A 72,089-nucleotide genomic window follows, 5' to 3' on the forward strand; every position below is an offset into this window, starting at 1 on the left:
AATATGAACAAGTTGATTCTTGTTTTATTTACTGGCACTGCTCACGGAGACAGAGGTCACAGCGGAACAAGAGGAGCGGGGAGATGTGTGCACCTGTCATAGAGCTCACAAAAGGATCCACATGTATCTGCCATGTGTTCTTGTCTCACGCAAGTAGTTTTTTCTCTGTTGATTTTGGGATGTCCAATTATGCTGCAGCAGGCTTGTTGGGGTGCTATAGCTATAAGTCAAAGTTCGGTTCAGTAGCTGATCCTGTGCTACATACACTGCACGACCCCATGAATGATCCATTCATTGATGAACAGACATCCAGTGAAATACACATTCAGATCCGTGTCACGTATCATGATTTTTTCTTCAAATATTAACAATTATAATAACAAAAAATTCATTAATTCCTCCAAACACAGGCAGAAATTGAGTGCCTTTGAGACGTATAGTACGTATTTACAATGCTACTTATTCCAAGCTTAATGCTCTAACGTATTGAGTTTAAGTCTATCAATCGATCAAAATCAATGAGACAGTCTTCTAGCTCGAGGCACAATCTAGACACAACAAAAGGCAGAGAGATAAACCAAAGTTTCAATTTGTTTTGAAAAATTAGCTGCATAGCAGACAAATAAATTGGTTACCCTTTATCAAGATGGAAGGGTCAGCACCAGTGTGACATTTACAGCCCCAGCAGAGGGCATTAGCAAGTCAATGGAGTGAAGGCTGCGTGCAGCCGGACGCTGACGTAAACACTGGTGATGAAGGTGGACACAGATGAAGTGTGTGTGGTGTGTGCATTTGTGTTTACAATAATGCCAGCAAGTTATTACTCAGAATGTCAACATTTGAAATGGTGTTTGATTCAAACACAGCTGGTACAGCCCTTCCTGCCTGGATCGTCCTGCAATACAACAATTAAGAAGAGCGTTTTAACTCGTCAAGCACTGCACTGTTAAAAAATGCGCTATTTAGCTTCTCTCATCTTCCAACATCTTTTCTTTTTTCATTTTAACCAACAAACAGAGCAGATGGAAAACTGTTGATGAAAAATGTGATTCAAATTTGCATTATATTGTAAATCCAACCTATTTTGAATATCTATACATATTACAGTAATATGGTTGGAGTCTCTCCAGTTCAACCACAAAGCTATTTCGTGTAATTACAAAACACACATCTTCTGTGACAGTGCAATCATAACAGAGGATGCAGAGAAGAAGGCAATGATATCCTGCAGAGTTTAAATGAGTTTACAACAGAGATCCATTAGGAGGGCTGTAAACATGTCCTTCAGTTATAGATTCCGTTATATTCACATAACTCTCCTCCCAATCTTATTCCTGGCCATTAATGGACTTCTTGATGTGCGGTTTAGGCTGCTTAGCCACTCTTTAATCTCCTCGTGCCACCCCAAGTTTGTGGGGCAGGGAAAATCAAATAAACAGATGGTAATCTAACTAAATTAGAGTACAGACAACAGCTGTAAAGACTAAGTACTGTATTATCTATCAAATGTTTGACTTGTTTTTCCTCCATGGTATGCATTCGTTCATAAATTGCAAAAGACAAGCTCTTTGTGTTGCTTGGAAATGGGACATTGTTTGGTCATTTTGAATTAAATATGTGGACATTTTTCATCATAAAAAGTCCTGCTCTTGTGTATGTTTCTGTGTTTGGAATTCTAAATTGGTTTCTCGGCTAATTTATTTGTGCATGAATATGTATGACAGTGTATTCAAATGGCTTTAGGATAAGTGCAATCTATTTCCATCCGATGCATCCATGTCTTTGTGTCTACGTCCGCATGACAGTCGGAGGATGTTTGCCGTTATTTTTGTTGGCTTTCAGAGCAAATATCAGTGTGTCCCAGCTGAGGAGGTATTACAGGCTGTTGATTTGAGTAGCTCTTGGGACTCACTACCATAATCTGCGTCTGTTCTTAGGTGTGTTGTACAGGTGGCTGTTCAGGAGGGAAAGGCTGGGGAATTTGGTTAATTAAGCAGGGTAAACAGCAGATAACTGCAAGCCATCCTGGTGGGACCACAAAAGCATCATCACCCAGGCATCATCTCAATATCTCAGTAACACAAATATTGGGGTGTTTTTTTTCCTACTTATTTTTTCACAATTATTCTTATGCTGCTCTGATATTATTGGCTAAAAATGTATTTACAGATTGTTGCTATTGGGGTTAATGGTTCCTTGGAGATCCATTGTGAGCAAGCAAGCTGTCATCCGTGACCAGATTCCATTGTTGGAGTGAAGGAGGAGGCTGTTTTGTTAACGATAATGATAATGCATGCCATGCAGATGGCACAAATTATTTTGTGCAACAAGAGGGTGGTACTAATTGGGCAAAAGACTTGCATTCAAAGGGGACAACCGTGTATGCGTGTGTGAATGGATGTGTGCGAGTTTCGAAATCCCAATTATGCTTTATGAAATTAAAAATCATTTTGACATGAATCTTAAATGTATTAACAGAATTTTCTCATTATTGAATAATTGCAGGTGTAGGTGCAGGTGTGTGGGGAAACAAAGCAAACAAGCTTGTGCCGTACAAATAAAACAAAACAAAAGATCTATTTTGTTTTTATGGTGTGATTTTTAGGCTTATGTCACATCTGTACCTGAAACTGACCAAATGTAGGAGCTCGTCTGAAGGATAAATTGTTCAGAGACGTTTGCTAAAGTACCAAAGCTGGTTTGCGTTGTTCAAGGCTGTTGTACTTTGCGACTGACTGGTGTGTGACTGTTCCCCAGTGTGGGTGGCCATCTGTCATAACAATGACACAACAATTTTCTCAAATACTAAGCCAAAGAAAATATTTTGGCAGGTTCTAATCAAATAGCAGCAATGAAAGCCAATGTAGTACATTTTACCTAAAGGGCAAGCAACAGTTTGCTTCTTTAAAAAGTATTTTTTTTATCTATATCTATATATATATATATATACACAGCAGACAGGAAGGAACAATAGCAGACATTGAGTACAGTTACAAGTACCTGGGAATACCACAGGCAAATGGCAACATTGAACAGGCAACAAGGAAAGCGGCAATGGCCAAATACCTCCAGCGAGTGAGGCAAGTCCTACGAAGCCAGCTCAATGGCAAGAACAAGTCCAGGGCAATAAACAGCTACGCCCTGCCAGTGATCAGATACCCTGCGGGTATAATAAGGTGGCCAAAGGAAGCGATACAGACCACAGATGTTAAAACACGAAAGCTCCTCACCATGCATGGTGGGTTCCATCCCAAATCCAGCACCTTGAGACCATATGCTAGCCATAAGGAAGGAGGCCGAGGACTAGTGAGCGTGAGAGCCACTATCCAGGATGAAACATCCAAGCTCCTTACGTACATCAAGGACAGGGCTCCAACGGATGACATACTCAACGAAGGTCTCACACAATGGCGAGATGAGGAGGTGCTGGAAGAGGGACCATCATGGGAGGACAAGCCCCTACATGGGATGTACCACCGGAACTTAACTGAAGTGGCTGATCTCAAGAAGTCCTACCAATGGCTTGAGAGGGCTGGCCTACAGGACAGCACAGAGGCCCTCATCCTGGCTGCACAGGAGCAGGCTCTGAGCACCAGAGCGATAGAAGCCCAGATCTACCACACCAGACAAGACCCAAGGTGCAGACTGCGCAAATGGGCACCTGAGACAATCCAGCACATAACTGCAGGGTGCAAGATGCTGGCTGGGAAAGCATACATGGAACGCCATAACCTAGTGGCTGGCATGGTGTACCGAAACATCTGTGCGGAGTATGGTCTGGAAACCCCAAGGTCACAGTGGGAGACACCCCCAAAGGTGGTGGAGAATGACCGAGCGAAGATCCTGTGGGACTTCCAACCAGACATCGTGGTGGTTGATAAAGGGCAGAGGAAAGCCGTGGTGGTGGATGTAGCAATACCAAGTGATGGTAACATCAGAAAGAAGGAACATGAGAAACTTGAGAAATACCAAGGGCTCAGAGAGGAGCTGGAGAGGGCTTGGAAGGTGAAGGTGTCAGTAGTGCCCGTGGTAATCGGAGCACTCGGGGCAGTAACCCCCAAACTGGAGGAGTGGCTACAGCAGATCCCTGGAACAACCTCGGACATCTCAGTCCAGAAAAGTGCAGTACTTGGAACAGCAAAGATGCTGCGCAGGACCCTCAAGCTCCCAGGCCTCTGGTAGGGGACCCGAGCTTAGAATAGAAAAATAGGTGACCGCCCGCGGAGGGCGAGAGGGGAAATAAAAAATAAAAAAAATATACATATATATATGCATGCACACATACACATACATACATACATGCATACATACATACATACATACATACATACATACATACATACATACATACATACATACATACATACATACATACATACATACATACATACATACATACATACATACATACATACATACATACATGCATGCATGCATGCATGCATGCATGCATACATACATACATACATACATACATACATACATACATACATACATACATACATACATACATACATACATACATACATACTGCTGGGATGGAGCAAAAAAATATATGGTGTGATAAATCTCAGCTTAATAGAATAGAATAGAATAGAATTAGAAATAGAAATACTTCATTAATCCCTGAGGGAAATTGTTGCCAACTCGTCTTCCTTTGTGAGGGAGAACTTATACAAACTACTGAAAATGATCTATCACCTCACTTGGGGATGCAGAAAATGAGCAACCAATGATGAATTTCTACTAAAATGAATAAGTGGTCACATGTTTTCTGGGTGCCATTTAGTGGGCGATTGAGAGATAACCAAGATTATAAACAAAGACAATATACAATTCTGGCAGTGTGCACAACCTTGGCTTTGAATTGCAGTGAGGAGGACTTATACAATCAAAAAAAAAAAATCAACTATACAGTTGTTCAGTTTACATCTCATAAATATGTTTGATTAACATGAACATATTAAGTTTCTTGTTGTTGAATGGTTCATTCTAATAAATGTTGTGCAGATAATATGAATAAATAGGAATCTACTTATAGGTAATATGAATAGATGGAAATAACATGATTAAATTACATTAACTCAACAAATTATTTTTGAGCCTAATATATACGCCATTTAAAAGTGTTGACAAAGACGTCTTCCCTCTTGATACATTTGATCCCAAAGAGATTCACTACGTTATCCAGTGTGGGGAAGTAGCATACGAGGGCCAAGGCTGGCTCACCAAGGGCAAGTTGGTTAATCCATGTTACATACACACGTTTTCCAGAAGTTTGAAGTTGTTTTATTTTCATATTTCAAGGCATTCTTTCAGGCTGTAACCATGCATTTTTCATTTTGTATCTTGAAGTTCAAAGTCAACACATTATAGTGTGGACTGGAGAGTATGAAGGGTATGTGCTAAACCTTGATGAAATAATTTAACATTACATAATTCCATTTACCAGAATTCAGTCTTGAAAATGTCAAAACATTTTGATTCACACTCATTTCTTTAATAAACTACTCATTGATGACTTGTGAGTTTACTTTCTGTCAGTTCCTCACTTGAATGGCAAGTAATGAAAATAATTTGACAGAAAATTGAAATTCTATGACATATATCATTTATTTCCAGCTCTATTCACTCATATACAAACAAAGTTAACTATGAGAAAAATGAAATGTGTGTGTGCATTGCAGTTATTTAAATTAGATCTCAAAAGTAGCAAAAGCTTTCTATATAAACCTTGTTAGCAGCATATTGCTTTCATATCAATTAATGGCTTATTCGCCTTTGCACTAAGATCTAATCAAGTTCTGGCCATAACAATGTAGCTCCATGCTCTGTGCTACAGCATAGAGGCTCCAGTATCAGATGCATTATCTCCATCTAAAGTCGACTCAGCTCCCTTTCCCTTTGATAGCTTTATTTCTCATATCTGTATACAGCCGCTGATATAATTTAGAGAAACATTTAACAAACTGAAAGCTGGCAGAGGATACCAAGTAAAGTCCTTGGCTTGTATTAAACACCACGTTTGTAAGAGGTCTGGACAATTGTATTCATAGAAGAAATGTTTTTATATCAATACCTGCTCAAACATAGTTTATACCTGATTTTTAAGTTTACTTCTGTGAAAAACCCATATTTCTAAACAATCTCTTTAAAGCACTCACAGAGCTCTTAAACTGATAGACGCTAAATCATTTTCACCTTCACACTACAGTTTAAAGACTGCAGTTTACATTTGCCCACCATTTCCACCACTTACCCAGCCATTTGCACAATTGCCATTTATCGAGTCTCATAGTATCTCAACCACCGATAACTACCTCTGCATTCATTAACGGTCAACAATCAAAACAATGACAACTGTTGCTTTGACCGCAAGTTATTGTAGTCAACGGCCCGGACCACATGATGGCCACCATTTTATCAGGTACACAGAGTGAACCTGACCCCTCTGCTCTTTCATCCCGTGCTTATCGAGACCTCTGCAAATGTGCTCACCAGGCTGTGAAATGAAAATCATTGATGGCCGCTCTCGGCATCAAAGAACAGCCCTCCATTGCCTCCTGTGCACAATTCATAAGCATATTGGAAGCCATAAAGTATGACAATTCCGCTATATCATCCAGGTTAAACTTCCCCATAATTGCATTAAACCAATCATATTTCTTTTTTACTTGATCTGTTCTTTTTCTCCCCCGTGGTGTACATATGGACAGTGATGCATTAGCTCATATCACGGCGGTAATGAGAAGACCTTGGTCTCCTCTGAGGTGACACAGTGACCCAAATTAACACACACAGGGAGAGAGAGGGGAGAAAGAAAACAGGCTTCAAAGCTTTCTCAGGCAAGACTTTTAGTTTTTAATACAAAAGAAAGTGCGAGGTTTTGATGGGAACTTGTCATCCCTTTGCTGGTTGAACCTTCATGCCAATGTTTAGACGACGCAAAAGAAAAAAAAAAGTGATTTTGTTTTTGCACGGCTCCAGTTTTGCTTAACTTTGTTCCGGTGTTGTGTTTGTGAATATGCGTAGCGGATCTGCAGAGATCTGAGTGTAGTTTTTTTTTTTCCTGGCTGAGCAAAGAAAGTGGCAGACTTCCAATGCAATGTGGGCAGGGTTGATAACTATAACACGGCCCAGGTTACGCTCTGACCGCACGGTCAGACTGTGAGATTTGCTGGGATTACCAGGGAGGAAATGTTGCTGTGGGGACGGTGGAAGGAGAGCAGGGGTAGGCCCCGTAAAACATGCAGCAGGAGTTTTATATAGATTAGACATACATGACCACTGTCAGCAGTGCCAAAGCATTTATGGACATTTTCAAAGAGGATTAGAAAGTGAATCCCTTTGCTCAGTTTCTGGTGAAGGATTTCTCTGGGAAATTACTTTTCATTCATTTTCTGCTGCACATTACAATGTTGTTCGGGGGACATGGAACTTGTAAACAGGCTTATAAATGGCTTAGCGTGCACTAGTGTTTATTCCGTGGTGGTTAATTCTAGATATAGAGGATTTTATTGCGATGATAATATGTTATTATCTGCCTGACTTTCACTTGTGGAACAAATCATGAAAGCTAAAAACACCCAATGCCGTTTTTGCCATGAGAACTATTGATTTCCAGAGGGATGTGCCGAATGCGAGTGAACAGATTTATGTAGAAATAGTTTGTACCTTAAATGTAACAGTTATATGTTTTTTAGCAACATATAGTCACATCACCTCATCTAGACTTTGGAATGGCTCACAGTCATGCTGTTAAGCGTGTAGTTTAATCAGCACATAATGGATGTGTTCATTTTGACACATGTCTAAATTTCCCTTGATACTTCCCTGTGACTACTTACAGTTTTCCATAATTCTGTTGTTATGGCATGATGTCTTTGTTTCTCTTCAGATTGCATGGGGACACGTGGCCTGCAGTTAATCTGAAGCCACCAGACACATGCTTATAGAAAGATGAATGTTCACAACTAAGATCAAGGGATCAGGGTCGTCTCGCTGTCTCACCAGCTGGTGCAATTCAAAATGTTGTGTTTGTTTCCACCTTGAAATTAAAATGAGTTACACAACAATATTATTCAGTTATGCACAATTGAACTTTGAGAAGTACAGCTGAAGCAAGGTTCAAAGGTCTCGCATAAGTCACACGAAACACTTCTATAGTTTGTCGTCGCATTATGTAAGTCTTATTAGAACAAGACACAAGATTTCAGACTTGCTCGCGGGGCTCTTCAACATTATTATTCATCCATAATGAGGAGTGAGAAAACATCACATGCGTATGTGCTGGTGACACTGTGAACAAGCAGATGATCACAGCTCAACAAAAAGGCTGTGTTCCTTCCATTCTCTTTTCTCTTTCTCATTACCTGCACTGAGCTGATTCAGGCCATTTTGTGCGGAGAAAGTGAGTACAGATACTATTTTTAACAAACTTAAGTAGATTAAGTAGATAGATTACTATATATATATATATATATATATATATATATATATATATATATATATATATAATGTATTAGTAAACTATGATACTGACTGAATCAGTTTCTGCCAACAAACTAACAATGGGCCCTGGACTGTATTCACTTAATTTTCTATAGATAATCTTCAATAAAAGAGAGAGGATTTCTCTCTCTCTCTCTCTCTCTCTCTGTCTCTCTACTAATCAGCCAATCAACCTCATTTCATGTCCAAGATTTGGGGTGTTTTTTTGAATCATCCATTTCCAGACCTGCTTGGCATACAGTCAGTTCTGGTTTGTTCAAGCATGTTTCTACAAGATGTTGAGATGAAGACAACAAGCGGTGAGTCTCTTATTATTAACTCTGTCACATCTCTTCTAATTTACCTGTTTGAAAAGAGAAATTTGGCTTAAAGCTGCAGGTCAGGTTCAACTTTCTCCATTAAAGTTCATTTTAAATGCGCACAAACAAGCAATTGTGTCCAGGTTTGTTAATGTTTATAGATGTTTAGATATGCTCATATTTATTAATGACTGAAAATCTTAAAATGAAAATCCTGTGGACCCACCACCTACAGAGGCTGCCGTAGGGGTCGGGTGCATTGTGGATTGGGTGGCAGTCGACGGCAGGGGCCTCGACGACCCCATCCCCGGACACAGAATCTGGCTTTTGGGACATGGAATGTGACCTCGCTGGGGGGGAAGGAGCCCGAGCTTGTGAGGGAGGCTGAGAGATACCGTCTAGATATAGTCGGGCTCACCTCCACTCACAGCTTGGACTCTGGAACCCAGCTCCTCGACAGGGGCTGGATACTACACTTCTCTGGAGTTGCCCGCGGTGTAAGGCAGCGGGCTGGCGTGGGCTTGCATATCGCCCCACAGCTCAGCCGCCATGTGTTGGAGTTCACCCCGGTGCACGAGAGGGTTGCGTCCCTACGTCTTCGAGTAGGGGACAGGTCTCTGACTGTTGTCTCGGCCCATGCACCGAACAGCATCTCAGAGTACCCAACCTTCTTGGAGTCCCTGGGAGGGGTGCTAGATAGTGCTCTAACTTGGGACTCCATTGTTCTCCTGGGGGACTTCAACGCCCACGTGGGCAATGACAGCGAGACTTGGAAGGTGGTGATTGGGAGGAACGGCCTCCCCGATCTGAACCCGAGCGGTGTTCTGTTATTGGACCTCTGTGCTAGTCACAGTCTGTCCATAACAAACACCATGTTCGAGCACAGGGGTGTCCATAAGTGCACGTGGCACCAGGACACCCTAGGCCGGAGGTCAATGATAGACTTTGTGGTCGTGTCATCTGATCTCCGGCCGCGTGTCTTGGACACTCGGGTAAAGAGAGGGGCAGAGCTGTCAACTGATCACCACCTGGTGGTGAGTTGGATGCGCTGGACCGGGAGGAGGCCGGATAGACTCGGCAGGCCCAAACGTGTTATGAGGGTCTGTTGTGAACACCTGGCCGAGCCCTCCGTCCATGCAGTCTTCAACTCCCACCTCCGGGAGAGCTTCTCACAGATCCCGAGGGAGGCTGGAGACATTGAGTACGAGTGGACCATGTTCTCCACTTCCATTGTCGAAGCCGCTGCTCGGAGCTGTGGCCGCAGGGTTTCTGGCGCCTGTCGTGGCGGCAATCCCCGAACCCGGTGGTGGAAACCGGAAGTAAGGGATGCCGTCAGGCTGAAGAAGGAGTCCTATCGGGCACTGTTAGCTCATAGGACTCCTGAGGCAGTCGACAGGTACTGGAAGGCCAAGCGAGCCGCAGCCCGAGCTGTGGTGGAGGCAAAAACTCGGGTCTGGGAGGAGTTTGGAGAGGCCATGGAGGAAGACTTTCGGTCGGCCCCGAGGAAATTCTGGCAAACCGTCCGGCGCCTTAGGTGGGGGAAGCAGTTATCCACCAACACTGTTTACAGTGGACGTGGGGAGCTGTTGACCTCAACTGGGGATGTCGGCGGGCGGTGGAAGGAATACTTCGAGGACCTCCTCAATCCCACCACCACGTCTTCCATTGAGGAAGCAGAGGCTGGGTTCTCAGAGGTGGACTCGTCCATTTCCCAAGCTGAAGTCACCGAGGTTGTTGCTAAGCTCCTCGGTGGTAAGGCACCGGGAGTGGATGAGATTCGCCCAGAGTTCCTTAAGTCTCTGGATGTGCAGGGACTGTCGTGGCTGACTCGTCTCTGCAACATTGCGTGGCGGGCGGGGACCGTACCTCTGGACTGGCAGACTGGGGCAGTGGTCCACCTCACGCTGGAGGGACTATGTCTCTTGGCTGGCCTGGGAACGCCTTGGGGTGCCATCGGAAGAGCTGGAGGAAGTGTCTGCGGTGAGGAAAGTCTGGGCAACTCTGCTCAGACTGCTGCCTCCGCGACCCGGCCCCGGATAAGCGGCAGAAAATGGATGGATGGATGGATGAAAATCTTAAAAAGCTTAAAAAAAGCACAATTTATTTCGCAATTTGATTCTTCAATGTCGGCTCTTCCTATCATTGTGAAGCAGAATTCATCAAGCGTTGGATTGTTCACCCACTAATAGGGAACGTGAGCTGGGATTAGACCATCGTGAGACAGGTTAGTTTTACCATATTGTCGACGTGTTGTTGCAAACGTATTGCCGACTTCTTTCAAAGCATTCTAAAATGCTTTGAAAGAACTCTAGCTGATAAACCATTAGTTTTTCCTCAACTCAGACTGTCATTTCAAGTGAACCAGCCCTAAAACACATACATTTTCTTAAAGGGACTAATCGAGCATCTGTTTGCATTTGTTTACAAGTATTTTAATTTAAAAAAAGTATCTTAATAAGGACTCTCTATTCACTAGCTGTTTAAAAGAACCATGTTTCATCACGGAGGCGTCTCAAACTAAAAAAGACAAGATTCTTGTAACGTGTTTATAAACGCGCTCTATTTAAATGAAGTTAACATTGGCTGAAAACGAATAATAATGAAAAGCCCTACCTAATGCATTTACCACCATCTGTCACTGAAAGTCGCATTGCCTTTTTGTAGTTAAAAACTTGAAACTGACTTAAAAACTATTCTTTTGTACAACACAAATTCAAAAAGGTTGGAATGGTGAGTAAAATATAAACAACCTAAAGGCAATCATTTGCAATACACAAAGTTGTAATTCATCTATGTATATTAACATATAGAAGACTTGAAACAGGGCCATGTTTACCACTGTGTAGCTTTGCCTCTTCGACAAATAACCTGCAAGTGTCTTATAGATAGGAGACAGAGGAGAGTGTTGCTGCATTTTTGTGGGGAAATATTGTTTGAGATGCCAGGTGTTTATCAGTCCTGGGTCTGTGCCAGAGGTTTTGTGGTAGTTAGGGGTCGGGAACCAAAGCAGGCTAGTTCAGCATGTAGACCTTTCCACTGTGAAGCCATGGTGTTGTGATGAATGCAGAATCTGAGCTTGCATAGTATTTGACTTGGAGAAGGATGCAATGTTTTTTTGTTTTTTTTATGTGTATAGATTTGGCTTCTTTTTTTACATCTTTAACCAGCAATCTGTGTAAACTGTGGTCACAGACATTGACTTCTGGCAGTGTTTCTGAACCCATTCAGTAGTTTTCTGTACAGAATCATGCTTGATATCGATACAGGGCTGCCTGAGGGCCCAAAGAGTTCAGGCTTGAAAAATTAAGTCTTTTCTCAGGCCAAGATACATACACACACATATATATATATATGTATATACATACACACACACACACACACACACATATATACATACATATAAATATATATATATATACATACACACACACACACACACACACATATATACATACATATAAATATATATATATATATTTTTTTTTTTTTAATTTGTTTTTTTGCCCCACTCACCATATCATTTGATGATAATAATGGCACTGCAGATGTTGGGATATTGAATCCTTCACATTATTATCAGTATCAGTTTGTTTTACAGATTCCCGACCGTTTTTGCACATTTGCTCATATGGACTTAAATGATTTCCCAATATTGCTAACCCTACTTTTGTTTTTTAATAAAGAGTATACGTTTGGATAATATTTGCAAACCTTTTCATTCTGTTTATTCACATTATGCACATTGTGCCAACCTTTTTGAAGTGAGGTATGCCATGCGATTTGTTTTGGTTGACTAGTAGGTCATCATGCTGACAGACTGAGGCCACTCCAGAAAAGTGTAAGACACTGGTTGGAGTACTTGAGCAAGTGTTCACAATTTATTTATTTTTGCTCTTTTTTTCACGCCACTGTTTCTGGTGAAATTGGGGCAAACAATTGCAATACAGCTTCATCACAGACTGCAACATGAGATTGTGTGTTAGTTGACGAAAAAGTATAGCACAGCCAGTTACAGAGCACCAAACAAATTACCAGCCAACCAATTACCCAAGCTGTGGTTCTTTGTTCATAACTATTTGGTTGTGTGCTTGTTGTCCTGTGTTATATTCTTGTACAGCACAGTTGCACACTTTCACTTCATTACAGATTCCATAGACAAAACAGAAAACATCATTAGTGTGCATGCAAATGAGAAGACAGAAGTTTGCTGTGTTTCCACAGCCTAACCAAGATATGCCCCCTAGAAAGAATAATGCATTGTATTAAACAATTGTTACTCCTGGACAGCATGAGGTTACCTTTGAATTCAGGAGAAATATATAGACAAAAGCAATGTGCACATGGCGCACACTCCGACGGCTCCTACGGAAGAGTATTCATTACGTACCAACACACAAACAACACCAATGTTGGGTTGCAAAGGCAACATGGGCCGCGGGTCCCCACTGTAATCTCACGTAGAATGGCAGCAGTGACAGAATGAGTTTTCTCCCCATTGAATAGCACGACGCCTCTTTGTGTCTTTATGATTTTCTCTCTTTTCAGATGATGTGTGGGGAAAGAAGAATCCCCTTTGTGTCATGCCACACGACTTAAAAGCAAAGTTGGATCGGGATGCACTTGGGTGTGTGTGTGTGTGTGTGTGTGTGTGTGTGTGTGTGTGTGTGTGTGTGTGTGTGCTGAGACAGATTGAGAGTACACAATGCAAAAACTGCCTGGATCCATGTTTCTCTATGATACCCTGCACAAACAATGTTTCCGAAGAAAAATAACGCCATTGCAGCGAAGTTTGTTGACAGTTTTGAGTTTGAAAATATCGAAGAGCCAAATGACAAGATTATTTTCCTCTTACCGAGTTAGTTAGTTCTATTGTGCGGGCTTCTTTTCCAGTACATAAACTGCTTCTTTCACACGGCAGCAAAAATGAAAAATGTGTGCTTTAGCTCCATAAAATTAAGAGGAAGACCGGTAAAATCATTATACCTCAAAGGCCAAACTTTTTGCCCTCATTTATTTTCAATGTTTTAATCTCTTCAGGGACAGGAGTTAGATTAATAGACAGAGAAAGATGAAAGGATTGTGTTTCAATCCACCATTAATTTACCTAAAGGAGCATCCCACTTAACTAGAGGATGCCTCCTCCTGTTCAACACAGATTTCTTCTCATTTCACTGCTTCTTATGATGAGCAGAGAAATGACAAACCCGGCCTTGAGTTTCAGAAAAAAAATGCCATGACTGAATAAAATCTCCTAAATTATTTGACGAAACTGCGAAGGCTGTATAGATCCATCACAGTGTCACAAACACAGTTTCAGTGGATATTAATTAGTGAGCGTTCATTCAGATGTATTCAACGCTTCTGTGCAAAAAAACTAACTTGCTGACAAAAAGAACATCAGAGGAGTTGTATTCCTTTTAATTTATTGAATAAAAAGTTATTCAATTTCAATTTTCAGTCTGTGCCAACTGCAGTAAATCAAATACTAATGGCTTTCTGTAATAATCAGAATATAATGTTAACTGTGTAAAAATCACCTCACTTAAAAAAAGAAAAGTAGAATAAAAGACTACTTACAAAGACAATATTAGTGGAAAAAAATCAGATCTATTTTTCAAACAGTGGAAAGAGTCATCCTCATTCCCACTGGAAGAGCTCACCCACTCAGCTGTTGACATCATACCAATGGAACCAGGAACAATATGAATTGCATTGGCTCACGTTCATATACAAAGTCATCATCATCATGGCAGCTGATGCATGAACTATTAGCGAGTAATCTTGCATATGACAATTATGTGAGGCGTTTTTATTTTTGCTGTTATCAGTGAAACAAGAATGGCATCAGATTATTGCATGCCAACTGTAGCATCTCTTCAAGAGGGGAGTCGACTGCTAGTCTGCAATAACGAGAACAGCTTCCATGAGTTCTCAAAAACAACTGAGGATGAAGGGCTGTGGGCAATGACGAAGCAAATTATCAAAGAGTTTGCATTCAAATATATAATTGGTATTGGATTGACAACAAATTAATTACACTTGCATTGCGTTCAAGTTTCAGAGTCACAGAAACATGTCCATGCAAACATTTTCAGCGATCTGGGTTATTGTAATGGCATGTCTTAAAATGTGTTAAGACAGCCACAGCTCACCAACAAAGAGGGTGGAGCTTATTTTGACGAAGATTTTACTCTATTATGCTTCATTATGCATTTTTTACTTTGCTTGAATGTATTTATATTCTTTGCATGTCAATTACTTACCTTGTGAATCACTGAATTACTTCATGTCTAAATGGGGTTCTAAAAATGAACTTGACTTGCCAAGAATAGCCCAATAAATCAATATATTGGCATCGCGATTGTCATCTCTATTGTTCAGAAGTGTCATAAAGATGTGCTGTATTGTTATTGTTAAAAACTCCCAGCATTGTTAAAAAAAAATAAAAAATAAAAAAATCTCTCAGTTTGAGCTGAGGGAATACTAAGGGTGGAAAATACAAGGGTTAAGTTGTGTTTGGGGGAGCCAGACCACTTGACATCCAGAGATTGGCGTCCGCATCAGTGACAGCCTCCCACTCGATACTGCAGGTTTTTGATCAGAGAATTTGCTTGTGATTGTCAAGTTCTGTGTTCTGCTAGTTTGTAGCTTAGTGCATGTTGAGTGAATGTCTGCTTTCCTTCTGTTTCGGGATTACTGACTAACATGTCGATAGCCTTTGGTATAGATTGTTATAAACAGTCTTGTGAACAGTCATTTATGCGATTTGGAACAAAGCTGCTATACTTTTTTTTAAACTAGGTTTTTGGTTTTTTTCTTGACTTGTTTTATCTCTAAAGGTCTTTTTTTAATTAAAAAAACATGCTTGTTCTTTCTGAGGATTAAGTGACTTTGTTTGGGAGTTATCCTATTTTGTGCGTCTTTCAAGCCCACTGGGAAGCTTTTCAAACTTTTAATTTCACCAAGACCTGTTGTATATAACACGTAAGAAAACCTTTGTAAATATTTGATCCAATATCAAGTTCTAACTTAACTGAATAAACAAGTTGAATTATGACTGGCATTTCCTTCTCCCTTGAGCCCTTGACAAGGACACATCTCTTCCAAGATTTATTCTATCAAAAACTGTTTTCATGGCAGGGGTGGCATCCGGTTGAGTTACAATTTGAAGCATAAAAAGTAGCCCAGGGATCTGTGCCTCATCTATATATGGTAGGCTAGGATGGTTATTGGAAGAAGCTTTGATGACGAATGGCAGTTGAGTTTGTTTTATTTTACATATGTACAGTTGCCAAGAATGCATTCTGATATTACCCAGCATGTGCAGCTCTTAAAAGGTCTTTTAATATACAAAAGTGTCTGTGGCAGCACCAGCTCCATCACTAACTGCTTACATATGCTTTTTATTGAAAATATGATGTTCTAGTGATTGATTTAGTGGACCAATATAGCATTTTTGTCTTTCGGCTTTAGCCACATATGTACCTCCATTCATGCTAAAGCACTTTTACCTTTGTGAGATGTTTCAGAACTTTTACGTGCATGGGCATTTCTTAGATGTATTGCTCTATCAAAGGTCTTTACTTTGTCAGTCAAGCGAAACTCTCCACTGGACGCTACTTGAGTTTCTGTGAGAGTTTTGCCAAGGACACTTGTGCCTCAGTAAAACCAAACATCACAATAATAAATCTTGGGATTGGAGTGTGGGCAGCCTAAACACCCCCGCCACATCTCTTACCACCTTTCAATACTTGTATACAATCTCACCACCAGAGCACAAAAGTGATAAAAATGATCAGCTTTGAATATACTGGACATACATGTGTGGCTGCTCAACCATTTTTCGAATGAACCTCTGCCCTCTGTGACTCTATAATTATTTTCTGTCAAGTGTGTTATCACTTCTGTTTAGCATGAATGCAACACAATAAATACAATTATAACATGCCGAGAAACGAATGGCAGCATGTTTTATTGTTGACATTCGTAATCTCACCGTCACAACCATTTACGAGTTGTTCTGACAGTGTGCCAATTAAAGCTGCTTTAAATAGGACATCTTTCAAAGTCATGATGTGTGAATGTGCTTTGGGGAAACAGTGTCTCTTGAGGATGACTTGTTGGAATTTATTTTCCCTGATCAATGTATGATATATTTATTCCCTAACATATGGAAATATACTTTCATGCAAAAAAAAAAAAAGATTTATTTTTTATCTGTGAAGTCTGTGAATATTAAAGTTTTAGATATTTTTAATGAAATAATGATCATTAAAGACATTACTATTCCAAACCACATATGCTCAAGATGTTATAACCTCAATATCCATATAGTTTCCCTTCCTCGAAACTTTTAAATAGCAATCATTCAGGTCCAATAAAGTCCCCTGCACACTTAGTGGGCTGTATTAACCTCAAAAACACAGCAGTGAATCTGAGAAGTCGCTAAATTTGCCAGGCTTCATGTAAATGAACTCCCGAGGGATTTTCTCTTGAGTGCGCAAGCAGAACAGAGGATGATTATATTTAACAATGGAGAAAGTTCCTCTGCGTGAGCCAGTCGTCACATTTTCTGTGTGCACCCAGTGTGCTATTCTTCTCTTGCGCATTTGTTTTATACCTTATTTACTGTCATCTGCTCCATCACTGAACCGCGACTTCAGATACCTGCAAGTCACCGTTTGTTCTTTCTAAGAGGCAGAGAACTAAGAGGAAAGAGAGTTGTACGAGTGCATTGGAGGTAATTGATACCGAGCTCTGCATGCCAGTGAGTGTGACTTTCAGGACATTATGGAAATGAAAATGCGAGGTACGCACACATTAACACAAAGACAACCAAAATAGAACCACAACAGCACCACTGCTCTTAAACAAAACTTGTTTGTGACTACCAGCTTGGGATGTGATACTTTGTGATTGTTTCATTGCAAAGGACTGACTAAAGTACAAGTATTATTTTACGAGTGTCGTTTTCCATCTCACCAGGATTTAGCCTTTTTTTCATGTGTGTGCATTCACAGAACAAAGCATGACACCTTTACTCACGTCAGTCAAACTTGAGTGCCATTTTCAGTCAAACCAAAAGATTTTTGTTTTACCGAGAGACTATATATTTGGATGTACCCTAGATTTTTTGCATAGATGAACTTTAAACCTTAAGCAAGTGAGCAAATTGTCTCCAACAGAGTGAATGACAGAAAATAATATTTCGATCTTTTAGCATTTGTCGGATAAATAATTAGTTTCCGATCAGCGGTTTCGAGCAAGTATAATAATATGAATGTGTCCATTTTGTTCAATTTCTCTGCAACTAATGATAAATATCCTGTTAAGGATCTGACAATCGCATCCCATCTGACTGTAGGTAATGGTAGGTTACACCCTGAACATTTTCATTTCATCACAGAGTAAACTGACAAATAAACAATAACACGCACTCAGATTCACACCTGCAGACAATTTGGGCTCTCTGAACAGACCAGCTAACCTCACATGCACATTTTTTGTACTGTGGGGGCAAACTGGTGCAATCTGGAGAAAATCCGTGCCCACACGGGGAGAGCATGCAAACTCCACATAGAGGCCCACAGGTTCTTACTATGAGGCACCATTGTCCGGCCTCTGGTTGGATCAGCAGGGCCAAAATTACCGTTGTGCACCACAGTGTGACTTCCAACTAAATGACACAATTGCAACACAACAATGAGATATCTGAAGCAAAGAGAGAATATCAAAAAATATTTTTAAAAATAGCTTCGGTAGCAAATGTAGCATTGCATGGTATTTCAAGAGTCTTGGCTATTGGACAAAGATTCCTCTTTATTTATCGTCTAGTTCTCAATAGACGTGCATTGCGCGAATGCAAGCCTTGGGATGCACGTTTCGTGGGTAAATGTGACATTAAAACATTTTGTAAAAAATGTTAATTTTGTGTGACTGTTGACAGGGAAGTATTTCTGCAAACCACACTTTTTGAAAGCCTCTTATTGGCGAAGAACTAGTGTGGTGTTGAAAACCCAATGAGGAGGTCACAGACACTGACCATGCTGCTTCTGGATTACAGGAACAGGACTTGATGTTAAGGCATGTGATCAAATTTAGATAAACAAAAAATAAGCATTGCTCCTTTCATGATCAATTATGCATGTAAATATTTAGTTACTGAGTAATGTGTTTTGATGAATAATCAAAATCAATTATACATGTGTAGAGATGGTTTTTTGTTGTCACTTGAGAATAGAGTCTTACTGAGTCCATTAAAGCAGCTTCCTTTCTTGTGAAATCCAACCAGAGTGAATGATTGTGTAAGCCGCAAAATTGACCCATATTTAGGCAAACTAGATCATCAGGCCACGTAGTATAAGAAAGCATACAGGCAAAAGATGGTGGTCAGATGAAAATTACACAAGACAATAGTCTTGTGTTTGGAAGTTATTTACGTTGAACAAATATGATTGTAAGCTTTGTTGAGCACCATCCATGGCATAAATTGCAGATACCTTTTTTTTTACATGGATAAGAAAACATGCACAGAAACATTAATTCTCAAGGTTTTTTAAGGAAATGTATGTAGTTGTCAGATGCACTAATTGAGACAAGCCCAAACCCCATCCCCACTACTAGTATACTGATTGATGCCGATGGCATTTACACAGCCTGAAACTAAAAGCAATAAATATTGGACATTTAAAAAAAAAAAAATTATAAAGATAAAGCATGTGGGATAGCAGTTAGGTATATTCTCTCAAATCAAATGTTCTCAACAACAACACTTCAGGTTTGCCTTAATGTAAAGCATGCATCTGGGGTGATTGCAGCATACGAATCCTATAAACACATCCATTAACAAGGGTTGTAATGTTCCAAAGCCTCTCACGTTATAAGCTCAGCCCATTTCCAGCAGAGCTGTCAAACATTGTTTTCTTCTTCAAGGGCCACATGCATCCCTGTTTGAGAGTGGACTTTTACTCTGGTCTATTTTGTCCCACAGGCCAGTGGGTTGTCTTTGGCCTGCAGACTGCATTTTTAACACCCCTGATTTTAAGGTCTATTATTCATGCTGTGTTCATTCTTCAATCAAACTTGAATGGGACTGTACCGGTTTATTTGAGAGCGAACCAAAAGCTACATGTTAAGCTCCTCATCGTTTGAATGAGATTGCTGGCACTTATGCGGACTGCTCTAAAAGAGCAATTGAACCATGATTTGAATCTGAACAATGTGAACAAACTCTTTGGAGGTTAGCGTCCTTTTATGTTTATTAGTTGCTATTTTGTGCAATTTGGCTTTTATAAGCCTGGGTACGGCAGGAACGTTGACAGCACTCTACAGAATCGACAATTTATTTCAAGATACAGGAAAACTATATGTACAGTGCAATTCAAAAACGTATTTTGATGCACTGGTGCCACTTTTATGTGGCACTCTTAATTACAATTGTTTCTGCTGATTTTATATTGGCTGGTAGCAGATATAGTTGGTACCATCAGTGAGTGTGAGGTGTACTGACAATGTAGTCCTATAATCTGCCAATCATAATCTCAGACTAGTAGACACTGTCTGCGAGCTGATCGCACTGTATGACAGATTGTAAGCTTCAATCAAAGATATTGCTACGATGAACACGTTTTGTTTGGAGGAAGTGGAAATTGAGCTATTCAGTCCTTTTTCTTCATAATCTAATATGAGGGTGGGTTGCTTTAAAAACATTTAGAACCGTCAGGACATGAAAGTGACAAATTTAAATATCTTTGTACATTTACTGCTGCAACTGGTATAACAAAATTAATAAAACAGCACAACTTTATAAAGTTATCTTGCCTCTTCTTGTGGAATGACCTTTATTCACTCCCTGTGAGATGACTCAGGGCTGCTGAGGTGCTGGCATCTGGGATTTTCCTCGGGGATCCGTGAGTAACACCAAATCTCAGGAAAAGTTTAGTCATTTGCTAGTACAAGCAGCCTTGCACTCAAAATTGCAAACTTAGCCTCGCTCATTTTCTCAGATAATGTTATGTTTTGTCAACTGATATCAGCTCCATTGGAATGATAGGTGAGCCAAGAGACAGTCTGCGGGGTTAGTGTTAAGATTCTTAGTCTTTTTCTTCTCCACCCCTACCCACCTCGCTCCCGCTTGGAAGCACCAGAAGAGCAGATGGCTTGGCATCACCCTGACAGCCCAGTGTCAGCCTGTCTCTTTGGTTTGTCATCCAACCCAGGACTCGCTGTTAGCCCCGAATAAACACAGAAAGTGGCACACCAGAATTAGACATGAACAATTTGGGGGCACTAATAAATTGGGAATATGAAAACCCACAAAGATATGCCTCAATCAGGTCCGTCCCCCGTCCCCCCCCCCCGGGACACAGACCATTAAAGTGTGACAAGAAAAAAAAACAAAAACACATTTGTTTTGCACAGTTGGTGTGAAATTCTTTTATTTATTTTATATCAGCTCAAGGTGAGCTCAGGATGTGCGGCAGTTTCTCTGTGATAATTTCAATTTTCTTCATCGAGAAAGAGCTGAAAGAAAAGAAGTGGGCTGTTGATAAGAGAGCCGGCAACAACAGCAGAGGGACCACGGTCGCCGGTCTGGAGTGCCTTAATTTTTCCTCTGACTCATGGACAATAACAAAGCCTGCCAAAATTCATCAAGTTTCATGGTTAAAAAAAAAAAAAAAAAAAAAAAAAAAATTAAAAATCTCCTCACCTGCAGAAGCAATAGAAAGCCTCCCAAATGCCATCACACATCTGTTTTGCTTTTGTTTTTCCCTGAAGAGAAATCAAAATACAAATCTCTCTTGTGCATGTCTGCCCTTCAGCCCTGACAGAAACTGCATGAAATACTGACAGAGACACTTATGTTCTAGCATATGCTGTGAGCACAGACTGGAGCCATTATCTCACCCCTGTGCCTCCCAACAGGGCTGGCACATTCTGGCTTTTGTATGTCCACATGAATTGGAGCTTTTAGGCTTTTAATTTAATTCCTTTATTTGGCCATCCAGTGCTATACGAAACAAAACAAACAGATTGTTGTTTTGCTGACCAGAATTTAAAATGGAGAAACTGCTGAACTTCAAGTAGTAGTTTAAACCATACATTATTTTTATTTGATTTATTGAGGTCAAAGTGTTTTTTGAGACCTACTTCTGTCTGAGTCTATAAAAAAGCTAAATTTGAGAAGAGATGTAGTGATTATCTGTATTTAGATGTCATTTCCTCTCAGCAATTTCTTTTTATTAGTAAAGTTTGACCGAATGGAATACTAAAAGGGGCTCACCATTGAGCCTGAGGTTATTCAAAATTACTCTATAAGCATGTAAATTATGATGATTTTCAGCAAAAAGGGATTTTAATTTGAGTACAATGTTAATTTGAGAAAACAACCTTGGTAATCAGTCTATAATCCAAATAATAGTGTGGCCACCAGGAACGTGTAGTCAGGGTATGACAAAAAGCAATGACAAAAAGAAAATATAAATATTTGTATGCTGACTTGTGCTTTGCGTTCTTCATGATTAGAATCATTTGATTATTAACAAAACTTCTCAGTTTGCATAGTTGCTGTTCAAATGACTTGTGAGGCAAGCTGAGCACCACCTCAGGTTGTGCAATCCCTTCAACACTATGAGACTGGGAATTATGCACCTGTCACTAAGTCTAAAGTCTTTACTTTACAATAAAAAGGTTGTGTATTTCATTCGTATTTACCTGTATTTAATTCTACTGATCTGACATCTGACAGCCCATAATGAAAAAGCACAAAGTAATGCAGTCGGCACGTCTGTGTCACTGCTAGGTCAGTGCTGAGCACACGGCTCATTCTGCTTTTGCTTTTAAAATTAGCAATGGTTTTCTCTGATCGAATCTGTGTCCTACTTGCGTGCAGTAAATTCTGATATGAGATTTGAAACATAATTTGCCAGTTGAATGGCAAATTTAAGCTCTTCAACAGGGCTCATTGAGTTCTGAATCCGACACCTAAAGAGTCAGTGGCTTGCCTGCCATGAACCGAGCTACATGTCACTGGTCTTGTGTTGAAAATGAATTGATGGGACGTTGCCACAGAGGAACAACAAGTGTTGAGAATGGGGTATGGATGGGTGGCGTGTTGTGTGCACATCACCCAGGGGCAATGCCTGACATCTTAATGCACACAACTCTATGGGCCCATGAAGACAACAGAAAAGAGCAATAACGTTCAACACTCGATCAGTCAACCAATTGTCTCTATGTGTAAGTAAAATACATTTTTTTGATGGTAAATCAACATCTTGATATGACTCCCAATCATTTTCATGTCATTTCTAAAGGAATTGAATAACTATGACTTAATTTCATTAAGTTCATCTCTAAAATGCATATAATTAAGTTCAGAGAGATGTGGTTTGTTCATTTGACTGGAAGCTCAGACAGCCTGTGTAAATCACAAATATTTCTAATATTTTATTCGTGCCCCATATCACAAAATGACATGATTCATATAAATTAATTATTTATAGACACAAAGACACTTTGGATATATTGCAACGTTTTTTTTTGTTTTGTTTGTTTTTTTAGCCACTGCACTACAGAGGCTAGGCTGATTTAGTTTAGCTACTTTCACGTCACTGCAATTTGGTGTGATTTAATCTGATGGGGGCTCCTCCTCCCAAAAACTGGTCTACAGATACCAGAAGAGCTACGTTCCCAACACATGACACAAGAACAGAGGAAATTGTTCAATCTCCCAGGGATGAGAGAAAAGAGTAACGACATTATCTAAGTCACAGCACTAATTCAGGAACTCTCACAGCTTGAGCTCGGCACATCACTTGGGAATGACTTTTTTTTTTTTTTCTGCTTAGTATTTTGAATATGAAGCAGGCATGGTTAATGCCAGAAAGCCAACACACCTCCTATGTTCTATTTTCATATCTTTAAGAATTTTTCTTATGTTTATTAGGAAGTATGAAACATACTAAAATCACAAAGTGCATATCCACCTTTCTGATAGAACAACATCACTTCATTGAGCAACCTTTGGACCATACTGCCCCAGACATTTCGCCAACCATCATTATGCAAATGATGAAAAGACTTTGTCTCATTTACATGAGCAGATCAAACTGTAAACATTAAGATAAACAGCCTGGTGGTGAATATTTTGAAGTTGATAATGATATTGACTACATTCAATCTGAAAATCATCAACTTCACAAATGGCCTAAATTAAACACAAGCAAGGAGCGCAAATCCCGAGAACTGCATATAATTTGCATTTCTGATGAATGTTTTTCAGATGCACCTTGTGATTGCAAGTGCCCTCTGGCTGATTTGGTATATGAAAATGTCTTGGTTTTTATGATAAAATAATCGAAGAGGCAAAAAGAAAGAGCAAGTGCCTGGTTTACACAGTGTGAGAATAAAAACGTATAATAAACATCCACACGCTGCACGGTTGAGTAGCAGTAGTGAGTTCTGATTAGAGTGGACTGATTCCTGATTAATGATCGCATGGCCTCACGACTCGTGTCATGGACCTGCAGTTCTCTTGGCTCAAAAACTGAAAATAAGTGACTGTGAAGATTGCAAAAACAAAGCAGTCTTGGTGCAATATGTGTGTGTAATTAAGTGTGTGCGCGAGGCAAAGAGAAGTGTGGGAAACCGAGATTAAAGAAAGAAAGGAGACCGAGAGGGAGGAAGGGACCTACAGAACAATCATATTAGGGAATTGGGGTGTATCAGTGTTGTTATGTGAAATGAGGTGCCCCACTACAGGTTGGTTCCAGGCAGTGAATTGATAGATGAAAAGAAGAAACAACAGTAGTCAATTACAGCAGTGCATGATTAACCTAAACTAATTAAGACCTCTGGGTAATGGAAGGAGAGGAAACAGTAGCCGTCCCTTCCCTTTCTACAGTGCGAACTCCCAGTGCAGAATCCGTGCTGAGGTCTCCTTTGTTCTCAGGGTCCCAGTCCTCAAACCCAGCTGAACGGCTGCCATTTCGACTGTAACTCCCTCTCGCTGCTTTTTTCTCCACAAACCAGCGCGTTACATGCTTGTCTGCATCGCTGTGCATGCGTTTTAATTTTAATTGTGTATGTCAGAATAACTCCTGAATACTATAACTTACAATAGAAAGCAAGACTTTTTCCTGCATCCCTCTAACGCCCACTGGTGATCATGAGTGACAAGTAAACACAATAAGTATGTTTACTCAAGCACTAGTCTTTTAGGTAATCTAAATCACGGCATTTGAATGATGGCTTTATTACAATATTACTTTTCAAATGAAAAACTTGCATCCCATTGAATGAAAATAATTGTTTTCATCATGAAGCATGTGAAGGATTAAATTCAGAAACTATTCTCAAACTATCTTGAACTCCAACTAGATTATTTGAAGAACAGTTTAAAATGGGTGAAAATAAGACAGCATATTTTTTTGATGCTGCCAACATTTTAAAGCTACATACAAAGGCCCTGAAAATATGTGATTTTATTTAAATTGCATAATATTCTAAAATTGCTCCAAGAAACATGAATGTAAAATACAGAGTGAGAATTTCTCTGTTTGACGTGTGACTTTGCTTTCTATCATTTTGTTCAAGTATGTCCTTCAATGATCAACCTTTGTTGAAGGACATACACATTTGGTAATTTTAGTAGGAAGAAGAGGAACTATGCAAAAATACCAATTACTACAATGATTTATTTACAAAAAAAAAAAAAAAAAAAGAGGCTTAAAAATGACTTATTCCGGGTGCGATTGTGGTATGTCTCAGCTCGCTGCATCATTTCACATGGTTTTGGCTGGTTGCCAGGTGATCCCAGGTACTTGGTTGTCAGTGTATAATGTATAAATACGAGTGTAAGAGTAAAATCCTAAGTGGATTCTGTGAGATGTAGAGATATTTCCTTCAGCTGACAGCATTATAACTGGCAGCACAGGTGCACAGAGTAACGGCTTGTCGACAACCACTTTGTTCATCAACGTCCCTATACATCATTGTAAAAAAAAAAAATCCCCAAATCCCCGATAGATTGTAAAGATTTTTGACTAATATATTAGCAGGTATATTCATATTAACAATTCAAATGCACAATAATTATTTAGATGGTGTGTGCAATGTTATACTGACAATTATATCATTATCATTTAGAAATTAAAAAAGCGAAACTGACATTAACACATTATCGAGAAGCAGGCTTTCACAACTGCTGTTCACAATTTGTTGTCTAATGTGAGACCACAACACTCTGGGAGATTTGGTTTATTCACCATCACTTGGATTGACAGTAGAGCAGACAGATGAGGAGGAAACGGCTTTTTAAAATAACCCCCATGCTCAAGACTGCCTACTCTATAAAGCTCGGGAATGAAGCGGGCTGTCATGCTAATTGCATGGTTGCACTTTTGTGCGAGTCCACCATCATGACAACTTCTACCGCTTCATATCATTCAAAGAATGTCAGTGGTCTGAGAAACATGAGCTCGCTGGAAAGCAAGATGAGAGGAAAACTGCGTGCCTCTTGGTCCACTGCTTACTTGATGGATTATGGGACATTCAAAACCAGACAGGCATCAGAACAAATATATTTGCATCAACTATGCAAAATGAGAAACCGAGGACCGTGGGGACGTGCCTGGGTTTTACAAATTTGAAATACAAAGTGATGGCTAATTGAGGCAGATGTAGTCTGTTTGAGCTTAAAGAGTGATTGGCTGGTTTTGTCTCTTAATGATAAACTGCCTGACTGACTGAGTGAGAGTGGATCGATGCAGGTTCATTTTTCAGCCACACTTATTAAAGCGTGAAACGTGTTGTAGGTGACCTGGATCCATACAGCTTTGAAGTCATCAGTGATCTCCACCAGTCATCAATTTGCAAGAGCTCATCATTTAGAAAACTCCCCTTGCTCCATCACTTGGGATCTTGGGAATTGAGAAAAAAAAAAAAGGCTTTTTGCCTTTTTCTGCCACGGATATGCATGGTGCTGCTGAAGAGCCTGCAGGAAGCAAAATGCTGACATCAGACAAACTATTTGGAAATTTGAAACGTGTTTTCTCTGCATGTGTACTGTGTTTAAATATATACATCTTTTTTAATACTCTCAAACTCATTTTTAATTAGCTCATGCCTCCCAGTTATTATTGCTGTCTTGATCAGAGTCACAAATCAACCAAGTGAATCATCAAACATGTTATTAAAAGATAAAATTATACTTTAGCCCTTTTAAAATCCAGGCACACGTAGACCTCTGTGAAAAGTGCAGCGGATTCGTCCTTGAACACAAAGTTTGTCACACTCCAACACCCTTTATGTCATTCAGACGATGGTGGGAAGTGAAACCCAGACAGGAAACCATCACATCCACACTAATGATAGGGATTTTCTGACATTACATTATCTCAGATGATTGTAGTTTCCACACACAAAAAAAACGCGTGCGTCCCACCGAGCTGTCCTTTGACTTTCTTAATGAACTAACTTCCTATTCAGGTTGAGTCTGTCCCAAATGCCACCTTTTATACCATCTAATGTCACATTTCCATGTTCAAACGTCAATGTTTGGGATTCACTTTTTACATGGTAATAGTCTGTGAGGACTAATTAAAGAGAGGCCAGATGTCATGACGTATTGTCATGCATCAACTGTTCTAACCTTTGGTATTAGACTTACTGAGTATGCAATCAGAATATAAATGGTCGATTTGACATTAGCTGACCAGGGATGCTATTACTGAAAATTATTGGGCATAATGTGGATTTTCTTTTTCTTGTTTTTGGAGAGTGAGGGGTGCATCAGTGCTACATTGTTTGGTCGACCAACCACCTCGCTCAGGTCTCCATGATAAACTGACACCCGACAGCAGTTCCTTTGAAAGAACGCAGCATGATGCAGGCTATTTCAGTCACAGTGCGGTGTTTGCATAAACAGACCCTTAAAACTTTACATTATGAGAGCGTTGCTCTATATGCAATGATGAACAGCAGAAGCAATACCGAGGTCGGCGCAGAATCTCAAGCAGCAAGTAATAATCACCTCTGCATAATGAACCACAGCTTTCCTCAATTAAATTGCAATTCAATCCAGTAACAGCGGATTACAGGAAACACCTTTCGCTTAAGTGTCAAAGAATTTCTGAGACGGACGGAGGTCAGCACTGGGAAGAAAATATGTGCACTCAACATGTTTTGATGCATGTCGGAAATTCTGCATTTTGATAGGTTTGATAATCACTGCATTCTCATGTGAAAAATCCACACTTATGTGGTGTTATGGACATCAAATACACAGGTTTGATGGCTCAGAGGCTCGAGGAGGAATTATGTGAAGTATTATTTTTGACTTTGCACTTAGTTTAATACTTCATTACTTTGTAAATGCCTTTTTTTGTTCTGCAATGATCTGACAGCAGGAGATACTTACTCTGCAGATTATACTTTCACAGGCCAGTTACCAGAACCACAGAATGTGGAAATTTGTCCAATGCGATTCAGCAATAAGGGCAAACACAGTGAACCCACATTGAACAGAGCTGTTAAGCTCAACTCTTGAAACTACTTAGAGGTTCTTTGCAAAAGTTCAAATAGGACCCTATAGTTGGTGCATATGTGGCGCTTTAGGACGTCTGAGAGAGAGAGAGAGAGGCACAGGGACAGAACAAGAAATGACAAAACCCACTGTGGAAGTTCATATAAACCAGCAGATAGCAACTACTCTGCATGTGTATTTATTGTTTTATTTATTCATTGTTTTTTGAGTCGAGGTTGCCTCTGGCTGAGACCTCCGCTTGGTCTGAAATGATGTATTTTTTAGGGGCACAATGAAGGGTGATGTAGAACAATAAATATTCCAGAGGCTGCACAGATAAAATCAGGCAGCCAGAAGTTCCTGTCATGACCAATTAGAAATGCTCTGTGACTCAAAAACATGCTCACAGGCATAAAGCAGCTCTACCTGTGGCCATTGTCAGTCAACACACAAAACAGGCCTGTTAACCCTGTGTGGAAATGGGCGAGTCTGAGGCTTCCACGAGAACAGCAGCTCTGAAGATGAATTCAATGAATATTTTACGACGCCTTCATTATGGGTGCATGTAATTACCGCCTTTCCCATAATGCTTGACTACGCATCGACGAGTAGGAATGAAGTGGGGAGCAGGAAAGGTTTGAATTTGCTTTCCCTCCAACAAAAACAAATTACTGTAACTGTTTAAAACTCGTTTAAGTGCTTTGATCATGAGCCGATGCATGTGCTGATACTGTCTAGCTCACTTCTGACTGAACACTGCTTTATTAAGCCTCTCGACCCAGTGAAGTGGTACCACTGCTCTTACAAAGACAAGCGGAGTTTGATTTCTCCGATTCTGTTTTTCTTTCTCACTTCAATGAGCTCCTTGTTTGCCTATGGTGACACGACAAGGATGAAGACTGGGGGATTATTTTCTGCGCCTGGTTTGAACCCAGAGAATGTTTATAGACTTAAGGAAGAGATAAACAAAAATGTCTTGTGTCCACTTTTATGTCACAGCCTTCGACACTTCTCTTCCTTTCAAAGCGGCATTTCTCCTACACAAAAATACTCGGTGAAATATCATGGCCACTGAGGCAATATACAGCAGAAACTGTTTAATAATTTTTAGAAAAAAACATCATTCTCATTTGTTTTCCTAAACACACAACTTAAAGTCAACAGGTAACCTCATACACATGTTTTTGGAAACATTAGCATCCCCTCCCAAATAATCCAACATGTACAGAGTGAACCTGAAAACTCAACACATAGCTCAATACCAACCCTGGGGATAATCTTGTTATAATGCCATAGTGCTCAACACTACAACACTGTGCGGTTTGACTTCATGACCTTTTATAATAGAAAACTGTATATCAATAAACAATGTAAAATACTTGTGTACAACATTCATTGTCATAAAAAACAACAACACAGTCAATACATACCATGTTACATACCAGACAATGCTCCTCAGTTAAAAGTAGTTAAAGGTTTGAGTGATTACAGGATCAGCAGAGGGATTAATGAGAAGAGTTCTGCATTTATATTGTAGTTACACAAACATCAGTTTCAATTATTTACTTTACATTTTTTCTTTTTTTTAATATACTCATTGTTTTCTCAAAAAGTATGTATGTAAATAGTTGTGCCATTGCATTATCACTGATTGATGAAGCAGCAGTGAAACAACTGAAACAAACTACAAACATCTAGACAGCAGCAGACAGGTCCAATGAAGCCAACCTCTATTTAAGGTTGCTTATACACCACACTGCCTATACAACCTAATATTAATGTTTGCGCCATTCAGAAAGCTTTTGGATAACAGATTAGATCAGGATAAATGAGCCACTTCTTCAGTGAACAGTCGAGATTTGATTGTTGGGTTTCTCTCTGTTAAAAGCACTGAGAAATGACTGTTGTATTTGGCGCTATATAAATAAAGTTGAATTGAACTGAATTGAATTGAATTTAGTAAAATAGCAAAACAGTCAGATGAGTGAGCAATAAAGAAATACACAGCAGCTCGGCAGCAGAGCAACTGTTGCATACGAGACATGTAAATATGAACAAGCTCAAGCAAACTTCAGTTACTGAGAAAAACAATTTATGGAGCAGTACTTCCAAAAGTAATGGTGCTACATTCATTTGTGACTTTATATTGGTTTATTCCAAACACTGACAGTGAATAGAGGCGTGTTGTGTTCTTAGGTTTTAAGTATTATCCTCATGTGTCTCATCACATTTTCATTGCAAGTCAGACAGACACTGAAGTCAGGATATTATAGCCACACCACTTCCAGGTCCAGAGAGATCAAGCTTGTCACATGTCTGCCCTCGTATGCTTTATAATAAGCACGCCGGTGATGTTTTTCAAGTATAAATATTTCATTTAATGTATTCGGTTCATTTTAAAGAAGCAAAAACACATGTGATGTGTTAGAGAATTTCGAAAATCCACACACACGCGCTTGCTTTTCAGTGCACCCTTAAGGTATCTATCACGTAACTGATTCCTAGTTGCCCGTTAGGTTTACTCTTGCCAAACAAGGCTCGTGCTCGAGTCATTATCCAACTAAACTACATGCAGCATTTGCTCTCATTTGTATTCAAAGTATGTTGGTTTCCTGGATCCATTCTACGTGCTTGATCCTAACACCACTCTCTGACCTGTGCTTTTTCTAAAAAGCTCTTTAAAAGTGCCCATTAGCCAAATTTTGACAGGAGGCAGCAACATTTCTCTTTCAGCAGTATATAATAGCTGCACACACCAGATCAATTATTCAATCGGGATTTTGCTTCCAATTCGCGAGGTCCTTTCCTGCAGCAGTGAAATTAAAAAACAGAAGGCACCGGTCTCATGATACAGAGCGCTAGCCGCTGACATGCACTCACCTCACCAAATTACTTCAGCCTACATCTTGTGCTGCTGTCAGTTGCTGTGCAGCCTAATAAAGCAATTGCACCTTGAGCAAAAATCAAGAGTTGCTCTCAGTCCCACAAGGTTAAATGGATAATTTATAACAAACCTTTTGCAAAGCCACCTCCTCTACAATGTGTTGTGAGGTAGCAGTGGATGTACAGTGTGTACACACACACACGCACACACACACAAAGACACGCACGCACGCACATGCACACTTGGCATGACCCTTATCGGAACCTGGCAGTCTAATTACAGCTCAGGCAGTGGGAATCCATTGATTTGAAGATAAATTGTTAGCACACCTGTGTTCTGAATCCATTACGATCTTTATCTTAATGGCTCTGGGAAAATGCTTCATTAAGGTTCATTACAATAATGTGAGGCATTAAGCATTAATTAGTTTACCGTTGTGGATTGTCAGATTTACTTCTAGACAAAAACATAATGCTCTGTGTTTCAAGAGGGCAGGATAGAGTAAAGCCTTTGGCTACATCAAACACCTTGGTTCATGGATATTTACTTTGCCCCACTCGGAGCAGCAGATGGGTGGCACACCGGGACAAATAACACAGTGTCCAACCACAGAAAACTCAAATAAATCACGTCTAACAAGTGAAGACTCAAATATTGTGTGTTTTCCTGTAATTGTCTTAACATTTGGACAAACTTGGAGCCGAGAATATTATTTTGAAATACTGACCTAAATCTGCCATGTAATGCAAATAGTATCACTGCTGACACCATCTGGGAATGGTCCTTGGACTGTAATGAACTGTGAAATTACATTATGAATAGAGGGGCCATGGCACCAGTCTGCCCAGTTCCTCCAGTTAACTAAACGAAACTGAGCAGAAGACACAGAAGATGCAAACAACTCCTTAAATTCTGGCGACTGGGTGGAGGAATACGGTCCAGATTGGATGGTGGTTGGAGATTTGAACACAAAGAGCGACACAATCATGATGGCAGGAATGGTGAATATTATAGAGCGTGGCTATTTCAGGAGCGAGCGCGCTGGAAGAGAGGTAATGGCAAGAATGATTGACATCTCGCAGGGTATACTCAAGCTCCTTCTAGCGAGAAAAAAAAAAAAGATGGTGGATGAAAAATTGGTTTGGATTTACATCACCTTCATTATTTTACCCGGAGAGGAGAAGTTACATGAGATATAAGACGTTTGTAAATGTTGCTGTGCAACAGATTTGCAGATGACACTAACTGAACAAAAAAAGTGTAACAAAAGATGTCCAAAATTTTGAATTGTGAAGTCCATGCATACAATTGGGATACAGGATATTTTGAGAAATGTTGTATGTACTGACCTGCAAAAGACTAGTTAAGTGTTTTTAAAATGCATACCATGTAATGCATGTCCAGGTCCTCTATTTTATATACACTATAGAGAGCCTTTGATGTGTGCACTATGAGCTCTAGGGTAGTTTAAACATTGTAGTCAGAGTTAAGTGAACACACTGGACACGTTTTATATACTTAGCGAGGTTGTGCACATCACATGTAATGGAGTTTGGGGTTCAAATCCCAACAGTACATGGCAAGACCCTCAAAGTTGCACTAAAATCCACTCTGGTTTCTTGTATGTCTTTTTTTTCATATTTGCAATGTAGCATTACTACATTTTGCCCAGAAAAAAAAAAAATAATTCGTACTTACCAGTAATTAGGTGAGTGAAACATTATCTTATTTGCTGTCATTACCAGTAAAGTAGTGAAGTTAACCATGGATCCAGTCAGGAAATTCACTTCAGCTGCCACACCAATGGTACTTCGTTAAATGTTGAATTTAATGGCATAATTGTATACATTAATTAGGCATTTGAGAATTTGGATCAACTAGGATCAGCTTGAGACTCTGCTCCTATTCATATTGCTGCCAGTTTATGATTTTATTTTATTGGACGTTTTTATTGTTTCGCACATATGTTTTGAGGACTTGATGTGTATTCATGTACAGCACTTTTTTTCAGCTGTGGTTGTTTTTAAAGCGCCATATAAATATCATTGAGTTGAGAGGATGGATTGAACCTGAAGTGAATTGAAGTGATCTCTATATTCATGTGTAGTTTTGAGTTGAAGGCATCATTGATTTGCGAGTGAAAACACTGTCATTTTAAAATGAATGCTGTACTATTCATTACCTCCATTTGCAAATTTCCACAAAAACATTTCAAGAAAAAAGGGACTGAGAACCCATCTACAGTATAGTCTTCATTCTACTATCCCACTGCCTGTTACTGCCAACAGCAGGGGGCCACTAATTGACCATTTTTGTGCTTCTTGTTCTCTCGCTGTCCCATCGATCGACGTACTCCAACCAGAACGGCAGAAAACATCCATCTTTTTGTCCTTTCTGTGAGGCCTATGCTTGCTCATGTGCTGTCTTCATTTGGAAATATGATGTTTCTGGCACAATCTAAACACATTTGAATGTAACTGATCTGAATTCACTACTTTGTGTGTATATGTTATAATTTACGGTTACTCACTCAACCATTTTATTGGTAAGTGATTGTTGACATCTGAAATGCTGCTTTTGCATTTCTGAAACGTCGTATCAAACAGTACATTCATTCATGATTTCAATACCCAACTATACATAATGGTGGTTAATTATTTAAATTGTATGCAGTGTCAACTACATAATGTTTTATAATGTGGCAAACCCACAGACGTCTTACTGCTTTACACTTTAAACTAGAAAACTGTCTGCCTGCATTCCATCAATCACGAGCCTACCATCATCCACAGCAGATTTACTTCACTGTACACTTGTCAAAGCCACAGACGGTGACACTGGTGTGATCGTACCATTGCTCTGTCATTTTTTGAGCTTGTGCTGAACAAATTGAAACAAGATCTGACTGATGTGTTCAAATAAACACTCTTTTACTGAGGATTTAAACATTTTATCCACACAATAGATACGTTATTGTTGATGCATTGCATTCTGTAATGTTTCAGTCATCATATCATGTACTCTGAATCAATGTGCTCTAAGAATGACCTTCCAGCAGGGCTTTGCTCCTGTGGGAGGAGTAGTTTTGTTTTCACATTGTTCACATTATGATTGCTAACAGCTTTTGGAAAAACATTGACATCCAAACAAACACATTTTTTAGTTGGTCTTAGTGGTGTATTCATTGTAACCATTGTACTTGTGGCTTATTTTCTCATGTTGGTTCATTTTGTTTGCACTAAATGTTGACAAGATTTTACCTGTTGCAAAGCGGACTTCCGCACATTTAAGAATTCAGAATGTGTCATTTTGAAAGAATTCTGATCACTTTATGAAACACTGAAAATATAAATGTGATAAAACTAAAACAATAAACTAATACATTTGTCTAAAAAAGTACAGTGCTGCGGTATTACATAAGTTAAATGCTCCATTCATCTTGGCTGTAAAATATGCATTTAGATCTAATTCTTTAATGGTATGTATGAATGACCTCAATTACACTTTTTTTTTTTTATGTCATCCTAGAACACTAAAAAGAAACCATAAGAACAGATCTAAATTGAATATGTCTCTAAACTGTTTAGAAAAATGTTTATTCAAGTGTCCATGTCAATCATAACTTATGAAAGGTTATCACCTTTTGCTTACATAATGGTTATTGTAAGGCAGGTCAGAGTACAGTGAGAGTGGGAGGAAATTGAGATGGTTTAGTCATGTATGTAGGAGAGATGACAGCTAAGCAGGAAAAAAAGATGCAGATGATGGAGCGGCCAGGCACTGGAAGAGGAAAGCCAGAAAGCCACTTTGTAGATGCAGTGAGGGAGGACATGCAGGTGATTGGTGTGAGGATACAGGAGACAGAAGGTATTGGAAGATGATGATGTGGCAACACATAATAGGAGGAGGGAAAAGTAGAAAAGCTTAAACTGAAGAGACACCTGAAACAGAACATCTAATATGGTATAAAACCCACTACGAATCTTATTCAAACACAAAAGCTTTACAATTTCACTAAAATTGTGATGAGAAAATGTAATGACATAATCTTGATGAAAGAAGGCAAAAGATAAACATTTGAGTTACATCACTTACAAGGACTTAATATGGATTAGAGCTATTTGGCTGTTATCATGAACGTAAAGCATTTAAGTAGAGCTATGCAATGGTGAGTTCCTTGTCTCGAACAATGTATTGAAACAGAAGCCAAACACAGTGGTAAGTATACCACAACAAAGAATGTCAATGCCTCAATAACTTGTCTTGTGCCGTTGAGCATCAATTACAGCTTGACAATGATGTCTCCTGCTGTTCACATGCGGACTTTTTGTCTGCTGAGGCATAGAATCAGACTCTTCTTGTCGGGCAGCCCTCGGGTCACTGAGGTTCTGAGGCACAGAGTTGCAGAACTTTACACGGTGACAAAGATGATCCCAGAGGTTTTATAAGAGATTCAGTTTTGGAGAAAGTTTGTTTAAGGTGTCCCAGAGTCCAGCAGCCGCTCTGTAATGATGCCACCTCCAACTGGAGCATTTTATTTAAATCTTTAAATACATATATTTGATGGCTTTAGTCTAGTCTGCTGGTGAAAAAGCTTAGATAGACCACTTGCATCTGGCTGGTAACAATAAGTCAAAAGAGGGCTGGATATTCTACACAAGCCCTCATACCAAGTAAGCTTCTCCTCATATATACTGTGTTTTTGTCATAGCTGAAGTATTTTGAGCTTTCTGAGAAACCACCCATGCTCGCTTTTAAAGTATGCGGCACATTGTCCTTCACTCAACAACTTGAAGAACTGCAGTTCCCCATCTTTCTCTTTTCATTCGGGTTCCCCTTTTCTTCCTAAATGGACTGGCAACATTCCGGTGAGACAACCACAACAATATATCAAAAACACAGGGATGCCAAGGAGTAAAGACCAAAAGCTGTTTTGTTCAGGCAATGAGAGAAGGAGAAGAGATGGGAATTTATTTCACACTGTATTGATTTTCTACTAGGTTTGAGACATTGTGATGATGAAGTTCATGGAAACCCTCCATTCATTCAGCAGAGCAAATGTCTTCGCTGGTCCTCCAACGACTTTTTAAACAGGCCCCCATGTTTTCAGGCTACTGCAGCAAAAGCACTCCGATTCAGGTCACCCTCAGTTAATTCTCATACATTGATATCCAGTGTAGCACACGTTTATATATTTAATTTCCTCCCCCGATCACAGCTCTGGTACTCGGCACTCCTTTTGACAACTGTAGCATCCTCTGGCCCCTCCTCCCTCCCCCCACCTCTTCCCTTGCCTTAGGCCCGTGGGTGGTTCAGATAATTTGCTTAATTTGTTGCCATTCACTCTCAGGACATGGATCAAAGAACTGTTAAATTGCACTGACGTGGCAGCATCACAGAGTGACTGAGAGTGGAAAAGGAGAGAGGGATAGAGACAGAAAGAGAGAGAGAGAGAGGTAAGCCCTCCAGCTAAAGGAGGAGTCTTCCAACATCCTCACTGCCACCACTGTGTGTGTGTCTGTCTGTGTATGTGTGTGTGTGTGTGTGTGTGTGTGTGTGTGTGTGTGAGTGTGTGTGTGTGTGTGAGTGTGTGTGTGTGTGTTTATGTATGTGTGTGCCAGGAGAAGATCAGGATGGAGACACCTACTCTCTCCACTTGCAGGCCAAGTCCTGCTGGTGTGTGGATGTTGCTGATAATGGCTCCAGCCAAACTGAGATAACATGTCAATAGACATTAGAGCAGTACTACAGTTGGCTGTTTATTGGTCTGAGCACAGGATGAGCTGTTATTTATATGGGGAATGTTATTGGATTAAAAAAAAAGGGGGTTAGCCAAAAATGATGTAAACTTTTTGGATCTGCAGCTCATTTCCCGATCCGCTTGCGGTCCCAATACCCAGAACCAAGACAATTGCATTTTTTTTACACTGGGAACTAACCGATCAGCACTTTCTTCCCACTTTCTTCTGTCCTATTCTTACTAATTCTAATTAATAAGCTGCATGAAACGTCAACTTGCCATAGAGCACGATCATGAAAAAGACCATTAGAATGATGCAATTAGCCAGAGGACTCCGATGAGAGATACATGCAATCAAAGTGAAAAAAGAGGCAGGGAGGCGATGTAGCAGTGGGCCGGGGGAAGGGAAAAAAGCAGATGCTGCAGAAAAAAAGAGAAGGATCTTCAAAGAGAGGGATGAGGTTGAAAACCCAGGAGAGGGAGCTGTGGGAGCTCTTGTCTTCTTAGGCATAAATGTGACAGAGTTCCTTCTGGACCAGGGAAGACATTGAGAACCAATGAGCAGGAGAGCATTGTTTTTCTTTCTTCATTTATCTTTTCTTATTCAGTTAACCTCCTCGTCGCCCTTTTTTATCCTCTTAAAATGTAAAAGGGGATGGGCAATTTTGCGTACTGACTTGTGTTTGAATACAATAATGCGACTTCACCTAATTAAATTGAATTATGTATGCATTATAATTGCACATACTCCAGGACCACATACATAAGGCTAATGTGTGTTTTATAAACAGATCACATCTGCACTTTTTTAATTTACTCAGAACATGCAGTGATAAAAGTATTGGTCACAGTTATGTGTGAATTCGCCATGCAATGCAACTCTCTATATAGCATTAAATCTTTTCAGCAAAGGCTCTCCCCCTAGAGACCTTCAGCACCATGGACAGAGAAATTCGTACTCCAGCACAAAAGGCAGCCCTGTGTTTTCTACTCCACGTGTTACAGTATGTCATGCAACCACGAGATTGCACCACAATTCATGTACAGAAGAAATGAGTCAGTACATAATTAAACGGGATATTTTCAGTCAGCTGAACGAACAGTGCTTTATTCTCTCCAATTACCAAGTATAAGAAGCGTGCTATGAACCGTGGACATTGCTCATCCTATACACTCATGGTGACTCCATAAGGATCACTTGTACAGTGATCCAGTGTAACAGCTCTGTTAAAAAAAGCATTGCACATAAAATATTGTTTAGTGCAATTTAGCGTTGCTTGAAATCATGAGGATGAAATGTACTCGCCTGCTTATACTTGGTTTAAAACAGACAGACACCTTGTGACTGTTTTTAATACTTTGATGACAAGTTAGACAATCACATAAGAGTTTACAAATGTATTTAATGGGGTGTCAGGAGAGCATTTGACATTAAAATAAACGTCACAGTAATGTAGAGATGTTCCCATTGATTAATTACTCTGGTAAACTCGTCGAAAGAAAAACAAACCCTGGCATATATTGTGTGTGTTAAGATCTGTGTATTTGGATTTCTCAAGCCTCGAGTTGAAACAAATGCGACACGTCAGGTTTCTCAAGCTCCTATAATATGACTGTGGTGGTTAGCATTTTGCATTGCGGTGTTGTCAGGCTTAACGTATTAACTTGCTGAAGCTTTCACCTGAAACTAAGTTATGTGGAAGCAACACTTGCAGGGGAATTGTTTTGATAAAGAGTTATCATCTCGGCCCAGGGTGAACATGCCTAAGTTGTGCATTACTCCAGCTGAATCATACTTTTGTTTATCTGGCACAGACAACATTCAACTTTGTCTCATTGTATAGATGAACTTTCTCCCACTCTTTGTTTCCCAGAGCATTCTTTGTCAAGGTTGGCATTTTATATTTTGCATGACCAGTCAGCAGCACCTTGTATATGTATAAAACACTCACAGATTAATATTTCCGCTGTTGATGAGTGAGGGAGTAAATATTGAACCAACAATTTATACATTTAATTTGATCTGCTCTCAATCTGCTCCTTATTTAGCAAATCATTTTATGTGTATTCACATTTTCGTAAAACAATTCACCCTACTGTGTGACCAGCAGAACAACAAAACAAAAATGGAAGCAATAAATAGCTAGAATAGTTACAAAAAGTCAGCGTTTCCTCCTACAATGTCCTAAAATAAACTTAAAAAGGCAAAGCAAGCTAAATGTATTTCTAGAGCACCATTCAAATACAGGGCATTTCACACTGCTTTACAAAGAAATACAAATAATTAAAGAAATACTGAAAAGCTTTACAATGAAATAAAAATAATAAAATAAATATATTAATAACAGAAATGCATAAAAAAGGCAAATCAAATTACAGCACTGGTATTTAACAAATTCATTAGCTGTATTGGCTTAATCAAGAGTCCAAAAATGGCAGATTTAGTTCTCCATGAACAGTGTATACAGAGATAACATGAAAGAAAAAATATTGGGCTAAATAATAGACGAACACATGCAGATGATAAATATGCACCTTGTTTTCATTACTTTTATTGGTGAAGTTTCATGAAGCTATAATCAGATTTATGCTTCATGGAATGGTGAAATACAAGAGCAAGCCGAGGAAACTAATCAGTTGTCTGCATGGTGACTTCGCAGGCCAGAAAGTTGCATGTGCATGCAGAACACTGCGATAACACACCACGAACCAGCTTGTGTATTAGGTAACTGGTTTCACAGGGACAACAGAGGATGAACGCAGTGCGATGCTACATACCCGGTGACTTGTTTTACATAATGTTGAAGCCTCGTTGCAAAACAAAATCTTGTAAGGATAGTGCAAGAGCATTGGCAGCAGAAGATGCAAAAGCTTCATGTTCATGGATGATAAAAGTGGCTCTCATTGATTAATTCACTCGCCTACATACGGACCTGACAGAAACTATGTTTATACATGCTACTATTGCCTCAATATTTCAGAGAGAAGTATAATATTTATGAGCTGCAGTATGTAAATGCCACGACCCATTTACAAAAGACTCGATAACAGCTACAGCTATCCCAAAACAGAGCAGTGATTAAGGTGGCAAAATGTTACCTTCTGTGTGTGTTTTCTAGCCACATCCAGTCTGAAGATTATTTTCCACTGTGTTTAGGAGGTGGACTGAAACATCGAAAGGCGGTGTGAGTTTCACATTTATCTTTATAAGTCTAGCAGTCATCCTCTTCTGTTCCTCTTCACATAGCCACTGTCTCATGCGTCACCTTGGCAAGTTTTGTGTTTGTTGCAATGCTGTGGTGTTTTTTTTAGGAGGCTTTAAAGATGATTCATGTGTATCTGCAAAGCATGTCACAAAGCGTGCACGCAGGCCTGTCTGTGCAGGAATGGATTCAGTGAAGCTGCTATTGAAATTCACGGCGTTCATTCCTAAAGTGCCAACCACAATGGCAAAGTTTAATAAAAGGCTTTTTAAATGTAAGAAGGGATCTGATTAGAATAGAAACTGTATGTTCAAACTGATTTATTTTTCTTTTTGTTTAATCATCTGGATTTTTTTTTTCCTTTTATTGGCCAGTTTTGCTGCGCTTTCAATTCCTGTGGCTTTTATATTTTTATATTCTTAGCCATTTATTTTTAACCACCTCTCTTTTTGGTGATAGTGGAAAGAGTGGAGGTTTTTTTTTGCCACTCTTCCTTTGATTTATTGTGCATCTGCTTAAAGCATTGTTTGCTGTATCTCCCCCTCTCATGATTCCTATCATACGGAAGCAGTAATTCCTGTTTCACACTTATTGTATCCTGAAAATCCAATTGTATTATGTGGAAATATTTCGTTCTTTTTTTTTTTTTTTTCCTGAAGCAGATTAGAGAGTGTGAAGTGAAGCATTGTTGCCAAGGCTTGTAGCCAAAGCTGCTCTCTCCTTTTAATTAGCAAGGAGCTATACCACACATATTTTCTACAAGAAGCATAACATTTACCAATGTTTTGCAGATATGCGAGACAATGCTCCATTTTTTTTTTTTTACAACTTACTGTTCTGCGAAGCTCAACATTAGCTTCAAAATCAATCTTTAAATGGTGAATTCTAATGCATTTGGACGACTAAATACTACATTGTGACGTGATAAATTGTAGGACCAATTGATATTGAACAAACCAATCACCAGATAATATGTTCTGAAGAAACACACTTAATTAAAAGCACATAACTGAACCAACTGAATTTGTACTGATTTATATATATATATATATATATATATATGCATATACATTTGTATGTATATATTTATATACATACAACTATACAAAATAAAATTCAACTTCAGAAGCGACATGCAGTCCAGTTTCATCTTGAGTGGGGTAGACTGGTAAAATAATGCGATAATAAACTTTGAATTCACACTTGAAAGTGTTTATTCATTGTGGCGCACAGTGTACATGATGAATTTTGCAAGATCACACAATTAGTACTAAAAATGACAACAATCTCAACATAAAGTCAATTTTAATGAAACATTCTGCACAAAATACATTGAAATCCTATATAACCTCCTTGCTTGGTGGTCTTTGGGGTTGACTTGGAGCTTTTTGTGGCTGGTTTTGGTTACGGGCCTCATGTTTGACTGAAGCAAAACTTCAGAGCAGCTCCGTGCTGCGGAGGCTGTGTCTCATTAAGGTGCGTTAACAGTTAAAACATCTACGTGCTCGACTAGTTGTCTGCTCTTACTGGGTCCATCGTCCGAGGTTCTAATGGACACATAAGTTAGACAGCTTTTCAGCAAGGTAGGCGCTATTTTTTCGGCCATCGTTTTCAAAGATTGACCCTCCAAATGATGTCTGGAGGCTTTAAACTGTAGTGAAATGGAGCTACTGCTACTTAAACTGGCTTCAGCAGCAAAAATACTGCCTGTGTTCAGTCTGCTCCACCGAGCCTCCTCCCACCCCCCTATCAGAGGACGGGCACGCCAGTACCGGCCCCAATCGAGGACTGCTGTGAAGGTGGAGACTTGCGGTGGTGGTGGATTTTTAATCATCTAAAAAAAATTCAAGCTTTAACCCAGGTTTAAGCAAAAGTGCAAACAACAACAACGGAAACCCATAACTATTGGTAGAACAGAATGCAGAAATGCAGAAAACCTGGGGGGGGGGGGAACTTGAATTTGCTCAATGAAAATAGATTTTAGCTACAAATTTCATACATTTTTCAATCGATTTTTTTGCTCAGCCCTAATCCATCATAACCACTCTAAGCCCTTGTTTACACACTAACATCTTTGAAAACTTCCATTCCACTTTGGGTGTTTTTTAAAAACACTGACTCCATCTCCATGGAAACGGGATAAAACTGCAGCTTTTCTGAAATGCTGCTACTTAATACGCGCACCACGGCCATAGTAAATAATTCTACTGCACATGCGCGAGTAGATGGACAATATCGACAATGGCGTCCTCCAGAGTGGCATGACTCCCAATCCACATTCTCCTGAGACTTGGTAGTTTGATAGTTGAGAGGCACTCATAATAATAATCCAACCTTATTGTCTGCCCATACAAATGTCCACTCGAGCAGGACAGGAATGCAAGGGTTAATGTAACCAGTAAAACATTCACAACATGATGATTTCGCACAACAGACTCTCTCACCAAACTGCAACCATCTCTGAGTAAAGTATTTCTTTCGGTGCATTTCTTTAGTTTGATGTCATCACAATACATGGTTTCATTGCTGCCCCAAGCAGGCCACACATATATTTGCTTTAGCCGTTTTTTTTTTTTTGTACCAACACTGGGAAATCAAAAAATGCCCCAAAAGCTATTTTTCAGGTAACACAATCGTTTCATAGTATATGATGCAATCTGAACACACCAGTGAAATGGCTCTGTAGGGACCACTTGAACAGTCGGGCCTGAACCTGGAAGAGTAGACAGGTTAAACCTCTGAATAGCTATGTAGTAACTATGCCAGCCATATTTTATTCAACAGCTAAGTGAGATGGGTAATGGTTGAGTCACAGGAGAAATTAGTTTTCCAAAATCTCAACGTTACTGGAAGAAGTTATTTCACAAGTATTGTCGATAAAAATGTCTTTACATTTCATTGGCCCCATTAATTTAAGTAGCTTTATTAAACACAGCACTAGGAACTTGTGAAGTAATAATTTGGCTGTTCAATTATGTCTTCATTAAAAACGTATGTTCATCTCTCACGTCCTTAGTGTCCACAATGTCGGGTTGGTAAAAGTGCATTCATCTGTTTATTTTACCATCCATATTTGTCTATCTATTGATTGCAAATTATAAAATATTCAACACACTTGCAGTAAAGCAATTGAATATTTTGAGAACAGAAGACCAAGGGGTGTTTTTGACTGTGAGAAGGTGTTGTCTATGTATTCCCTTGATTATTCGAAATACAGACATGAACCAGCAGAGTGAATATAAAACAGTGTTTACAGACTTTCTACTGGGATCCGGCATCATTCCTGATGCCTGGACTGGTTCTCCGCTGCACGTCATCACGAAGTGTTAACCACCAACTAAGAAAAATATTGAAGACCAGGGAGTTAAACGCAAAACATTTTGAAACAAATGTGTTTCTTTGTTAACTTTTTGTGGGTATTTTGTACCCGAGTCTATAGTAAACCTTGGTTGTCTTCACAACACTTATTTGCACCTCTATTTATTTCGCTATCTTGTGAAATAGCTTTGTTTAACATTTTCACTTCTTGCTTCGCCTGCCTTCGGTATCTCTTTAAAGACTTTACTGCATGACTAAAGGCAAGTGTGCTTCAAAACTCAAACAGGCACAATGAAATGAAGAAAGAAAGAAAAAAAGTCTGTGAATGCCTATAAATCCAACCTTGTATATCTGTACAGAGAAGCATTTTTTGCATCAATCAAAGCTGCTTTGAAGTACACAGAGAAACTCATATGTGAATATTGATTTTTTTTTTCTTTTTTCTCTTCTCTCCACTTCCAATTACAGAGCACCAGATAATTGCTGCTGGGTTGAAAGGTAGAGTGAATCCATTTTAGAGATACTTAAATATTGCTTGGGGAAAAAGATGGACCTATGTATAACTCAAATTATTCAGTACCTGTTCGTCCACTGAGATCCACTTTGGGAGATATTACCGTAAAGGCGCACGAGGGCTCGGCACTGTTACCAGGAGAGCAAATAAACAAACTGGCACAGACGGAGAAAGTATGAAGCACGACTTTGATATGATAAGACGCTGGACAGTTTTTTTTTTTTGTTGTTAAGTTTTTTTCCCACGCCAACACTGTTAAAGACCTTTGCATAATGTTTACATATTCAGCAGGTAATAGAGAGGAAATAGAGGAATGCAGAGAAAACACAGGTGAGATGCAACACATTTAGATTACTCTGTTTTGGTCTGCTGCTCTCCACTACCAGTCTGAAACACTCCATATGTGGGTGCCTCTCAATCCTGAGTACACCAGACACTGTCTACACTCCAGTGACTGGGTATGCAGGAGCGGGTGGAAAAGAGATAAATAAAAAAAACACCTGCATCCCGGCAGTGCATACCTAACTTCCTCCTCAGACAATAGACAAAGTCACAGGTAAAAGCAATGCGTTACACAAAAATAATTATGCAGCGCTGTCAGAAACTATTAGGAAAGTGATGCAGGTTTGGAATCTGTTTTGAATACAGCACAAAAGGACATGAGAGGGAACAGCAAGTGTGTGTGTAAAGTGCAACTACTATTACGTGTCGTCCATGAGTTAGAGAGCCTGTGTAGTATTTCCAGGCATTTTTATTTTTTTTACAGAGTCTACGGTGAAAATATATATATATATATATTTTTTTTTTAAACCAATCCCTGAAATACAAAGACAAGATAGGAATGTGTTTTTGCTGCTTAAAGTCAGTGAAGTGACGATAAACCAACTGAACATGGGTTTAATTTGCTGAAGGAGGAACCTGTAAAAGATGCACGCAGCCGCATAGTCAAATCAGAGCACCAGAAAAGATACAGAAAGGACTACAGTGCGAGAGACGGTGTTGCATGTACCTATGGAGCTACCTTGTCTAATAGAAATTATGCTAATATTAATTTGCAGCCGCATGTTTTGAGGGAAACATGATGCAGCCCTAATTGTGTTTTTATCAGCACAGAAAAACAACATCCACTAGTAGAAACTATATTGATTAATATTTGGTATAGTTATGCCTATGCACTCAATCATACGTTCATAAATTATACATACACAGGGTGCAATTTGTACAAAATGCGAGGGGGGTTGTCTTTTCAAAGCATGTCTTGTTTTCGGTTAGTGCATAATATTATTTAAAAACACATTTTCAATACTGAAAGCAATGCATATGTAATGAAGATGAGGTATAATGATACAACAATATAAAATGAATGGCTATAGGTCTGGCATATGTGACAGCCTATATGTTAGGACCTACAAACCTGACTATCACTTAAAAGTCTTTTTTTTGTTTGTTTTGTTTTGTTTTTTGTTTTATCTTGATCAGTACATGTGGTATATGATTGTAAAGTCTTACTCTCAATTCCTGAGAGTGGACAGACACACTTTCCCTATATTTTTCCACAAATTAAATATTTGATGTATTTTTCAAATTCCCGTTATCACTATGAGATGTAAAATGGATTCAAAGTAGTATAGGGAATTGAAAAAGAAGAGAATGACTCAGTTTGGCCTCCAGAAACTTTAGTTTGGAAAAGTCACAGGAAACCAGTGAAGTGATTGCTCAAAATCACAAGTCCAAAGACTCTAAAACAAAGCTAGGTAGGCGTAGTCTCTGTAATGAAAACAAAGAACACTGTCATTTTAGATATCAGCATCACAAATAACAGAATGCAAAGAGTCAGAAATTTAAATCAAGCAGCTAAATGTTGTTCAGGTAAGTCAATTCACCCACACATGCTAAATCTGTCAATGGGGACAATATAAAAGTAAAATGCTGGACACTGCCACGAAAGACATTTACACATCACATTTTCTCATCAGGACTCACTTTACTGGACAATTACCTGACTCATCCTAACAAACGGAACTAATAAACACTGAATACTCAATTTAGTCGACACACAGTGAGCAGTATGTGTATTACAGTGGCAAATCAAATAGTAATCAAAAGGACAATATCACTTGGAGGGAAAATTGTGCCACAGAAAGTACTGAATGTACCTCTGGGAAAGGGGCAGAAGAGGCCATTTGTCACTGGAAAAATGGTCCTTTGACCAAAGTGATTTTGATTCCCCCCATATAATTACATCTCGTATACATATATACATATTTTGCTATTATGTAACTGGATGGCAAAAGTGTTTATCATTCCCCAATTGGATAGAAAAGAAAGGCATATTAAAATAGATTTGTCTTGAAGTTCTGTTTCGCTTCTGATGACTTGTTTTGGGGAGCGGAGGGCAAATTTGGATGTTGAACGCAGTCAGAAATGCCCTTAGGAAACCAGGAAATACACATTTGTTGCAATGTGTAGGAAGGAGCATGTTGTCAGAGGTGAGCGAATCCTGTGATATTTCAAAGTTGTTTTTTTCACAATACTGCAAAATGTTTGTTTAAAAGTTTGATTATATACATGTTTAGCAAGCAAACTTTTGTCTTGTTTTTTTTTACATATGAGATCCAGCAGTTGCCTAGTTACACCTCACATATCACCAGTTTGTTAAGTGGTTAAAGAAATCTGATGTACTGATATTAACTTCCAATATATTGTACATCAAGGTATTTTGTTTGTTTTGTTCCAACTCCTGTGAAACAATGAAATGACTGTATTCCTTTTATGTTGATTTCTTGCTGGTGGAACCACCGTCGTCATTCCAATATCCATTACATCTGCTTGGACGCATTAGTTCAAGTCAGATTTTATTTTGTTAGATAAAAATACCCTGCAGGAAATACAGGTTGAACTTAGATCTTATTTAAATTCTACTTTTTCTTTTTTTTTTTTTGGTCATTCCAATTTGCTTTTATAGAGAAAATAGAAAAGCCCAACATATCCACATGAGCAAGCAGGTGTGTTTGCAACTGTGGAAAGGAAAAACTCCCCCAACAGGGAGAAACCTTTGCAGAAACCAGACTCAAAGGCGGCGGCATTCTGCGGACCGGTTGGGGGTGAAAGGATGGAGAAGAGGGGAAAGACAGAGAAAGACTTGTGGGGAGATACCTTGTTAGTGCTACATACATTTTTTTCTTCTTTTTAATAATACAGTAATCACAGTGATCTAAATATTTTCCAACTGCTATATCTACTTCAACTTCATATGTTTACTTTAAAATCACACAATTTCTTATATTGTGTTTTTATGTATTCTCATGTATACATGTCTCTTTTATTGTATCATTTTGCTGTCTCTTCTGCACTGGGTTTTGCTCATCCAAAAAAGAAAATACCAGAATGAATGCTGAGAAATGGCTTTGTTTCTTGCACCTTGCTCGTCTAAATTCTTCACATCCTACCCATCTGCCCAATAACCTATGTGAACACTTATTACTTGTCTTAAAAGAGATGGATAAATGCGTTCAACAAAAAATAAATAAATAAATAAAAAAAATAAAACATCATCAAGGCTGTGAGCCAAGGTCTTCATTTCTGGGGCTGCGACTGACATTTGTCTGACCACCATCTTCTTTTACCACCAATGCTTTACAGAACCAGGTCGCTGCGTGTTGGAAGTGCCAAGGCCAAACTGCCTCCAAGTCCATTTTAAATAGCAATAACGGCTCATTGTGGCACTATTTCCTTGGTTTTGTCCAAAGTAGATAAATGGAAAGACATACTGTTATTATAAAAGAGATGTCAGCCATAATAAACTGCCAGTGACCTCATTTTCCTTTGAAGAGAATGGCATTGCAGTCATATAAAAAAGAGGTATTGTGCGTGAACATTAAATATGACCAGAACTTTTAAAGATTTTGAGTTTCCTTTGAAAAATAAAGCTTGTGTTTTGAACTTTTAAGAATAATGTCTCATAGGAAAGAATGATTACGAGTTCAGTCTATATAATCATATGATCTAAGGTGTAGTATATTTAAGAAATGGCTGCAGCCGGCGAGACAGTAAGGCAGGTGTCAAATTACAAGCACTTAATACTACATGTTGGCAGGCCGAGCATTTGTGAAAGAGGCTTCCTGGAAGTGTAGCAATAAAGAGGAGGACCTTTCGGAGAAAATGCTCCAGCAGCTCGTTTCAGAGAGGCAGTGAACTGAGGGACTTCCTACGGGGTCATTACAAGGATACCATTTAACAGAAACAGAAAAGCTTTCTTCTGGGGGAAAAAAAAGGTGCTTTCAGTTGCTTTATGCTCACTTTCGCTGATAGTTATGAAAATGGTAATTAGTACTGTAGAGTCTGATCACGAAAAACAGAGCTACCTGAAAGCAATTGTTTTGAAAAACAAGGCGTCTTTCTCAGGCATTTATGTCCGCGTTAACTCAATCTATCCAGTTTTATCATTCAAAGTCTCGAGAGAATGTGTCTTAATGAGATTACCTTCATAAAAAAGGTTAAAAGAAAAACTATACAAAAGATGGAGAACAATAAGTATACAAGTATAGGTTTTGTAACTTGCTTTATAACCTTCCTGGCCTGATAGCTATCAGTACTTTGAAATAAATGTAGTGTGGGTGTAGTGCTGAAAATGCATATTGCTTAACAGGCACCAACAGAGCAAACAACTACAAATTCAGGTAATTTCCTGAAAGTTAGGCATAATATAAAATGTATACACATCTGCAACAACCTTCAAACTTAATGTTTATTTCTTCTCATGTTGTCCTTGTTAAGGCTGCTGCTATTTAACAGCTTAAGAAAAAACATTAAACGTTATTTAGGAGCACTGCCCATGATAAATCTATGTTAAACTAATTCTATTTTGGTATTTGATAGCATAGTTACGACAACATACCAAGAACAATACACAACAATACCCTTCGTCTTAATGTAAATGAAGAGTTAACAATATAATTTAAAGGTTTGAAAATGGTGGAAAACTTTTGAGAAACATTTTTGAGAAATAACTAATATTTTTAATATGCTTCCAGTCACATGTCAAGTCTCGAGCGTCTTCGGCAAACACAATATATCTGTTATTGACACCCAGCAGGAATTATTTTCAGATTTGACTCGCACTTCTGTCTTATCCCTCATAAGCGAATCCACATCTTCATTCAGACCTGAGCCTCTTGACGACTTTCATAAAAGTGCCATTCATCAGTCCAAGCTGCAGATGACAAGGGCTGTCAAGATCTGACACTGCCATCACAGCAAGTGGGCCAAGTGGGAGCTGCTTGAGATAACATAAAGCACGGTTGTTTGACGTGAGGAGAGCGACCAGTAGTTAGACACTCAATCAGGAGGGGACAGAAGGGCTTGCCAATCTCCACGGGTCACAAAGCAGTCTCCATCTGTCACTCCGAAGCCCCCAGCTCTCCAGTACTCTTCCACATGCAGACAGAGACACACTGGAAACCACTAAAGGGAGAGGTACCGCACAGAGCCAACATAGCAGGAGGAGAGCGACTGCTAATGAGGAGAGTTGAGCTCTTTAGAGGCAAGTCACAGTCAATGATAGACCTTAAAAGGCAGTCAAGGAGCCAAAAGGGGACCTGAAAGAGCCAACATTATCATTTTGATTTCAAGCCAACAAAGAAAAAGACTTCTTTAGATGCTAAAGTACTCAGCAAAACCAGAAAAAAAAGAAGGAAAAAAAAAAACTTGAACCAACAACTTAAGATAGGCTAATAGGAATTTAACTGGTGAACAGTGAGCAATTAAAGCTCACGGACTGCATTTATATGGAGCTATTGTGCGTGAATGCTGACATAGCCTTGGATAATAAAACCTCAACGACAGTTAATTTATAGATATACAGTATGTGCTGGGGCCCATTATTTTTGTCAAGTCGGGCACTTAAAAGGAGCCTTCTCTAATGCCCAAGTCATTTCTGGGGTTTGATACATTTCGCAGCATATGGTGCACAGCCACTGCCCTCATCGGGGCACCTCGCACTCTGATATAGAGGGGGACGCCTGTCTTTCCACAAGAAAGCAATGTGTACATAATTTACTGCGCTCAACTCAGCAAACTTATGAAATAATGATGCGGCATCTGTTTACACGGAAAGTCCGTATTATTATGCTGGCACAAATAAGGAAGAAAAAAAAAGAAGCAATCAGCTCATGTAAGTGGTATATTTAAACAATTTTGTTTGGTTGTCCGCTCTCACTCTGAGGAGACTGTTCAAGATGAAGGAGCTTTCATGAAAAAAAAAAACCAGACTGCACGGTTTGCACGCCCCATAGCACATCAAACCAAGAGGTTTAGATGTTCCTTAATGTGCATATTTCAACTGTGATAAAATAGAAAACTAGTGAACTATAACAACCCGATTTGTTTTTGCTGAGTATGTATGAATGTTTGCACCCCCCTCCTCCTTTTATTTATTTATTTTTTTAATATCTGGCTTCTCAAACTTTAAATCTATTGTCACTCGCATAGCTGCATCTGTTGCCACAGGTTTAATTATGAATATCTCAATGAAGCACATCGCGGACGTGCTCGTGACAAGATGACAGCAGGCGGCACCAAGGGCCAGAGAGTGACGGGCTCTGCGGCTGGCAGTGCCGCCACAATGCCACGTGGGGTGCAATCTTCTTGTGAAAATGCTGATACGCCCTGAGACACCACATTAGGAGGCCATCCTCGCTTGTCATCATAGCTTTAATTGCCACGGCCAGGTGCAAACAGCATGTAATCTTGTTTGTCAGCCGCACAGTTTTATTTTCTAATTTCGTCCTTTTGACAAGCAATTTGGGAATAGAGAGGGATTTAAGCAAGCAGGCAGCCGTGAGCTCGCGGGGTGGAGTCGGATTTGGCGAAGCCGCGAGAGGAGGAAATAGGGACGTTGGATGTGTACGTTTGTGTGTGGCGGCGGTTGTGTGAGCGCACGCACGGAGTCCGCTCATCGCTCCTGTTCAACCTTGTAATCTATGTGTCTCCCCAGTTCCTTTGTCCTGAGGAATGCCTGGCTCAGTGAGTGCAGAAAATTACCCTCCTGCTCTGTTCCTCAGCCTCATGAATAGCATGCACACACGCACGCACGCGCACGCACGCACGCACGCACGCACGCACGCACGCACGCACGCACGCACGCGTTACCCTAAGCTCATGTCGTTAAAATTGTAAAGGATGTGAAATTGGATCATCCGTTTCTAACCACCCCCCAAACTACCATGGTCTGTTCTTTATCCCTTAAGTAAACAATAACTATACACGAGTTAAAAAAAAAAAAAAAATGCTTCAACCTGCTGTTTGTTGTTTTACCTTGGTAAAACGTGTTTCCTGGTGTCTCGTGTTGGTAGTTGACCCATTATCTACAGTGTACAAATGTGGAGCCACTGGGTTTAATAGGGAAAGTTTGCATCATCTGCTCATTTTTGTTTTATCTTTCACTGCACAGTATGTGTATATTGTACCTGTATGTGTGTGCACAAGTGAGTGTGTGTATTTACATTGTATCTGTGTTGAGGTTAAGGCAGCAGTGACTAATAAGATCGAGCACTTGTGTGTCCATGTGCGTAATCGTGCTCCAATCTATGTTTGTGTGCAAGTACAGGCTGCCCTGCCTCTGACCTCCCAATTACACTCCTGTTACAGGCAGAGGAGCTTGTTTATCCATCCTTTCAGGTACCAGTCCCTTCAGTGGCGCTTCCTTCTATTTCCTATGGGAGCTCTCTGACCCGCCAGTAATCTCTATTCATGCATTAGTCAAAATGTTTAGCATAGGCAAGAGCCCTTTTGTGCGGCTGAGGACCCCAGGATGACTTTTTCGTTATGACATAGCACGCCGAGTGAATAGTTTTTGTGCTTGGAGTACTGAGGCCATTGTGTTTCCTCCGTCTTCATATTTAAATGCAGGACACAGCTTCAGACCAAGTATGTCAGGTGGGTTGAGGTCAGGCACAATAGGCTTCTTTTAAAGACTATGCTGATGCAGTTTTCTTCCATAAAAGATGAAGATCGGGTCCATGCAAGTTTGAGTGAGGGAATGCTGATCGGGAGAGAAGAAAAGAGCACCTGCCAGCGAGGTGTTGGCTTGCGTCACGTCCTCACTGACAAGGCTCGGCAGGCTTTCTCCTGTGGATCTCTGCCTGCTACAGAGGATAACGGAAATTAATTTCTCACTTTCGGTTTAAAAAAAAAAAAAAAAAAAAGGCAAACTGAATGAGACTGAACAAAAAAAGACATGGGATTTAAATATATAATTGTGACAATGAATGCAAAAGTTCATACATACTCACTCTGGATATATAGCGGTGGCGAATTAATGCTCACTGAAGGAAAGTGTGTGTGTGTGTGTGTGTGTGTGTGTGTGTGTGTGTGTGTGTGCGTGCGTGTGTGTGTGCGTGTGTGAAAAGACAGTGAGATGAGTGAAGAATTCACCACATTCATTGCGAACAACTCTCAAATTCTGAAAGAGGAAGTATAATGAGTTTTTTTAATTAAGTCCCCCCCACTTTATCGTGTTTTACATAGCACGAAGCATCATTAATACCCGCGTAATTAATTGTTTTGGAAAGTTTTCACAGTGACTGGTGATAAAGTTTTAATCAAGTGATGTGATGCTCCTGTCAAGCCAAGTCACCCAGATATTTAATTATTTACAGTTTGGTACTAGTTAATGCATTTTGGCAGTCAAGTAGCTGTAAGAGTACAACCAACTCATGTACGTCTTGTAGCAGCCAAGACAGACATCGTGCCTCATTCCCAATGCACGGGAAGCTGCAGAATGCAGGAATGTCTCACCTCAGGGTAACATCCTACTTTCGCATGACTGGATACCTGCCCAGACCGGAAGAGCGAAAAAGAAACATCAGGCAACGCCAGATGATGAAAACAGGAGTGCTTGATGTTGTGGATAAAATATATTTTCCACGTCAGGCCAAACAAGAAAATGCATTTCTCATTCCTGACCTACCTCAGGTGCCTTTCATAGCAAAACACTAAATCCAGAATCAGTTTATATTTAAGATACGGTGAATCATTCAGACCTGTCACCCTGTTTTTTTTTTGGTTTTTTGCCCGGGGTTTGGGTTACTTCACTGTGCATTCTGAATACACACAAAAAGGTCTTGGAATATTTTATTTTGCCTGTTTTTGACAACTACATAAAGGATATGATTGAAGTGTAGAGAAATCAGACTTCGAGCAAGAGGATAGCTTCTTCCCCCAAAACTTATGTTCCTACAATTACACAGCTGGCACTCAACCACCAGTCCACCTGCAATACTGCTTTATGCCACCAACAAATTGTCATGATTATGCCACCGGCAATTTTCCCTGCTCCATTTCTGCTGATCTTCGGGCTTACTGTAGTGCTGAGGTGACAGTTGTTTCTGTTTTCTTTTGCATACCAAGGGCGGCAATTTAGGACACATCTTGTAGGTTTCTGAGAGACGATGGATGACAAATAAATAAGTGGTCACATAACAGTCAGCCTGCTCGTGAGTGCCTGTAGGATCGAGTGAGGGCTCAATGCACTTACTCTGTGTGTGTGTGCGTGTGCGTGTGTGTGCGTGCGTAATATCTAAAATATGAGCATTATACGCATGTATTGTTAAATACTATCTGGTACAAGAATGTTGTCTATGATGTTGATCAAGGTAGGCAATTCATTTATTCTGGAGGCAACAAGAAAAACTAGGACTACTGAGGAGGGCCAACTAAGCTGAACTGAATTCAGCTGAAAGTGAATTTCTTTATCAAAAGCAGTATGTCAGATGCATTTTGTACGCCCCAGTCCCCATTCTGCATCAGTCAAATGCTTGGATTTATTTCCATGTCGGAAAATGTTTATTTCAATTGTAATCCTTGAACACATCAATCTGCTCTGTACAACCCGAAGCAAATAACATTATCTTCGAATAATGTGAACACATAAACACGTGGACTCCCAAAGGAAATAAAAGGCAAAACAATTGCATTGTGTGCATCATGAACTCATGACTCATGACTCATCATTAATTGCTATTGATTGTCACGATGGCTGAGTGACGCCAATAGTCAAGGAAGTTCTTTTTAGCTAATAGTGAAGTTTTACAGGCGAGATGTATAAAACAAACTATATATGTAGATGTGCTTGTGTACAGCATCCCTTTTGAGACTTTAAGTTGTATTTCACTCAATATGATAATCATAAGGTTCCTTGATTTCTTCCATCAAAGACATCTGAACACATTGATTATTTACACCACATTTCAGGGATTTTATTTAACTTCTGTACATCTTTATCAGTGAAGGTTGTCATATAAAATGTGTGTGTGTTAATGTGATATCAGGTACATGTCCACTGATGTTAAAGTTCCAAACACAAGTACAGACAAATGCACATTTGCACACACAACTGTAAGCACCATGAGATGTTGCAAACAAACTGTGTCACACAGTATGTATTTTACAACTCGCAGGCTCCAACCAAAAGGTGAGGTTCACCAGGTTCATCAACCCACAAAGTTAAATGACAAAGGCAACATATTCTTACAGTTGCAAAGAAGAAAAGATGTCACTTTTACACCAGTACACCCACCGTTAGTTTTGGCTTTTGCCTAGAATATAATGAAATAATGTTTTTGTTCAGGGGGACAGATTTCTGCCAATATTCCACGTCACTGACCAAATGAAGCCAGACACAGTGACACCACTGCTCGTCTGTGTGGATGAACAAAGGAAAAGCACATTGATAGCAACATCGCTATCATTAAGTGATTCTTCTTGGGACCGGGTGGGGTACAAATTTCAGCTAAAAGTTTAAAAATAATGTATAACATTGATGCCTACTATCTTGTTGTAATATTCATGTATTTTTATGGATTTCTGATCACGCATTTTTGACTGACTGGTAAGATTTAAGTTATTTGTGGTGGAAGAAAAAAAATTAACATTCAGATATTTTTACACATTGATCACTGCCAATTTCAGATGGGGTACGTCTTCAAAACACTGGCAATCAAACTGTGCAACATTTATTTTTGGTAAGTGTAATGTGTGAATAACATTGGTATGGTTATGGCAACGAAAAGCTCTTGGCAAATACTAGTTTGTTACATTTTTTAAATGTTTTAACAGAACCGAAGCACAAGATAATCTGGCATGATTATGTTTTCAATATTTTACCGAAAGTACCAGCTTTCTCTTCCTGAGCCCAGATACAACCCACCTCCTCAACCAGAATCCCCCATCTCAGTAAACAAACAGTCTCTACTTTAATATTTTTGCTTTAAACAAACATTTTAGGATACAATTGAGGAAGCTGTGGCCACCATTATGAGACGTTTCATCTTGAAAGTTTGAAGATTTTCCCAGAAGAAAGGTCTTGTGGGGGCTAGTTTTGATTTCCAAGTGCCGGCATCATATGTCCTGGATACACAAATTCGAAAGGTCATCGAGCAACAGCCACACAGCTGGTGAAATCCGTAACAGCAGGTAGCAATCGCCATTACACGTGAAAGCATCAAGCACTTATTAAAGGCATCCAACACTCATTATAGCAACATGGATGGAAAAAGAACACCTGCAGCCAGGGGCACAGAGAAGGTTTGTCACAAAGTGTGCTGTCAAATGAATTTTTTTTTTTTTTTTCTGCAGGTGATGGCAAGGACAGTAGTGAAGACGATGAGACAATGAACTGAAGATGAACTAAAGCAACCACAACACGTGAGGAAGAAGTGGGAATGGTTTAAAGAAATTGATAATAAACTTGCAATTTTGGACATCTTCTGTTCTCTTTACACACTGCATTCTGCACAGAATATCAGAATCAGAATCGTCTTTATTGTCATTGTAACAGGTACAACGGAAGTGCATAGAAAGTTGGACAATCCCTCCCACCCCTCCACAAGACACTGGACAAGCTGAAGAGCAGCTTCAGCAACAGACTGATTCAACCCCGCTGCTCTCAGGAACGTTACAGGAAATCGTTCCTACCCACGGCAATAAGACTTTTTAACTCTTCTACCTCCGTCAGAGCCTCAATCGTCACCCACCTGGACTAAATTACATTGATGCTTATATTATCTTATATTATCTATTTATTTATCTTGCTTTTATCTCGTGCTTATTTCTAAGTGCCCATGTTCCGTTCTGTGCTTTACTTTATGTCGTTTACCCAGATATTTTTATATTTAAATTTTTTACTTTTATTACTATTCTATTGTATTTTATAATATCCGTATGTATCAGATTGCTGCAACAAAACAATTTCCCTTCGGTGATGAATAAAGTAATTATCTATCTATCTATCTATTTATCTATTTAGCATCAACACAGACAGGTTACAACATATTTCTCGAGACAGCACTTAGGATATGTTAATATTGGCACTAAATGTTTTATCATTTCAAATATATCAATTAAATATATTGGGTTTTCAAAATGGTTTTGTTTTAATTCAAATAATGGTTACATTCTACACAGAATTATTTTGATCAAAAATTAGAAGGAAAACCCTCTTCTACCACACACATTCATTTGAGTCGATCACAAGTTTTTGAGCAAGACTTAAGTGACCCAACAATATCGCACAAGAGTGTCAACCCTTCACGTTAATATGGTTCACAAGTTACCACTGAAACGAAATGCCGGTGAGCAGAAAAGATCTAGTAAATGGATCTGCCCTAAACCTGTGTCTCTCGTCCAGAGGTTCCCAGCGCAGCACAAATTGAGCAACAGCCAACAGGGAAATGTGGTGCTGTAGTAGGTGTTCTCTTTAAATCTAAAGAAATACTGTGTCATGTGTTGCAGTGAACAAGTCAAAACACTGTTAACCACTCAGTCTATATTGATAGCTAGCCTTGATAGATGGAGAGAGGCAGCGGTGGGTTTAGCAAGATGGACGGCAGCTGGATAAAGTCTCTCGAGATCTGAAATGGTCTTGATCAAGATTTATTACAGACACACAAACAAGACAACCTGGGGTAGTTCTAAGGTTTGATTTTACACTTATTAGAGAAATTGTAAGATAGACTTCACAATTTGAGTCATTTTTCAAGTTCCAGAAATTATTGTGATGTCTTGTCATGATATTTGTTGCCCACCACTTTGATAGTCCTCTGACAATAATTAAAACATTTTAAACATTAAATTCTTATATAAATATCTCACTGTGTGTTTGAGAGATAAAGTGGTATGCAGGTGAAAATGATCAATTAGTTAAAAAAAATGGCTCTACTTATGGAGATACTTTGACAGCTGAGCATTTACTGAAGTGGTGCACACTGTAAAACGTTTGTGAATCACTGTATACTAAACTCTATGAACTGGGCAAACTAAAAATTGGAACAAATCATTTAAGGTGGGACCATGGCAAGGCAAATTGCTTCATTACTCTATCTTAACAGCTATACCACTGGATATGTGACGGTACATATTGTAAAAAAAAAACCAAGGGTGAGATTATATTTCATTGGACATTGTCTACACAGAGTTTATGTATCTCCTCTCCGTCTGCTTGACCAAAGCTTCCATTCAGCATCTCGGCTCTGGGGTATGTTGTTTTAAAATAAATGCATTTCACTGAAGTTCACTTTCACCAGCTCAGGCCTTTCAGACCTGACATTGATCAGTGATTATTGACGTGTATTGCCACTGGCAAGACTCACGTGTTTGAAATGCAGCTTTGATTACCGTGTATCCCAAAGCTTGCTGCGATTCGATTCAAACTTGTGTTTTATAGAAGGTCAAAAAGTGATTGGAATCAAAGTCGACTTTTCTATAGCATTGGCGTCAACAGTGTAGAAGACAAACTCTCAGTTCTAATTACAAATCTCAAGCATGTTGACAGCTGGTGACCTTCAATTCGACCAACGTCTGCAGGGACAGGCAGGTGACTCAGAGTCCGATTGAAGTGGGGTACAGAGGGTTGAAGGATAGAAGCACGGATTGGAAGATGGATACAAATCTGAAAAAACACTTTCTGCATTGCGGCATGAGCTATACAATCGCATGCCACACAACTTGCATCTTTTTATATCCAAAGCAACAACATAATTACAGTTTTTTCACTTCGGTTAAAACTTTTCCTGGACTTTGCAGATTTGGCCTACGGGCGATGTGCATCCTCTTGCAACCTTTTTTTTTTCTCTCTTTTTTTTGTCAGAAAATCTTATGACTTATATGCCCAGACATACACACATGGATGGCACCACACACACACACACACACACACACACACACACACACACACACACACACACACACACACACACACACACACACACACACACACACACACACACACACACACACACACACACACACACACACACACACACACACACACACACACACACGCAGAAACCGAGGCACAAATCCCTCTGGCTTCCCAGGCTGCCTTCTTCCCCTGCTGCGCTTGATCAGGCATCCTTTCTTCATCTGCAGAATACAGAGAAATGGCTGTGGTCCCATGTAGCCTTGTTTTCATCCTGACTTTTCCCATTTTAAGCCCCAGAACACCAATGAAAAAGGCAGCTTCGTTTTGACAAACTCTTTTAAGGTGTCCATCTACGTACTTGTTAACCTCCCTGACCAGCCGCCCGCAGGTCCAGCAGCAATCCCATCTGTGCTTTCTGCCTTCACCCTGAGAAGTCTCATTGATCGAAGAACAACTGGCCCTTTGGTTTTGATTGGAGAGAGGAAAAACTGTTGGACCCGATTCTCATCAGGAGATATGGTCATAACCAAGATGCTTTGTTCTTGTAAGACTGAATAAAAGCAAGACAACTTAGCCTGTTATAGAAGGATTGATTGAGAAACAAGGTCGTGTTTCAAGCTAAATCATTACAGAATGAAGAAATTATAAAGGCTTGTAGTCGTTTCCTCTGCAGAGACAATTTAAGTAGATAGTCGTTGAATAGGACTAGACAGACACTTCAAACAGTGCGTGTGCGTGTTTACTTGACTGGTCGGGTAAAGAAAATAAAAACTGAGAACTCAACAAAAACAAACCTTAAAAATATGACGTGGTGAGGTTTGATACTTGTGCTTTGCTTTTATGTACTTTCACAAAACAAAACCGTTGAGCTCTCACTGGTAGATGGAAAGGCGTGCCCATGAGCCTGTGATGGACAGAGGCTGGTGTCTTTACTGAAGCGTAGTGCATAGGACAGCAATTCTCTGGATGTGCACTGGCTCCAATTCTGGCCTTGTTGAGCAGACAAGGTATCAGCCAAACATACTTGAACACTATTGAATTTATTTCTGACAGTGCTACAAATAACAGGCCATTTCTATTGTCAATAGAATATATTTAGTTATTTTTAAAAACCTAGCTTATTTGAGGCAGTTTACAATGTCATGCAAACTGTAAAAAACATTAGGATCTTTAATTTAAAAAAAAAACAAAAAAAAACCTGTCCATATGAGTTTCACGGGTAATTTATATAATGCTAGTTTGCCATATTCCAGCATCTAACTGAAGGCAAACTCCCTCTTACCAACATTTGAAATAAAAATATTATTTAAGCTAATTGATAGAGAATATAAGAACACAGCATTAAATACTGACTAAATACCTTTACTGTCCATCTTAAGACTTGAAGCAAGTATGAGTCTCCAAATGTTATCAAGAGATTCTTTTTCGCTCAAAGACTTAATGGCTGAACGTAAAATATCAATGATATTATGAGCTCACAGGTCTCAAAAAATCTCAAAACAAGCTTGGAAGTAATGTCTTGGGTTTGGCCACAAATGGTCCTATTAAGTCCTAATTTTGATTGTTTGTTGTTGGTGTGTTTTTGCAAATGCATTATTTGAGGCAAGTCTCTACTTAAAACCTCATAATGATTGATTTAAAGTCTTCACTTTGGTGTTGCATGCCACAGCCTGAGCAAAAAATCATGTCAGAGAGAGAAGCAAAGGGGTTTTTTAGTTAGGTCTATTATTATCTCATGTCACATGATCAGTATGATTCCACATAGACTGTGAATGCAGGAGCTATGAAAATGATGTGGGTGTTACAGCATAATATAAGGCAATGACAAGACCAACAATTATAAATACTCACCAGCTGTACTTTTAGTTACTCAGAAATTAGCTTCAGCTGGCAATGAAGCATCAGTGATGGGTCAGATTTCTGTGCACACGCTGGCCCTCAGCAAATGTCAAGCTAAACTTTCCACTCAGCCGGTTTCCCATTTTCAATGCCCTTCCCATCTGCCTGTTTTCCTACCTGAGCAGCCCACTGCACTCCCAAGGCTAAGAGATTATCGTGTTGATCTCAAAGTGTGAATCAATTAAGCTCTCACCACATTTGCAATCAATAAACAGCAAAGCCACTGACAGGCTTTTGCCTCAATCCTTCTCTCATTGTCAAAATGTCCTCCAAAGCCTATAAGTTCAAACTCCTGTAGAGACAGCTAAACAAAATGACTATTCCAGGCATGTCTATATCGATGAGCACTAAGCAAAGGGACTTGGGGTAACCACGAGCCATAATAGGAAAGGGGGTTTTCAAGAATCAGAGATGGATTTGTGTCATGATTGTCAATGATCTATTATCTTGCCCTCTCAGCCAGACAGTGAAGCCCAATTTGTATTCCTGTTTCTTTTTTGTAACTGTCAGGGAGACAGACGTGTGTCCATGTCTGCTGCTGGGGCAGTCAATGAGCCATTGATTTGGAGAACCGTGTTGATGTCTGTGGTGCCTATGTGATGGATGGGCCCTATCTTAAACAGAGGGCAAAAAAAAAAAAAAGGTTTCAAAAAAAAAAACCCTTAATATGAAAACTAGTAAAAGCATGAGATGTAGTACTTATGAACCTTTATAAATTGCACACACTATCATTTCACAGTAAGTGCAATCATACCATGTTTTTCTTTGATGACCCTTTTCATAGCTTTCTTTGTCTCATACAATTATATTAAGGTGAGGGTTTTGTTGTTTTTTTTGCAAAGGAGTAAATTGTTGATGGTTTCAAACAAATTCCACTTCAAAAGCTAGTTATTTGAGCACAAAACTGACAGGAAGTGATAAGCGGTGAAAATATGTGTCTGCTCATGTGTGTTACACAAACACTACCTAATGATGAACCGTTATGTCCTTTCATCATGGTCTGCTCGTGGAAAGCACTTCTCTATATTACTTCATGTGATTTTCCTGCTATCACGAGTGAACTAAATAAGATAATTTATTTGAGCTCTCCCATAACCCCACAGTATCATCAAAAGCACAATGTTTGTTTCTTATATACTGGATACATGTTGATTGATGTGTGCACCAGAGTGCTGCTATCCAGCGTAAACTACGCACACATGTATAAGCAGCTATGAGAGCTGGTAGAGAATTCTCTGTTTTTTGTTATGTTTTCTTTTGCTCAAGGCCATACTGCCATTGAAAAAACAAACAAAATAGATACAGTAAAATGAGAGTGGTACACAAGAAAAAAAAAGAAAAAATCCAGTCGATGAATACCCACAAAAATAAAACTAGTTAGTTCAATACAAGGGAGCGAGCAAACTCAATATTCCATTCTATGATTGTGTAGTCTGCTGGGCAAAATAGACTTAACAACGTTAGCCGGATAATAAACAAATGATCTGCTTTGAGAGAAAAGGCTAACTGAAGGAGTTGTGCTTGTATGAGGAGTCAATTTGATTGGCTCGAAGCTCCAAAACAGAGGCTGATACAGCACAAAAGCAGATGCATAAAAATAAAGAAACTCCAGTGAATAAAAAACATCAACACATTTCACCATGGCCTGAGTAGAAAACCATTATGATTACTAACTAAATGCAAACAAAAACCACCACCTTTGGTATGTATGGCTCACTGCTACTTTCTATTAATGTGACAGGTAAGCAATATTTATTGCGACTACAGATACCTTCACGGGTATCTGTTGTGCATTTTATGGCCAGTGGCAATTGGTATATATACTGTGTAAAAAATATATAAAAATCACATTTGCATTATTTCACCATGTGGAAAATTTTACATCACATATTAAAATTGTTCAAGCCCAAAGAGGCAAAGCTATTTGTCGTTTAATCGGTTCTCATTCCTTTGGGAAAGAAACAAGGCGGGCAACCTGAAGTGGACCAATGGGCTTGCCATTTGTCCGTCTGTGTTGAGAGCATTACAGTTAAATTGAAAGACTTTTCGTAGCCACGTTCCGAACAGAGGTTGAGAAGGTGAAGCTGGTTGTGAAAGCTGCCATTTGATAAAATGATCCCTGAATGTGGTGTAATGATGTAAAATGACGGGTTAACACTGCCGATCCCTCCTCATCACCTTGCCTTGCACCATCCACATTAGTCTGAGTGCCTTGATCATCCATGCGCAAACCCTCTGGGAGAATAGCCTGGGAGGTGTTGTTGGCCAGGGTGTGGTGGCACACTCCTCCTTGCATCATATGAAACCCCCATTTCATGGCTGACTAACCTGATGGAAAGTAATAGGGGGGGCAGGGAAATGAAGTAACATGGCCAATAACTTTCATTAGGTGTCTGTAACCTTGTCCCATTCGCTAATTAATTTTCCGTTGGCAAACATACACCGTTATATGTTGGGCCACAGAGAAGCATCCCAGGAAATCTCTCTCTGCTGGCTTTGGCACGATCAGTGGTATTACTGGGAAACAGCACATTGGCAATTGTTGCTGATACTCCAGCCTTAGGTGAGGTTTACTGGTGGAGCCCAATATATCTGTTTGCTTTTGCAGAGTCAGATTTGTCTATCCCTTCCTCAGCTCCTTTTTATAGATCATAGCCTTTTGCCAGATGCAATCTGTCTTTCTTTCTCTCTCCCACATAGCTGTGAGCCGAGATGTTTCTTTTTGTAAGTTCTGCATTTCTTAATTTTGCCATGCTGTGTAGGATCAGGGTATAAGATGATGGGACTGCCATCCAACTATTGATCTGAATCCATTTTTGGCAAGTGCATATAGGCCATCAATAGTATTAAGCTGTAAAATGCTTATTTAGCTTGTTCATTCACGTTCAATATGGAAACACTTTTAATGGGTTGACTAACAACTAAGGGTCAGAAGAAAGCTCAAGATCATGTTTTCTGTTCACTGAGCTCTGAGCTCAGTGAACATTGGGCATAACTAATCAATTAGCCTCTTTTATTTAATGATGCTGTGGATTTATGCAAACCAGTTGCAATGAAAATAATCAGCAAAATGAATAATAGATCACAGGACTAAGTCTGAAAATAGGCTAATAGTACAGAAAGCTCCTTATCAGTTCATATCTCTATATTACCACTGGTGCAAAACAGTGGTCTCCTAAGTGCTCTGCTGTACAGTGTTTAAGCTGGAATTTCTGGGGCCTTATAGCTTTATTGTATTTCCTATGTCATTAAACTTGTGTTATTTTTCTCATCTTCAAAACACAATTAAACTTGGGACTGTAACTGCTGACGTATTTCAACAACAACACAGTCAGCCTCATTTAAAGAAGCCCTTGAGGCTCCGCAGCACATGGAGGGCAGGAATTTAGCACCACCTAGTGGCATCATTTGGTACCAGACCTTGAGATTTAGATTAGAACTTCATCAAGGCTTTTCTTCTTACCAGTATGAAACATAGAAGCTAGTTCACTTGTAGTCATCTGATAATATGCTGAGGAAAAGAACACTGGCTTTACTGGTTAAAAAAACAACAACAACAAAAGCACCAATGAAAAATCAGAAGCAGTAAAATAAATTAAAAAAAAGAAGCATATTATTTGCCATTTGTTACTTTCAGAGAGACATTAGGGAAACAGCACTATGGCTCATAAGCCAAATGGTGTGATATGAAACTGTCATTAGAGAAATGATCGTGAGAAAAGCCAATGGGCAATGGAAATGATAAGAGGAAACAATATCTTATCCTTTTTGCTGAATGTGTGTTACATTTCCACAGGGCATATCATCAAAGCACAACTGTAACATCCTGATAATGTCTTATTGTTATTTCAATTATCTTTTATACATCCCCAATGCTGATTTTCACTTCAAACAAACAAAACTAATCCAACAGTATTACTGACGGATGGGACTTCAAAAGTAAGTTCATCCTCATCTTGTGAGCTCTTAAGTATCATTACTCAAACAGGCTGCCCTCCCCTTTTTTTGAAAATCTGTTTTTTGTTTCCTCACTCTAAACACATGCATGCAAAGACAGCAAAAACATTGCTCAAAACAGTTTTTTTATTTTTTAATGTATTCTACTTCATCTTCAAGATCAGAGATGTTTTTTTTTTTTTTTCCCCCTCTGCCGATATAAGGGCAAAAGGAAACCACATGCAAGCCCCCCACCTACCGCTGGACATTGGTTGCAAGAGTCGGTGCACACTGGCATAAAGAAAGAGACTCCTTAACTATGGAGTTTCGTGTTGGCATTAAGGCACAGCATACCGCAGAGACTGGGAAACACACTGATGAAAAAGAATGTCCTAGATTTTTAGAAGAGAAGGGGGCTGGGTAGCGGAAAAAGAGATTAAAAGATGTGTTTTGACAGTGGTATCCCCTTTCAGACAGTCAAGTCACACACCACGTTTAGGATTCACACACTTTTTCCTTTAGTCAGTACAGATTTAGCCACAATACTGGATCGCGTCCTTAAACATTACTGACGCAGAAAAACCTACACTAATGCCATCTATGATATACTAACAATACAATCCTCCCAATTCATGTTGCTTTATTTTTACCTTCCACAATATGACCTGCGATCAGTTGTGACGGAATCCAGGCATGCATGCACAAACAGAGTAAAGACGCAGATAAGTAGTCATGCACATGCATTACACCTCATGAAATGTCTACACATCAACCCCTTCTCTTCCCTTCATCTCTCTGCCCTCCGACTCTTTATCTTCAACTAACTGGGTCCCACCCTTTCTCCTTTGTCTCGCTTCTTTGTCAGCGAGATATGCCTCTCGCTCTCCCTCATAATAAGGCTTTTCAAAAAGCTGGTGGCATCACTCTGACTGGTCATTACAACCCACCCATGGTTCCAGAAAGCACATTTGTTGATGCCAGGTGAGACAGAGAGCAAGGAGGGAGAAAAAGAGAGTGAGGAGATGGCATGAAGCGAGCCTCTGGTAGGTAAACAAAGCCTTGTTTTGGTTTTTTGTGTGTGTGTTTTTTGAAGGTTGTCATATGTCATGGTGTCTGTGGACTGGTTTCACACACAGATGTCCTTACACTGATCAATATGAATGGCTGTTGTGGTTCCGAAATTTCAATCAAAACAAAATAGAGAAATGCTGAAAGACAGCATTATTTCTCAACTCGCTCATTATCAGCCATTCATAATAATCATCTTTACAATGATCTTTTCATAGAATTTGTTTTGGTGTCAAGGTCCTTCTGTTCTCTCGATCTTTTCATTTTGTGGCATTTTCTCTATGTCTTGTTAATTCCTCCCTGAGGAAAGTGAGAATGCCTCAGGATGAAAGGAAGGTCAAACACAACTGCAACAAGGATGGCTTGTATTAGGGATCGGAAGTCAAAAAACCTGGATCGGTGCATCCCTATTTTGTATGTTGTTCTTATTGTCCATCTACTCGAGCCTGTGGAGAAGATCTATTTATTACAGCCGTGGGGCACATGCGCAGTAGCAGCATTTCAGAAAATCCATATAAATGGAGACGGAGCGTTTTCAAAAAGTTGCATTTTCAGTGGCGCCGAGCACCGGTGTCGTGTAATCGGACACCCAAAACACAACGAAAGGTTTCCGTTTTCATCTGAAAACATTGCATAAACGGGGCCTGAGATTTGTCTCACGCTGCACATTTAAATGATGAGTATAAAAGAATATTGCACCAAAATTGACAGAATTGCATCAGATTTTTTGGAAAACCACATACAACGAAATGACCGATGTAACTACTTTTAATAATACATTCAAAATCAGTCCCATTCCCATGGTTATTCTATGAAACCAGAAAGACACATAGATGGACCTTTTAGCTATACAAATGGCATCAGTAAGGCATCAGTAAGGATCCCTTTTCCTTGAAGTCTTCAAGATAGGATATGAAGTACTGCATTATCTCTCAGTCCCGTTCTTTAAGTATCTTTATGCATGTGCTTGTTGAAAGCCTCTTCTCTTCACAGATGTTTCAGTTGGCTTGCAATTTCACGGCAGCATCATAGCCACATTTGTTACTTTCATTACTCAATATATTTTTTTCTGTAAAAAAAAGCCTTAACCCAGGCAAAGCTTGCAGCATCAAAATCTTATCTACCCAAGATTACAAAGAGGGCAGGCAAGGATATCCGAAAACACTTTGTGGAAACTGAATCTGTCGTATCCAAAGTGAGATCAGCCTGAAGTGACCACACCATCAGATGATCAATACTACAAGCCGTCATCTACACAAAAGGACACAAAACTATTACACCACAGGTCGTCACTCAGTGAAGACTGCACTACCCCAGACACAATGTGAAAGGAATGCCGTCCTGCAGTGGTCTCAAAAGGAGATAATGTAAAAATTGAGACAGCATCAGGGTTATCAACTAAAAAAAAAATTACATGGAGCAATGTACAAACGTTAAACATTCATGGAGGCTATATTTGTAGGGACTAAATTATAATATGTATAGGGTTGTGCACAAGTGTGTGGAAATCGTGTTAACCTGACGCCGTGCCACTTTACTATTCATATGTGACCTCTTCCCAGACTTTTTGAATGGCACTCGCTCACTCCAAATGTAATAGCAGAATGACACATTGAAGACGCTGCCACATCATCGAACTTCTGACTCATCCAGGATCACTTACTGAAACACACTGAAATGGCAAAATCCCGTCACTACCACCTCTGAAGGAAGAACCACTCGAATGTCAAACACACTCTTGGAAAGTGTACAAAAAAATGTTACAGGTCAAGTTTTAATGCTAACCATAATAAACAAGATTTATACATAATCTGCTTAACAATTGTGAGTACTGTGCAATTTTATGTTAAGATTAGAAAAGGGACAACTTATGTATAATCTTTGCCCACAATGTTTGACTAGGCGAGCGGAGATGTGTTACTCAAGTCGTCGAGTGCAAAATGAAATGTATGCAAGAGCTACGATATTGAAAACAATTTTTGTTTAGATATGGTATTGCATGAAAACAAGTCCTTGTAAAACTTTATCAATGAATTTTACTTTGCGGTCACAGACACAAGCATGACAGTAAATATGATCCCTTTATTAGTTTATTTATTTATTTACTTTTGCTGTTCATCAACAAATGATGGAGGTAAAGTAAATGAAAAAAAAACAACACTTTATGCCCAGACCACATTTTCTGGAAGTCTTGGAAATGTGCACTAAAGTCTGTCGCATCCTTGCAGTCTCCCCAGTCTCAGGTGTTAATGTCGTAGCAGTGTACCTGCATGTTGTGCAAACTGCATGTGAAAAACTGAACCTTCTGTCAAGCTCAAGTGTCAAAATCTGCCACTCGTCATTTGCTCTGGAGGCATATACCTTGACTGCGCTGCTGAAAATGCTAAAAGTCAGTGCCACCGAGAAAATTAACTTATGATGTTCCCAGTGTCAAGCAGACAAATGTCTGAAAAAAACAGCTTTCTCTCATTTCTTGTAGAGGAACAAGAGCTCACAAGACAGAGCTTAAAACATCCATCAAATCATCCTAACATACACAGGAATTACAGATATATATACCCAGAAGTAATAATATTTTCACTTTAAAAAATAACAAAATATGATGCATGATTCACAACAGATGGCATCTTCCTTAATCAAAAGAACATCACTGTTGTCTCTCACGCAACTCTTCTAATGTGAGGTGATCCCCCTTGGCGACCATGTAACATTTTATGGACTACAACTGTGGCTGCTTTTGCAACATGGGCCAGTTTAGAGATGACTATAGGTTCTTCTACTCCTTAAAGTGACGCCTTTGCTTGGTTCTTTCTCTTACATTGTGAATTCATGAATCTTCGGAGGCTTTTTTTTTGCTTTGAGGGATCCACACAAGACTCCCGTTTGATAAAATATCAGAGACATTTCTGTCTCATTGTCTACATCATTCTTAAAAGTGAATTTTCAAATTTTGGGCAGGGCGGTTGTCAAATGAAAAAACAACAATATTGCATTCCGTTACTGGAGCGTGAAAAAGCCATCACTCTAAATAAAAATGTTTAGTTTCTAATAGAGCAATAAGTATAGGTATCCAGAATCATCTTATCCTCTCCAAAGACATAGCGTAAGTTAGTCCGACACCCATTCAGTACTACTGGACAAATTGATGGAAGAGTTTCACCTTTAAAAAGTTTAACTATTTGAACTGCTCTATTACCACAACATGAGTAAAAAGTGTTGATGGGATGTGTTATCCTCATTAACAATGTTTATCCGAGTTTTAATCTTTGCCCCCCCCCAAAAAAAGCAATATGATTATGGCTGAATGCCTCCACAGCTGGAAATCATCATCTCTGTCTCACCAGAGGCTCAGTCTGAGTAGAAGACGTTTACATCGACAATAATATTTGTTGTAACGTCTCTCAAGGTAATTTCACCTCCATCAGTATGCAGGCTTATGCATTTTTGTTGAGTATCAAGTCAAGAGCTCAGCGTGTTCACTTTAACCACTGTGCTAATAGAATACACACAGCGAACTCACTGGGTGTCTGATGAGCAAAAACAGGGGGCTGGGAGGTTGGATACTTAACAAGCAGGTAGCACTGGCAGGAGAGAATGGCAAGGAGGTATTCAACAAACAGCTCTAACACACGTGGATTCACATATGCTCACAACAATCATTCTTTCATTCTGCTACCCCGTACCTGCCCCTCGCTGCTGCTCGAGCCCTGAGGCAATACCTGGGGCTAAAGACGTTACAGGGCTCCAACTCTGAAACCCCAATAGTGGGCGGGGAGGGGAGGTGAATGGAAGATTAAGAAGGTGCACGGTGTGTGTTTCTCTATTCATGTGCATTTGTGTGTGGAAGGGAGAGACAGCTTAAGAAGGAAAGACAAACACATGCCGTCATCAGCCCCTCTTGAGGTGCTCTAGGGATATCACAGGTGCCATTAGACTGGGCCACAAGCAGCACAGCAGATGATACACAGGGAGACTGCAGATAGAGCATCAAACGATTGCATCATAGACCCGAGTCAATCAGATATGTCGGGTTTTGCATTTGTTTCACTCTCCTGAGTGTGCCAAATCCGTGAGTCTTTCTGTCTTCTGAAACTTTTTTTGTAATGTCATCTAAGTTATCCATCATTAAAACAAGCATATAACACAAATACCAAATGAGAAATGATGCATGATTGGTACGGATAGCGTCTTCCATCCATAAATTAAATATTATAAAGCCGATCCGTTACGCTTTAGTGCCTTGGTGACAGTTATTTGAATTAAAACTCTCACAGCAGAATGGCGGTGAAAAGATAATCACAGATGTTGGAGAAAAGCAAGTCAATAAGCAGCTGACATCTATAGTGGCTCAGGATGTAGAAGCGCAAGAGTGAGCCAGCCGTCAAGATACATCAATAATTGATTCATATGCAACAAAAGTCTGATTTTGTATTCGGACAATATTTCAAGAACGTTAATTCTGGACTGAAAGATGTTTAAAAAATCTTAATTAGAAAGAAAGACCATTGAAGAGCCAGGCCAGGTTTTGAACTCTTCTGGCTTGTATACTTATGGAAAACATGATGCGGTCCAAGAATAATAGTGGAATCCAAAATGTGACTTTTATCATCTCTCAGACTTTTGCACAGTCAGAAATCAAGTAAACACACCATGGCAAAGAACCCTGACTGCAATTACAAATACAGCTAAAGACAGGTCATCTAACATTAAAAGTCAATTAGCATTCTGCTCAAGCAAATCTGACCAAGAGTGCATTAAATTGATTTTAAGGGAGACATTAGACAACTACTGAAGATTGAAAGGAGACAAATAACCTGTGCCCAAATTGCTACTCTATATGTGGGAGAGAAAAAAATAGCATCCCATGAATATTAAAACCTGCAGAAAGGATATTATTTTAAATAGGGACATCCTGAGAAGCAGCCAAAAAGTAGAAAAAAATGGTCAAAAGGTAGTGAGTGACATGTACATTAGTAGTGTTGTGCGTGACTTTTTTTAACAGTGTGTTTTTCTTTGTGTATGTCAAACTTTGGGCTTCTACATCAATTTGTGAAAATGTTAACAACCAAACAATGCAGCCATTGATATTGGGGAAAATCCATATTTAAAAACACAAATTTTCAAATTATCTAAATGTAATAAAAATCCCATTTGAAAATGTGCTCATTATTTTGGCTTGCTGTAACATCTGTCTTTATGTACCGTACATACACAGAAAGGGAGAAGACACTAACATTAAATAATGTATGTCTGTATTCACATTTGCATACAATGTAAATATTCAATTTTCCTTGTTGATTTGGGAGAGAGCGGGAAAGCCCTGCACATGTAATGCAGGCAGGACGTGTGTGATGTGTGATAAAAGCAGCCAAACAAAGGAAATGTCACATAAAGCATTCCTAAAATAAAGAGAACTGAACTAATTATGCTCTGTTTGTGTTATTGTTGTTTATAACACACTAGCTCCTCCATCTTTTATTCATCAAGACGCAAGGCGACTGGAGGTTCTCTGTCTTCCTCTCTCATGCTCAGTCCCTCAAATCTCATTTCAAACAGAACCCATTGAGCCGTGGAACTGCATTCAGAATCACAATGAACCTGTTTTTTTCTGCATCGAGAAAGGGACGAAGGATGTTGAAGAAAGAAAAAAATAGAAAAGAATGGCGAGAGTGCAGCTGGAGCGTGGCAAACAGATGGGTGGAGGAGGGGAAGGGGGGGGGGGGGGTATAAATGTTACCTGACAATCACCACTACGCAGCCGGCAAAGACATGGATTCACAAAACAGGAAGTAGATGACTTGTTTTGGTATTGAGGTCAGGCCATCGGTTTAGAGACAGCCAGCCCCAGCCAAGAATGCAGTGGTGCACTTATTTCATCGACCCACAGAGATAGACACACGTGGCAACAACATGGGCTAGACAAATAACCATTTTGACGAACAAAACCTCAATCCAAATTTCTGATTGGTGACAAACTTCTCAAGGCACTCAGGAGTAATTGAGTTAGTCAACCCCACTTTAGATACTTCGCCCCATACTGTAAGATTTGCATTATCTAATGGGGGATTTCACGCTCATCTCCCGAATTGACCAGAGTGTATTGTCTGGCTATGCCTCATTAGACAAACTGCAGGATTTTCTCCCTGTGGATTCACCCATTTCTCTTCTTTTGAGTTTCATAGACAGGCTACGTCTCTCATCTACTGCCACAAGTTCCCTTGGGGAATAAATTGTGTCGCCAGGGGATTTTAAGTCTATGTGTTAACAAGACCCATCACAGTTTGGCAGTCTTTAGTGTGACTGCGCAAAGGAATTTATATTGCAACAAGTGTCTAATGAAAAAGAGATGTCCAAAAGCGACAATTCAGAAACCCTCCGATTCTTCGGATTGTTTATTGGCTCTTTACACGGGAGGAAAGTTAGAATGGCCAAAAACATGTTTCCTCAACTAACTTTTGCTCGATCGATGTTGGTACATGACAGCCAGTTTAGACGCAAGTGTATTTTTCTTTTCTCTGATCTGGCAAAATTATCATTTAAAGTGAGTCCCTCACTTGGTGTGTAGGTGAAATGGTAAAGTGCACGTTATTTTTATGATGCTGGTTGAGAAAAAAAAGAAAGAAAAACAACCAGAACTCAAAGAGACCTTCACAGTTTACACGATCCATTTCTGAGCTGCCATCTGGCCTCGGCTTCTGTTAATAGAGGGCTTTACTCTGAGCAAGCCAACACGTGGCTCCACACAGCCAAAGAGAGAGGGGGAGAGTGGAAAAAGAAGGTGGAGAGGCAGGAAAAGGAGGGAGAGGAGAGGAGAGGAGAGGAGAGGAGAGGAGAGGAGAGGAGAGGAGAGGAGATGTGGAAGCAGGGGCATGACAGACATCCAAGCCAGAGAAGACAGGTGAAATTAAGTGGGAGAAATATGGGCAGAGAGGGAATGTTGGAAAAAGAAATGGTAAAAGATTGAGCGAGGAGAGATGAGACAGGAGGGGGGAGGG

The sequence above is a fragment of the Blennius ocellaris genome, assembly GCF_963422515.1.
Source record: "Blennius ocellaris genome assembly, chromosome: 2".
Lineage (NCBI taxonomy): Eukaryota > Metazoa > Chordata > Actinopteri > Blenniiformes > Blenniidae > Blennius > Blennius ocellaris.